This window comes from Ursus americanus, chromosome 12 (genome assembly GCF_024610735.1).
Source record: "Ursus americanus isolate L20-20 chromosome 12, mUrsAme1.1.p, whole genome shotgun sequence".
NCBI lineage: Eukaryota > Metazoa > Chordata > Mammalia > Carnivora > Ursidae > Ursus > Ursus americanus.
This window is the reverse complement of record NC_142138.1, coordinates 63,372,268-63,443,676: the sequence shown is the minus strand read 5'-3', so window position 1 is coordinate 63,443,676 and position 71,409 is coordinate 63,372,268. Positions and strand designations below refer to the sequence as shown.

Below are 71,409 nucleotides of genomic sequence, written 5' to 3'. Positions count from 1 at the left end.
CTTTCCCTACGGACGCAAGCAGGCTGATGTCGGTGCAGCCAACACGGTCACCATCTGGACAGAAAAGGGAGCAAGGAAAGTATGTACCTCCTTTGTCCCTTCCATCAGGAAAGCAAATCGTTCACAGAAAACTCCAGCAGGCGTCTGCTTACATCTCACTTACTTCAAAACTGTCACCTGGTCACTTCCAATGCAGGGAGGCTGAGAAAGGAAGAAAAATGCTGAGTTGACCACCTATACTGTGTCTGCCACAAAGGAAAACAAAGATTTTCCAGGTTACCTTGGGTACATGTCCTTTAGGGAACCAAACAATATCGGCTTTGAGGGATTTAAAAAATAAGACACCCATGCACCCATTTAAGAACACTTGGTTAATTGCTTATTTTGCATGTAACACTGTACTCGCTCGGTCCTGGGAAGTCTCAGGGGTCTGGTGACAGAGAAAGAAGGCAGGGATGAAGAGGGAAGAGATGAGCTCGCTAATCAATTTTTCATCGTGCTAAGAAATCATGGGAATTCTCAATCTCCATTTTTGTGTTACAAAAGGATTGGCTCTCTGAGGACACATCAAACTCTAGAGCTCTCTGATTTTGTATAAATAATCATTTACTAAGATGTTCTCTGTCCCTGCTGCAATGTCACTGGGAGGGTTGCTGTCAGCAACATGTAATGACCCACATTTCCCCAGCAGCTTAAGCCATCATTGCATTAATTTAATGTGATGGGGGCAACCAGAATGTGGCATGGGAATTGTATTTTGATGGGAAACAGCGCTACAACCTTCAGAAGCAAGGACAGATGGTAAAAGCTTGGAAAAGACTAGAAAAAGTCAACATAAATAGGAAATAAGGATTTAGAACTTACTGGTGCCTGGGTGGCTCAGTCAGTTAAGTGACTGCGGTCAGGTCACGACCTTCAGCTCAGGTCATGATCTCAGGGTTCTGGGATCAAGCGCCGAGACAGGCTCCCTGCTCAGCAACCCCCCCCCCCCACTCCTGCTCTCTCTCTCTCTCAAACAAATTAAAATAAAAAGAATTTAGAACTTGGAACTAGCACTAATAAACAATTTATAAACAATTTTCATCCTTCCAAGACTCTTAACACTGTTTAGACCCCTTTTCAGGAGTAAGGCGCATGCCTGTTTCTGAAGGTGGCCGCTCTTCATTCAGCCTCAGGTGCTTACCCTGAGCGACCTTGTAGACACAGTCCTTCCTACATTTCATAAATCTTTAATGAGCATCATTTATGTTCCAAGCACTGTAGTAGGTCCTTGGTCACTCTTACCCTTGGATGCTTATGTCTGCTGGAAAAGATGGCTACCTTGAGTAAACACTGAAATGCACTGGGACAAGTTGCCATAACAGAACGGTGAACCAGGTGCAGAGGAAGTACTGAGAGATCCAGGTCAGTCCTGCCTGATGCAGGTACGGGACAAGAAGGGCGTAAGTGGCAGAGAAATGGGAAGAGTCTTCACAAGCTGCACAAAGGTAACTTTTGAGTGACAGGTCAAGTGCAAAGTCATGGAAGTATGTTTGGAAAACTGCATGTCATTTTGTGCATCTTCTAGAATACGGGGTGCATAGGGGAGAATGGTGGGGGAAGGACTCAAGGGTCCAGCTCGTTTGGAAAGTGTCTGGGGTTGTCTTACATACAGAAGGCTGGGCTGGCAAATGAAGGTAAATCTGGGCTGGCTATTGGCTCTTCTTGGTTCCTCTTTGCAACCAGTCCGTGTTTCTACCATTCGTGTCCTTTATCACAGGGTCTGGAAGCCTGAGAACAACTCATCCCATGCTCCTTTATGTCTGGGGCTCTGGACACCATTAACAGTCAGCCAATGAGACGCACTTGCTTAAGATTTGGAGATGGAAGGGTGCAGGGAGCACGCTGTGTTGTTCTGTCTCTGGAAGTAGCTTGTGGGTGCTTGGGCTTTGGCGGAACAAGGATTTACAAAGTCCTCATCAGCTGCCCCCCTCACTGCGGTAGCACAGCCATGATCATCAGCGGAGGTTTTCTGCACTTTCCTGACCTGGCTGGCAACAACTTTTTAACCGTAGGACCACGGCTGCAGGGGTGAATCAAAAGCTAGCAGCCTCCCCTGACTTCCACTAATCCCATTCTCCCAACAGTCTTGTAGGCACCTAATCCCCTCTATCAAATCTCTCTGCCTGCAATACCAAGAGCTGTTTCTCTTTTCCTGACTGAACTCTCACTGCTACAGTATCAATATATAGGAAGGTAAGGGACAAAACCACCCCTAATGGCAGTCAGTGTAACTGTCTACATAGAAAATCTATAGTTACATTTTAGAACTGAAAAGAAAGTTCATCAAGGTTGCTAGATGGTAAGACTGACATATTTTTTTAAAATCAATTGCACAAGTCACAAACCTGGATGTTATCCTTGATCCCCCATCATCCCTCGCAGCTAATCAATCACCAAATCCCATTGATTAGATGTACTCCATGTTGCATAAACATCAACACCCCTGCCAACACCCTAATCAGACCACCAGCATTTCTCCCCTAGATTACTAACTCAGCCATTTGGGCTGCTACTGAAAAAATACACACAGACTCAGTGGCTGATAAACAACCCAAAAGTTTTCTTACAGTTCTGGAGGCTGGGAGGTCGTGGATCAAGGTGCTGACAGATTGTCTGGTGAGAGCCCGCTTCCCGGTTCCGAGGTGGACGCCTTTTCATGGCGTCCTGACATGGTAGAAAGGGCCAGGGAGCTCTCTGGCCTGTTTTATAAGGGCACTAATCTTACTCATGAGGCCTCCACCCTCATGACGTAATCGCCTCCCAAAGGTAACCACCTCCAAACACCGTCACACTGGGGGTTGGGTTTCAACATATGAATTTGGAGAGGTTTGCGGGGTGGGGGCATGACACAAAACTTCAGTCCATAGCAGCTACCCTAACATCCTCCTAACTGGTCTTCTGGACGGAGTTTTACCTTCTTGCATTCTTCCCAGCACAGCTGGAATTCTGAATTCTGATTCGAGTTCTGCAACATGAACTCAATCCAAGCATTCTCCTGCTTCAAAGGCTCCTCGTTGCTCTGGGGGTTAATTCCAACTCTCCCATGTGGTTTACAAAGTCCTTCACAACCTGCCTTCTGTCTCTCCCTCTAGTTTTACTCTCTCTACACCACACTCCTCTCTTGAGAGCTCTAGCCTTACTGTAATTCTGTCACATTCTCAAATAAGCTTTTTCATAAACAGTTATCTCTGGGAGCCTCATTTTCTCCTTGGCCCCTCCCGCTGCTCAGCTCCGAATCAAGCTTCAGGCTGGGGATGGGACCTCATGTGTTCTGACTTGGCAAGCGGGGCTCTAACCCCCTGGCACCCCTGCCCCAGCATGGCCCCTGATATACTTTGTTGAGACTGCTTGTTGAATTGTTTTCCATCAGCCAACTGTAAGCTCCACGAGGCTGGGAATATGTAGATCACTGGACTTCTCGTGCTAACACAGGGAAGGTGCCCATTAAATATTTGTTGAAAATAAATCCTTACTCTAGGCCCTCTTCAGATGTTAGATTGAGGGGTGAGAGGTGGGCGGGGGGTGGGGAGGCTAGGACAAAGACAACCAAGGCTCTACTGATGGGCTATTGTCCTACACAAACCACCACAGTGGACCACAGGGAAGTTCATTTCCATCTCAGTAAAACCCAGGATGAGGTGAGGCACTTCTCCTGGGCATAAAATTTGGGGAGGTACCGAAAAGTTCAGTAATCAAGATAAAGAACATTTTAATGAATATTAAACAGCCATTTTAAAGATGGAGGCAAAAAGAAAAAAAATCTGGAAAAATACTGATCCTGTCTATATTTAAAATTTGTAAGTTTCAGATATTTTGTTCTTCAAGGAGTTTTTACATTAATTTTAATTTTTTATAATGTTGCATTAAGATATTATTTAGTTACCTGATTACTGAGTGTTTGCACATTTGCACCTCCGTCAAGTTCATCACTCACCTAACTATAGTCCCAGCTCTGATTTATCTGCACAGTGTTTAATCAAACTCTGATGGAAGGGCTTGTTCTGTTTCCTTGTTCAGTATTATGTGTAATGGGTTTTTTAAATATACCCTGTATAGGGGCACCTGGGTGGCTCAGTCGTTAAGCGTCTGCCTTCGGCTCAGGGCGTGATCCCAGCGTTCTGGGATCGAGCCCCGCATCGGGCTCCCTGCTCCTCTGGGAGCCTGCTTCTTCCTCTCCCACTCCTCCTGCTTGTGTTCCCTCTCTCACTGGCTGTCTCTGTCTGTCAAATAAATAAATAAAATCTTATAAATAAATAAATAAATAAATAAATAAATAAATAAATAAATAAACAAACTCTGTATAAATTAAGGGCTTTCCTTTTATTCCTGGCTCACTAAAAATATTAGGAATGGTCACTGAATTTGAAAGCAAGTGGTTTTTTAGCATCTCTTGAGAGATCATGTAGTGTCTTTCCTCTAATGTAAGAATGTAGTGAATTACATGGATAACAGTAAGAAAAGTTGTTCCCATTTTTTTGTTATTATAAGCAAACAATAAGGATATCTATTATTTTCTGTCATTTGGATTATATCTTTAGGCCAAATCCCCTAACATTCTCATAAATGGAATGAATGGGTTGCCATTTTATTGAAGCTTTGTCATTTTAAACTTTTCCCAAATGAAGCACACCTTCAAAAAAACCCGCCATCATCAATAGTAGCAGTCTTCCTTCACGAGAGGTCTGGGGGGATTTTGACACATTTTCACCTCCTACTTCCTCTCTCACCATTTTCTGGCCCAGTTTGTGCATGAGTGAGGGTCAGGCAGCAGTAAGAGTGCAGTAACTGTTAAACCTGATGGGAACTTCCAATACCTTTTCTAGGAAATAAAAGAAAATGCCCACTCAACCGTACTTCAATTACAAATTTAAAAAGAGAAAAAGAAATTTAAAAAAAGAAGAAAGGAGAGAATCCCCACATATGGCAGGATTCTGTCAGGGGAATTAGCTACTTTAGAACCTTCTAACGTGTGAGTGTTGCAGAAAAATAAAGTTGGAGCTTAGGTAGGAGAAGAGGTAGCCAACTCTTTTGTGTCTTCTCTTCATATCTTGGCTGGGAATATGGAGTAGAGATCATTTCATGACTGACTCACCAAGGGGCAGTTCAGCCTCTTCTGTCTTTTCTAGGAACATCTGTGGACTGTTGCTTAATTAGATAAGTCAATGTGAAGTCCTGGGTGGGAATGAGACAGCGGCAGGTGGGGACACCAAGGAAGTAAGTGAGGCTGCCCAGGAGGTGTGTAGACAGTGGCTGGGGCAGTGCCCAGGACCACAGTGTAAGCTGCTCAAGAGCAGGGGCCTCATCTATCTGCAGGAATGCACCTGCCATACTTCCTATAAAGCCCAGCACACAGCAGTGCCCAGTAAATACCTCGCAACAAATAAAAGAATGAACCACCAAGTTCTGCCAGACCTCACCATCAAAGACTGAGCTAGGGAGAGGAATACCAGAAGATGAGAAAATCCGGAACGTGGTACCATGACTGCCAAGGGAAGAACGTGTTAAGTGGAGGGAATGGACAACATTGTGTCAAATTATGCGGAGCAGTGGAAGTTATGGCAGTTACAAAACAGTTGATTTGAAGTGAAAAAGAAAAACACAGCAACGACTTAGGAGAGAAGCGTTTTGATGTTATTATTGTTGTCTGTTCGGTGCATGGTAGGAAGCTCAGAAGGGCAGTGCCTCAACAATGGCCCAGTGCTTTTCTTTCTCTGCCACTGGCTGCATGTTGGATTTCCTTCTCCTGTTACAAGATGGCTGCTGCACCTCCAGAGATTATGTCCACATCCACACCAGAAGGAGGGAGGATGGGCCAAAGAGTAAAGTGAGCCAGCTGAGTCTGTCCATTTTTCTCAGGAACACTAAAGCTTTCCCAGAACAAGCTTTTACTTTCCTCCCTAGGTCATGTGGTCACCTTTAGATCAATTCTACCCGAAGCCCTAAGATTCCATCATTGCCTTAGTAAATCAGATTCATTCTCTGTAGCTGAGGAATGGCCTCTCCCCGAAATCAAAGCATCTCCGCTGGTGGCTGAAAAGAATGGGCATGTGTTGGAGGGACAGAGGGAGAATGCACATTAGGTAGACCACGGATGATGTCAGACACAGAAGTGACATTTTAAAAAGACCCAGCGGGATCAGCTGCATAATTTGTGGGGTCCAATGCAAAATGGCAATCTAGAATCCCCTGTTCAAAAAATATATTAATAATTTCAAGACAGCAACAGTGGAGCACTAAACCAAGTGTGGGGCCCTTCTGAGTGCAGGTCCCTGTGCCACTGTCTTCCTCCCATGCCGTGAAGTCAGCCCTGGACCTGAAGCTGTCCATTGAGCTGGGAGCTCGGTGCTCACTGGTCAATTCAGGTGAAGCGGGAGGGGCAGGAAAGACCAGTGCGGTAGGTTGAGGAGTGAATGGGGGTGAGCGAGTGGCAAAGGCACCAACACTCGCTGGAGAAAAGAGACACAGTGTGGTAGGAGAAGGCTGGCTAACTAGGGAAAGAGAGAAGAGAGGGGGCGGAGGCTACAGGTACCCAGAGAACTGCTGCTGAGGCATTTTCCATCTCTCTTCCAGGCCAGCTTGCTTTGGAGCCTGGGGTGAGGGGTGCTTTCATGTGGGGCAGGTGGGAGAGGAGCTGGGGCTGAGCGCTGCACTTACCCCTCACCAAGCACATGCCACCAAACCAGGGGATCATGGAACCAGAGCCCCGGGTCAGAAAAGCTAGGTTGGAATCCCAGTTCTGCCAGGAACTAGCAAGACTCTGGGTCTCCGATCCTTAGTTAGCTCACCTGTCAACACAGGACAGAAAAACACATGTCACGCAGTTTACATAGGGGTGACTTGCTACAAAGGGAAGGCATGGTTATTGCCCTTTGAGCAGACACTCTCCACACAAAAGCTGGGCATCCCTCTCCTGCCCACCCCCGCCCCCACCACTGTTGACCCCAGCCACTCAATGCTAATTTTAAGAGGAGGTGTCAATTTTAATAGATTCCATAACACTGCAATGATACTGTCAATACAAGTGGAGGGGCGGATAGTGCAGGGAAGGGAGGGAAAGGAAGAGGTAGGCATGTTTGTTTATGTAAACCCACTCTGTTGCTCCCCACTCCCCACCTTGGCCATCCATTAGAGACCAGCTCAGGGCTTATGCCACCCGGTGATGTAAACAGTGTCTCAATGATGTCACCCCCATCAGTGCCAGGAGACATAAATTTCATTTCCCAGAAGATGCAGCAGACAGTAGTTTCTGGGCAAACAGTGACTCTAGCAATAAATATTGGCAGAGGAGAGAGACCTTTAATGGAAAAGCTTTGTGAACCTAGAGCAGCCAGGTTGTAAACCCCAACAACAGAGAGGGATTTAATATCTTAGATCAGAAGACAGATTCATCAGAGCAAATAAATAATTCTATAGCCCATTTGAAGCAATCAACTATTAAAATTTAAGTATTAAAATAAAAGCCACATCTGAGGTAAGAAACCATGGAAATGAGACAGAAGCCCCCTAACTAGAAAGAAAACCGCCCAGCCTGGGCTCGCCGTTGAGGGGCGGGGTAGAGGGGCTTGTCCTCCCCCAGGATGAGCAAGCAGAGCCAACCAGGAGGCGGTGGGCGGAGCCTCCGCTGGGCTTGGGGTAGGAAGAGGGGCGGACCCACAGAGCCGCAAAGGTAGATCCCGGCTGGATGGAACTTACCTGAGGGCAAACACAAACTGCAGGGAGGATGGTAAGAATTCGTCTGGAAAACAAAAAAAACGACACGTTGCAAGCTAATCCTAAAGGTCAGGAAGTGTCCCCCAAATATCACTTGTCAACAGAATACGCTGGGACCTGAGTGCTACGACATTTTGAGTAATGTAACGTGAATTTCACTTCATTTGTGTTCCTCTGCAGGGAGTTCACTTCCAACACGGCCTGGCCGCAGGAGGAAAACCGAGGCTTGTCTTCATCTTGCCCCATGTCTGGGCATCCAGTGCTTTGGGACACGTTGGTTCTTCTCAGGAGGTGATGCTGACATCCAGGGACAAAAATCTTGCTATCCTTGACCTAGGACATCGCACACCATGCCGTGACCGGTCCAAGGCCAAAGGCAGACCTAGAGTGGGCAGGAGGCACGAAGGCCATGGCGCTTCCACACCTCCCCCGCCAGTTCTTTGGAATGTTTGCAACCAGAGGGGTAAACAGGCCATGACTCTTCTTGTCCCCTCAGATGCAGAAACGGAAATTCAGAGAGGTAAGGTGACTTGCTCAGGGTCACACAACCTGGAGCTTCTCGCTAGAAATCAGGAGCTGTTCTCACTGTACTACAAAGCAGCGCCAAATTCCGCCTCAACATGAGACACCCTCCCCGGCCATTCTGCCTCTGGAATGAGAGATTCAAATGTGCACAGGCGGGTCTGGCGATTCCCTGGGGCTCCCCCACAGGCCCGGCCACTAAATCCTAGTCTAGAATTGACACCCATGAGGGCACGTCCTCTGGATAGAAGGAGCATCCTGTGAGGCCCAGAGTCCATCTCTTCTAGACCTGCTGCGGGTGTAAGCAGGCGGAGGTGAGAGAAGGCACTTGGAGGGTGGCGTTTGTCCCATAGGGTATTTGCCCTGACCACAGACCTGGATATAGTCCACGAAGGCCGGCTCTGAAACTCGTCCTTGTGGACAGCGCCAGGAAAGTCCGTGCTCAGGCAGGCCAGAGAACCTGGATGGACATACCCTGAGGACAAGAGCCAAGTCTTATTCATCTTTATATTCCTCCTGCCCAGCACGCTGTGTGACATTTACTACCCTCAAAACTGGTTTATGGAATAAATGAACAAATAAACTGAGTCTCGGCTCTGCTGTGCAGACAGCATGTGACAGTGAGCAAATCCCCAAGGTTCTCTGGACTCGAGCTTCCTCCGGGAGCTGAATTATACCTTCCGAGTTTGTAAGGAATAAACGAACCAAAGCGTGTGAAAGAGCTTGATCAATTAAAACACACCCCAAAATGTAAAGCTTCAAGAGGAAGCACTGCTAACATTAGAAATTGCTTTCTTGACCACTGTTATCTCTCCTTGCTACCCAGTCTTTCTCTCAGCGTCCCCCTAATTATGGTCTCCCACCCTGACCTCTATGCACTGGCTGATGGTGGTGGGGCAGAAAGATCAATCAGGCTTGAGACACGGGAAGTCTACACTCTTCCTGAGAAGCAGCAGCCCTGAGGGTGTATCTGCAGGTAACATGGCAGCCTGGAGACTGCCCACCCCTCACCCTGGTATCCAGAACAGTGGCCACATTAGATAGATCCATGTGTGTGTGTGGCTGGAGTGTGTGGGCAAATGGAGTGGGGGACCCAGCTGTTGAGGCAGGCCCATCCCAATGGCTGTGAAGAGACTCTCACTGGAAACAGGAAGTGGGCCCTTTTTTGCTGTTAGACCAGGGGTCAGTAAACGACAGTCCCTGGGCCAGATCTGGCCTGCTACCTGTTTCTGTGCCGCCAACAAGCTCAGAATGGCTTTTACGTTTTTACATGGTGGGAAAAAATCAAACCAATATTTCATGACATGAGAGAATTACCTGAAACCCAAGTGTCCACATCCGCACAATAAAGTTTTATGAGAACATCACTCACTGCTTTGTGTGCATAATCATCTGTGGGTGCTTTCACAGCTGAACGATCTCCGATGGAGACCACGGGCCCACCCTGGTCTAGGCCTTCAGTGCAACAAACGTTCAGCTTTCAGTGAAAACAGACTCTTGCCAAGCTCGGGGCTCATCTCTGAGGGTACACAGCTGGATAAAGTACAGCTCTGTTCTTGTGAGGCCTGAGGTCTAGTAGGAGGGCGCACAGGCTAAGCACCTAGTCCTCTGGGTTCTGAGAGGGGCCACATCCTCTCTGGGACCCCGGGTTCGCTAAGAGATTCCAGTTTGAAGTCACGTGGCCCCTGCAAGGGGTCCTAGCCATTCGTGATTTCAGTGAGGGCAGGAGAGTGGGCTGGTCCCTTGAGGCACACCCAGGGGTCCCTGTGAGTGCTTGGGGGTACGGGCTATGTCTCACACCCAGGTGGTGCCCTCTCTCAGCCTATTCTGACTGGCTCTTTGCAAACAGGTACGGGGAGATCTAGTCAGGATAGTCCGAAGTCCCTTGTGCTGGCTCTCCAACAGTCCATGGGTCACCCGCCGTCTGTGTATGGCCATGTCCCCTGTTCCTTGAGTGGATTGTTTTATTGTTTTGCTATTACGATTTTATTGTGGGTCCTGCATGCAATCTGGTCTCTCCCTCTTACGGCTCTCCCAGCCTCACACAGATGTAAAATGTCTCCTTCCCCAGGTAAACTCGCTAAGTCTCTCCTGATGCCACCTTTGGTCAGAGGCTCCTCACAGGGGGCAGAGCCAGAGCCAGCAACAGTCAGCACGAAGCAGGAACAAAGCCGTGAATAATAAAATAGTGTTCAAGATGCCCGCAGCCTCAGTGTGGACGGGTTTGGTGCAGAACTAGTCGATCCCTCAGCCAAGTGTGAGAGAGGAAGTCTGCCCTTAAAAGTTATACGGGCCAAGGGGTTTGCTCCTTTCAATGCTCAGCGCGCGCACGGCGCTTGCCCAATGGGATCTATGAGCTGAGCCCAAAGGTCATGGGTAGGGCTAACGTGAGGTTTGAAAGTGAGCCTTAAGGGTAACTAAGGAAGTAGAAGAGACTCCTCTTTCTGTTGGTTCGCAGGGACATGTGAATGTCAAGGGAAAGGTCCCACAGGCACTGACTGGCAAGGAGAAGGAAGAAGAAGGGGAGGTCTCGTGAAGGGACCCCACTGGGGAAATGAAGTCCAGTCGGGAGCAATATGGAGGGTGAAGAGGGTGTGCGGGCTTCATCCAGGAAGATCTGCTACAGACGGCAAAGGGGTGCTCTCACTTGCTTAGGAGGGGGGCGCTTGGAATGCAATTTGTAATCTTAGGGGGAGGCTTGAAATGGGCTATAGGATTTCAAAACAGATGAGAGATGGCAAGGGGGTGAGGAGCTGTAGTGCTCTGGGCTGTGGCATTTGCTCTTCTGTACCGGCCTTCAGCGCCTGTTTGCCCGGCTGAGCTGCAGAGGACCCTGGTGCGCGGTGGCACAGCGAGGTCTGAGCTGGCCGGTAGGACGGCCTGCTTGAGGTGGGAGGGTCTGAGGAAGCCCCAAACGCATGTTACCTTCACTGTCAGCATCTCACTTTGTAGAAAAGTCTATACGAACCAAATGTGTGTAATTCCGACCAAAATACAAGTTCACCAATGGAAATTACATTTGTAATTGACATCTGTGTAGTGTCTTATAACAGGAGAAGTTATTTTCAAAGGTGTGATCTTCCCTTACCCTCTAGAACCATCATGGGAAGTGGCTATCGTGACCAGTTTTCCTATTTTACAGACAAGGATGGGGAGATGGAGCATGAGTCTGGTACCTTCCAGTAAGTCAGTCCAGAGGTGGGGAAGCTCTGGGCTCATCCAGTGGCTGAACGGCTTCATCAGCAGTCTGATTCCTTCCCTTCCACTCTGCCCTCCTCGCCTCTTGGCCTTGTCCTCAGGCTGTTTTCCTGGGTCAGAAGACACCTGCCACATCCTCGCACCACGAACCCCTGAAGCAAAAAGAGAGTGTGTCTTCCTTGAGTTCCTTTTTAAGACTGAGGGAGTCTTTGCTGGGACCCCTTCCCTGCAGACTTTTCTGCCCACTGCGTTAGCCAGAACAGGCTCGACGTCCATTCCTAGTGGAGGCGCCGGAAGACGGAACGCATCATCGGCCTGGGCTCGGGTGAGCCGCACTGACTGGCTTCACTCTAAATTCACCACCGCTAACCTCCAGAAGGCTCTTACTGCTGCCTGGCAACACGCGATATGTTTATTCCCACCCCAGTGCGTCTCAGACCCGAGTGTGCCTCAGAGTCCCCAGGGGCTTGTCAGAGCACAGACTGCCCGACTTGGTGCTGGAGCTCCTGACCCAGGAGGCCTGGAATGTGCATCTCTGGCGAGTTCTCAGCTGACCCCGGTGCTGTGTGTCCTGCCAGGGATCACACTTTGGGACCCCCTGCTCTAGCTCATGGACCATCGTACTGTTCTAGACAGCACCCTCAGGCTGTCCTTTCTTCTCAGGCGTCATACACCTCGCCCCACCTGCTCCTCAATCTCAACTGATACCTTGCGGCCAGCTTCAGGTAGCACAGTAGACGACCCGCTCCCACTGTCACAGCTAACACGGTACCCTCTGGGTTCCCTCCTGCGCCAGGAACGAACCGCCTTGCTCCAATTTAAGGCCAATCCTACATCTGTGTGCGGGCCCTTATCTCCTCTCACCCAGCCAGGGACATCGCTCCAAAACACGGGGCCTCATCAGCAAACTTCCTCCAATATTTTCTTTTCTTTTCTTTTCTTTTTTTTTAAAGATTTTATTTATTTATTTGACAGATAGAGCCCAAGCAGCGGTAGCAGCAGGCAGAGGGAGAGGGAGAAGCAGACTCCCCCCTGAGCAAGGAGCCTGATGTGGGACTCGATCCTGGGACCCTGAGATCATCACCTGAGCCGAAGGCAGACGCTTAACTGCCTGAGCCACCCAGGCGCCCTCTGATATTTTCCATCCCAAAGCAAAACAAAAGACAACAAACCCCACAAAAACTGCCTTGACCCCAATCCCTCCTCAGCCACGAACTCCATTCTATTTCCCTTTACAGCAGGACTTTTGACATCTCTCTACCTGCCCCCCTCACTTCCTGTCTTTCCTTCTCTCCTGAATCCCATCCAGCCCGACGTTGGTTGCCACCTCTCCCCTGAAACTGCTCCTGTCAAGGTTAGCCATGACTTCCTGGTTCCTGATTCCGGGAGTGCTGTCTGTTTCCCTGCTACTCCGCTCCTTAGCGGCATCTGACACAGCTTGTCACTCCGCCCTTGGAACACCCTCCCTTGGCTTCTGGCCACGGATCCCTCTTGGATCCCCTCCCTCCTCTCTGGCTGTTCCTTATCAGTCTCTTTGCAGAGTGCTCTTCATTTCACTGACCTCTATAGGTGGGAGAGTCCTAGACCTCAGGCCCCTATGCGCGCTCTCACTTGGCGGGGTTTCAGCTATGTCAGGATTTGAAATGCCACCTACACGCTGTGACTCCCAAATTTCTATCTCCAGCCTGGATCTCTCCACTGAATTCCAGACACATGCATCCCATGGCATGCAGCTCCAGATATATACGGGCTACGTCAAAATTACCATCTCCCAAACTGGGCTGCGGCTGCTTCCCCAGCAACACAGCACGCACATGCACTAGGCTTTTCTTCCTGCTCACAGCGAATGGAGATTTTGCTCCCCAGTTCCTCACGCCAGAAGCTGGGAGGCATCCTTGCTTCTGCCCTTTGCGCTCACACACCGCAACCAAACTGTCAGCAAATAGCAGCGGGTCTACTTCAAAATGTATCCAGGGTCTGACCCCGGATCACAGCCTCCGATGCCACGGACTCTGGTCCAGGCCATTCTCATTTCCTGCCTCCACTGTTACAAAAGCATCCTCACTAGTCTCCTCACTTCCTCCCTTGCCTCCTCCCCACCCCGCCCCCCATCTATTTTCAACATAGCCAGCCAGAGTGATGCCATTAAAATGTAAATCAGATTATGTCATCCTTCAGCTCCAAATCTCACTTAGAGCAAAGCAAAATCCTTACAAAGCCCTGCAAGGGATCTGGGCCTGCATGCTTCTCTGATGTCATTCCCCCTCCCCCCCCCCACCTCCTGCTTCTCTGCAGGTCCTCTGGCCTCCTGGCAGTTCCATGAACACATCAAGTACACGCTCACCTTTACACTTGCTGTGACTCTGCCAGGGGTACCCCCCCTCCCCTGCAGAAATCTCTGGGTCCAATAGCTTCAGCTTTCTGCTCAAATGTCTCCTCCTCAGAAAGGCTTTCCCTGACATCCCTAAATGAAACAAGAACAAACCCCTACACTCATTTCCACCCCAACACTTTCTCTTCCACTTAAGCTACTTTAATGTTTTTGCAGCGCATATTACCACCTGACATACTATATATGTGTTTATCATATAGCTCTCCCCCTAGAATGTATGCAGCATGAGAACAGGGAATTTGAACCTATAACAAGCACTCAACAAAATTTGATGAACTAATTAATGGAAAGGGGAGATCCCACAGTAAGCCCACAAACTGGCCACTAAGCTATACTTTGGGCTCTTATGAGTTAGATTAGCGGTAGTCGTTCCCACAGAGCCCTGTCAACCTGTATTTCCAGACTGAGATTCTGGATCTGCAAGGCCAAGAAACAGACTCTGTATGGTGTACCACTGTGGGTACTGTCATCCTGAGAGACCCAGCCAGCCAGCTTCCTTCAAAGGAGCTCCATCTCTCAGATCCTCCAAGTCCTGGGTCCTTCATATTCCTTGTAGCAAATTCTTCTCACAAGGCACATAATTCCTCCCTGATGGATCAAGTTCACAACCACTCATTTTGTACATTGTTTTTTCAAAGCTGGCCACATCTGTAGGCACCACAAAGAAATCTGCCCAGCATAGCTTGCCCTCTCCTTTCCTGCCGCAATATACTCAGTTAAAAGAACTTGATCAGCCAGACCAGAATCATTTTGGTAACTGTGTCTAGTTGTAGTATAACCACCTGCACCTTGACAAGAAAACTGATCATTCTATCAGGAGACTTCATTCTTTTATTGGCATTAATATAACTTTCTTCTGTCATATGAACCCAAACTTTTTCTCATCCCCAGACAATGGCAGGGTTTTTTTTGTTAAAAATAGAAAAGCACAAATACAAAAAAATAAATACGTTTAAAAATGAATAAATAGAAAATAAAATAGAAAAATACAGCATCCTGTGCACACAGCAAGAATTTCCACGAGGAGCTGTCTTGCCCGGAGCCTTGCCAGTGTGGCATTTAATACACGCCTGCCCTACTAAGTAGACCTCAAGTGACCTCTCCAGGTGAGTTTTCTCCTCTATGAAAGACCACACTTCAGGTTTTGGAACAATCCAACAGATCATGAGATTGGCAAAAGGAGACAGAGGGACCCAACTGGAAATGGCAGCCCGAACCCCGCTTCACCCCTCCATTGAGCAGCATTAGATTGAACTAATTGGATAAAAATAAGGCAAGAGGTCTGGAACACTGGAATGGGTTAGGAAGACTTTCATTATCTCACCAATGGCAATGCATAAGTACAGATGATTCAGAGCAAGTCACCTGAAAATAAGGCGAATTCCAAAGCCACCGGGAGAAATGAATTTTGCTGAATGGATCCTTACTCTCTACATGGTGAAGAGGAAGAAAACCCCCAAGGCAAGAAACTGAGAGGCAGTTGGGAGCATTTAGTTTTGAGTGGGTATCAGAGCAGTGTGAAAGAGGTAAGCAATACCTGAATTCAAAACAGCAGCTTCATCCTGTAACTGCACCAAATGCTGTGCAAATGGCCTGGGGCCACCCATTGGTAGGCATGAAGGAAAGAGATTTAAAGTAATGGGTACTCCTGATAGTTAAGTGATTAGCGTTTCCCTTGTGCTTGAGTTGGCTATTTCAACATTTTTTAATAGATGTAGAACCAACCAATGGTAAAAATGCTTAGTAAACTGCAGAAGTCTATAGAACAAAAGAAAACATATACAACAGACCTGCTGAATTTTGTTATCCAGCTGCTATTTTGCAATTCATCGTTTCTGAATTAAAAAGCTCGGTGATTCCTGTGCTACCCACGTGCTACGGCCCCATCTCAGGTAAGTCATTACAGCCACTGTGCCTGAAGATCTCTGCTCATCTGTGATAGTATCAAGATTCAGGTGTCCATGAGGAACTAACGCTCAGAACTTAGCTCAAGAGCAGAGCTTGTCAAACTACTGTGCCTTCAAATCAGCTGGGCAATCTTGTTAAAAGATTCTGATGGCCGCAGTCTGGGCTGTGGCTTGAGGTCTACATTTTCTAACAAGCTCCCAGGTGCTGCCCATGCTGGCCCAAGGATGGACCACACGTGGCACAACAGGGCTTTAGGCTCCACAGTCTGCAACCTGAGCTGAAAGAAAACCTGAGTTTTCTTTTCTTTTCTTATTAAGATTATTTATTTATTTATTTGGGGGGGGGGAGGAGAGAGAGAGAGAGGGCACGAACATTGGGGAGGAGCAGAGGGAGAGGGAGAAGCAAACTCCCTGCTGAGCAGGGAGTCTGACTCCAGGCTCTATCCCAGGACCCTGGGATCACGACCTGAGCTGAAGGCAGATGTTCAACCGACTGAGCCACCCAGGCGCCCGCTGAGTTCTGTCTTTGGTGATAGGATTTCTGAAGGGGCGGAGTCGATGCGTAACTGGGTAGATCAGTTGTCTGGAACAGTGGTTCTCAGAGTGTGATCCAGGGCTAGTGACAGATGTGGGAACACGTTAGAGATGCTAATTCTTGGGGCCCCGTCCCAGAGTTTCTAGTTTTCTGGTTTCTAGACTAGAAACTCTGGGGGGAGGACCCAGTAATCTGTGTTTTAATAAGCCCTCCTCCGATGTGCACTAGTGTTTGGGGAACATGGCTCCAGCACATTAAAATCACCTGGGGTGGGATGCCTGGGTGGTTCAGTTGGTTAAGCATCTGCCTTTGGCTCAGGTCATGATCCCAGGGTCCTAAGATCAAGTCCCGCATCGGGCTCCTTGCCCAGGGGAGAACCTGACGCTCCCCCTGCTTGTGCTTGCTCTCCCTCTGACAAATAAATAAATAAAACCTTTAAAATAAAATAAAATCACCTAGAGAGTAAAAAAGAAAAAAAAAATCAAGACCTGGGCTCCCTCCCAGAGAATCTAACTTTTTCATTCTGGGGTAGGACCCAGGCATCGGGATATTCTAAAGGCATCCACGGAGATGCTCACGTGCGGTCAGCATTGAAAACACTTGGCCTAGAGCAGAAAGCGAATCCTGCTCAAATAGGAGAGTCAGCTGTAAAGCGTCTGAGCGAACCACCACCGGCTGGTTGCAGGGCTGGATGTCTACGTGAACAGTGGGCACTCTGGCTTCCAGGGTGACTGGGTCAGAGTGGGGGACGATGCAACATACACCCTCATCCCTGGCTCTTCTGGCTCCTTTCGCTCATGATGTGCTCCGGCTGGAACACCCTGCTGCTATCCTATCACCAGTCAAAAGTTTCACCCATCCTTAAAGGCCCATATTAAGCCAGGTCTTCAGAAATCCCTTCCTAAACCCCCTTGCCAGATGAGATTTATCCTTCTGTAGATGTTCATGGCACATTACTTGGAGATCTTATTTTCTCATGCTACCTACCTTTCTTGACTCTTCCCCTCTGCTGAATTGTGAACTCTTGGACACCCAGAGCTGCATAACCCTGAACTTTGCACCGCTACAGCCAGCGGAAGTGCTGCACTGGGAACCTAGTAGGCACACAGTAAATCTCTTCTCGAATCTGGGATCAGGACACCTGCAGTTGAGCCTTCCCTTTGCAATCGGGGCTTGTGACCCAGGTTGTTAGGTATCTCCTAGCCTCACCTATCTGTAAAATTAGGAGGTTGAACTAGGTGATCTTTCAGGTGCCTTCCAAATCTCGGATTTGATGGTTCCATGTAGTCTACTCTTATTCCTGGAAAACTAAGTCTGCTGGTACTGGCTGTCATTGGCCACTGGACCAGAGAGGGACACGAGTTTTTTGATCCATGCCACGGAGAGGTGGGGTCTGTTTCCTGTGTGTTTCTGGGCCTGCAGCAATGACACTGTGGCAGTTCTGAGCACAGTAAATGGGTGTCTGAGGCAGGGTGGGGGTGAGGTGAGGGGAAAGAGGGTGAGGAAGAAATTTAGAACGTTGGGGCTCCAAGGGAAGGCCTTCACTAGGTCCTGTCCATCTTGGCTTTATGCATACTTGGGGTCAGACACCTGAGCTATTAGGTAAGACGTCCGGGCATCTTGCTGGAGAGACTACGTGGAGGGGCCTTCTGTCTACACGGAGAGAGACCGTGCCCCTCCCTGCCAAGGTGCCAGGTATGAGAGTAAAATTGTTTTGGACTCTCTAGATCAGCCTCAGCACTAGCTGGACGCCACCCGGAGCAGGAGACTCACTCAGCTGAGCCCCACCCCATTCCTGATCTGCAGAATCACAGCACAGAACAAAACGGTTGCGGTTTAGGTCCCCGAGTTTAGGGGAGTTTGTTATGCAGCAGTAGGTAACCAGAACACTGTGTACATAGCGTTAGTCTTGTATGTGAAATTCCATGCAGTTTAGCAAGCAAATATTTGAGAGATGTTGGAGAAAATATATACACATACATACATGCATACATAACATGGGCTTGTAAAAGTGCACGACATTTTGTGCTATTCCCACTGACTGTGATTTCCTGAGTCAACGAAATGGCCTGTGCGTGCATTTCTAGAACAAAATGCACAGCCCTTAACAAGGGCTCCTTGAGAGCTGTGCTCAAGGCCATGATGAAGCACCAAGTGCAATGTCGGGACTTGCTAAAGGGATCTAGGAGGAGCCCGGGAATTGCACTGAGGGCTCGAGAAGGTGGAGCCCTTGCACAAAGCCGGCTTTGTCTGCTCCTGAACACAGTGTGGCCATTTCCTCCGGGAAAATGTTCAGTTTGGGGAGAGATCTGCCGTTTGAAAAGGGGGATATGATTTGCTCCTCTCCCGGACTAATTTAAACCTCCTCCGATCCCAAGGGAGATTTTTAGTGCAGTATAATAAGGACACCTTCAGAATCACAGCCTCTTTTTCTGAACGTGTTTCTTATGTAAATGCTGCATCAGAGAAATTTCCCTCTGCTTGACACTTTAATTCTGCTTTTAAAACCTGCAAAACAGAAACACAGAGAAAGACACCTTGGAAATACTTTGGGTTTCATCTATTTTCCATTTTTACCTCAGCTCCCACATTTTTTTTTCAAATCCTTGTTCTTCAAGTCAAGCATATTTTAAAATCATCCTCTGTTGAACTGGGAAAGCAAAAAAAAAAAAAAAAAAGAAGAAGAAGAAGAAGAAGAAGAAGAAGAAGAAGAAGAAGAAGAAGAAGAAGAAGAAGAAGAAGAAGAAAATGATTCCTGTACATTTAGGCTGCCCAAATCCACCAGAAATACAAGGCACTTCATAGTGATCTAATAATCCTCAGATTGCCGCAGTGAAGTCAGGTGGCCCAGAGCAGGGGAGTCAAGAGACATTTGAAGAGGAGCCCTTTGAGGCCTCCGTGAGCCTCCCCCCCCCCACTCCCCCCACCGCAGAGCTTCTAGAGGCAGCACCAGGGAGAGAGGAGAAAAAGGCCTGGCTCCATTGGTCTCTTTCAGGAAGATTTGCTTTTTTCCCCCCTGACTCCCTTCCACTTCCCCAGCACGTGCCCCTAGGTGGGACTGACCTCCTATTTAGTGTTTATGAGGCACCCACAGCACCCCGTAGGGCGACTATCAGACTATCATACAACAGCTTATTGTACTGATTCCTTCGTATCTATTCGCCTGCTTGGGAACAGAAGCGGTGAGAGAAGAAGGTTATATCTCTTCTCTACATCCCTGCACATAGTGAAATAATAGAAAAACAATGAATGAATGGGCTTGAATTCCAATTCAGCTTACTTGCAGCTTAGGGCAAGCTCTTTCCTTTTGAAGACCCGGGTTTCCTCGTCTGTGAGATGGGGAGAGTAGCAACCACTTCTTGGGTAGCTGTGAGGAATCACGGGGTACCATCTGTGAAGTGCGTGGCAGAACATGCTGGCGGGCAGTAGGTTCTCGACTAAGGTCAGCCACTCATCTTTCCCAGACCCACCTCCCAAAGCCGTGCCCACGAATGGAATGAGGCTTGCCTACATCCTGCAGGGGTCCCTGCAGGGCTAGCTGTCCCCACATACTGCCCCACATTCCTGGCTGTCACTTAGATCGATTCCCTTAAGAACCTGTCCTTGAACTTGAGGCTTGACTTCTACTTAAAAGGCAAATCTTGGGGAGGGAGGAGAAGGAAAACACTTCGGGCTGTTATCAGTCACTGAAACCTCAGTGTCAACCAGTCTCAGATCCTTCTCCTAGAACACATTATAATGCAGAAGCGAGGTAGAGAAGGCAGTGAGGCAGGGTTGGGGATGGGATAGAGAGCGACGGTGAGGAGGAAACTGGGAATGTTGGAATGCAAAAGAATCAGGAGGGGCTGCCTGGTACACAGGAAAACATTGCACAGAAAGAGAGATCAGGGTTCAAATGTGCGCTTTTCCTGCTGCTGGCTGTGCTACTGGACGCAAGTTACTTAACCTCTTTGAACTGTAGTTTTCTGATCTGTCAAATGGGGCTAGTACTAGCTAATTTGGGAGTGCCTCTGGGGGTGAAGAGGCGCAAGGTAACAGGTGCTTAGTAGGCGGTCAGTGGCACGGTGCGGGCCTGAGAGAGGACTGGCCAGTGCGGGCTGGGTGCGCCACTTTGCAGTAGGCCAAGGAGGCGGCCCATCTAGATTGTGGTTATTATTTCCCTTCCCTCGGGCCAGATTTCCCGGGCTCTGCTCTGCCTGGGGCCAGCCGTGACCACAGTGACAGCCACCTACATTAATTAATGATGAGAGAAGGCATCTTCTCCATCCTCAAATCCCAAACCCGAGGCAGAGGCGAGAGAACAATAATATTTCATTCTAGGGGAGACAGTCGCCTCAAGCCCAGCTCCAGAAAGGAAAGGGTGAAAACATTCCACCATTCCACTGAAGGCAGGGAGAAAATACCAGTAAGTGGGAGGCAACTCCGCGGCGGGGCGGGCGCGCCAACGGCTGGAGGCTGCGGCACAGGTGGGAGCTGTGCAAGTCTTCCGCCCCGCCCCTCCGCCCCGCCCCCTCCGCCCCAGGGCGTTGCTCAAACCAGGCCCCGCCCCTTTCCCTCCTTCCCCTTGTCCCCCGCGCGGTGCTCCAGCCACACCCGCTTTCTCCCGCCCCAGCCCCTCCCGCCGCCCCTGCACTTCTCCGGGTGCCCGAGCCAGGGAGAGCGGGCCCCACCGGCCACCGCGTGGTGGGGGATAGAGAGCGCGGGCGGGGGGGGGGGGGCGCCACTGCGGCAGCGGCCTTTGTAGTCCCTCTCCTCGCCCCACCCCTGGCTCCTCCTCCTCTTTCTTGCTCTACTCCCTCAACCCGCAACTCCCCCCCCTTCCCCCCCCCCCCCCCGCGGCTACCTTCTTCTCTCCCCACCGCGTCTGGACCACCCCAGGGGGAGGCCGGTGCCATTGACAGCGATCCCAGCACCTCGCTGACCTATTCCCGCTTTGCAGTGAAAAGGAGCTCGAAAGACAACTCAGCAGCATGCCGGGACTGGCAGGTCCCCTTCAGCCTGCGTATGCTGCGGAGAGCCGCAGCCTGGGCCCAGCTCCTGGGCATTCCGTGCCTCCAGCACTGCCCTGTGTGCCCAGCCTGGGCTGGCCCCAGTCCCGGTGAACTGGACAGACTCGCAGTCCCCAGAGGCCTCCTCTGAGAGCCACATGTTGGGGAGAAAGAGACCTGTAACAAAGCAAAGACACCATCCCCGCAGGCCTTTGGATACAGAAACACTCCAAAGACCTCAGATTGTTCACAGGATGAGTAGGGGCAGCAGGGGAGGGGGCAGGAGTGTGGGACACTGTGATGGATGGGCCTGGAGGGGGCCTCTCACACGAAGACTGCAAGACTGGGCCCCAGAGCAGAGTGGAGCCTTATCCAAATTCAACCTGGCAGTCTGGAAGCCTTTGACATTTCCTCTGCGGGAACAGGCTCCACTATAGGTCACATTGCTCTAGGAATGAAAAGAGAATCGTGATCTGAATTATGGTGGAACGTGTTTACCTAAAATCTTATTAAGGTTTATTTTTAGAGCCTATGCCGGCTGGCCTTATCACCAGAGACAAATTCTAGAGGGGTCTCTCTGTTCTACTGACCTTTAAGAAAAGACTTCAAAGATGAAAGGCAAGCAGGGAGGGGCAGTTTCTGTCCTTGGAGAGCAGGTCCTTGCTACACTGGCCGCCCTCACCTGCCTTGACAGGGAGGCAAGCCTATGCACTCAATAATGCCAGGCCCTGGGAACCCTCTGCAGGGCTGAAACGCATTGCCCCGCCCTTCTTCCAAGCCTAGACACCACAAAAGACTAGTCTCCTGACCCACTCCCATCCCACCCCAGCGCCACCCCACCCCCAGCAGACCTTGGGAAAAGGCCAGATTGACCTTTGGGATCATCTCATAATAACAATTACCAAGGGCTTCCGACATGCCAGTATTCTTCCAAATGTTTCACATACAGTAACTCATTTAATTCTTACCATAAGCCTATCATTATCCCCATTTTACAGATTAAAAAACAAAGTCACAGACGTGTTGAAGCCATTTCTCTGAAGTCACAGACCTTTCTGATTGCTCCCTTCATCACCGCAGAGTCCTCGCTCGGAGGCACACTGCCTAAGCCCCACGGGCCAGAGAGCAGTCCGCAGCCTGGCAGAGCTGGCCACTGACGCTGAGGCAGGCACCGGGCAGTGTGAGCGCTCCAGCACAGGCAGGGACTTGGCATCACACCCTTGGAGCGGAGCCAAGAGCTGCTCTCCCTGCCAGGCTGCAGACCCCCTCTCCCACGTGTGCCTCCTGAACAGCTACCTCTCTCCCAGGAGCCCACCAGCGGCCGAGTAGCTCCCTCTTCATCAGACTCCAAAGTAGTCACAGGTTTTAACGGCCCCCGGTTCCCAGTTCCCCCAGCTTTGCAGGGTGATGTGGAGGCTCTGAGTGAAATCTCCAGAGACCCAGAGGGGCGGCTGGAGGCGGCTCAGAGAGGGATGCCACTCCCCACTGTGAACCAATCAGAGTGACTGGGAAGGGGCCATCACGCAGGAGTGGTACCCAGCAAAGGTGGGAGGAGAGGCTCCGGTCCACAGGAGATGGGGGGGTTGAGATGCCGAAATTCATGCACGCAGTCCTCCATGGCTCCGAGGACCCTTTGGGCACCATCCTATCTTTGGCTCAAAAACTGCCCTGAATCACGTTTGCCAGCTGCCTCTGATGTGTGTGGGGGTGGAGAGGTGAAGGGACAGTCCCCGTGGCTGGAGCAGAGCAGGAGAGAGGAGCAGAAATCAATGGAGTAGCAGGAAAGCTGGAGGGGCTGTTTCCTGCAGGAACAAAAAGCCCACAAAGAACTGAGCTGTCTCCCTGGGCAAGGCAGGGCCCGGATCACCGTGGAACACTGCCTGAGAGCAGCGGCGGAGCAGTGCCGAGGTGGCGAAGAGCTGCAACTGTGCGGACAGCCACCAGGACAGCGTGCCCCCCGCCCCACGCAAATGCACAGCTATACACCTCCAGCCTCTCTTGCACACATACAAACTCTCACACACTTCACACTCATCCTTGTACCTACCCATATTCAGACCTAAGCCCTGACACACGCACACACCACTGGGCGAAATAAAGACACAAACGGAGCAACCGGTGAGGCACGCTCCCATGAGATGAGATACGTGTTTGTCCGCTGACCCTGAGACCGGCCCAGACCCACAGAAGCAACCTGACAGACCCCAAGACGTATCCACGGGGCATTCCTGGGGAGGGTCGCTGTGGCCCACTGCCGGCCATGCCCAGACTGCGGGCCCCGGAGCCAGGGGTCTGGCACCTGGTGGCCCATGGCTCAGCTACCAGGACCAAAGTGGCTCCGGGAAGCTCTGAGAATCCCAGCAACTGCCCTGGGGGCACTGGGCTTCCCGGAGGGATTTCAGACACTCCAACTGTGGGGTCACCTGAGCAGCTCTGGGAACATCCGAGAGAGAAAGGGGCGTTTTGTCTACTTTGGCCTAAAGCTTCCATGAGGTCAGTGCTGATCAACAGCGCTCCTCGGCTCCACGGTCTCCACTGGCTCAGATGACAAGTAGGAGGGGGCCCCCTGGCTTGTTCCGTATGGAGACTCACACAGAAATAGCACCCAAGCTGGGAGCTGCATGGTGCAGGTTACCAGCCCAAATCATGGTGCCAGATGGTGGGGCTATCGTCTATGCTCTGCCACTTACTGTGAGACCCTGGGCAAGTTACTGAACCTCTCTAGGCTGTATCCTCAATTGCGAAATGACCACAGTGGTAATCCCCACCTCCTAGGGCTATTGTAAGAATTAAATGGACACATTGAGCCAAGTGCTTCAAGAGTACATGGCCAACTAAGAACCTGGGTAGTCAGGTGTGAGGGCCTGAGGCCCCGGGGGTGGGGGGGCAGGCGACAGGGTGACTGAAGGGCAGAGGGTGGGGCAAGGAGAGGCGAATGGTCTGGAAACCACCAGAGACCCGAGTCTCTGTGCTGTCAACTTTAATATTCTGGAGGGAAAATAAATAAGAGCATATTTCCTCCCGGGGCACAGACTGCTCAGCCAGAAAGCCGCAGAACACAGGAACATTTTCTCATTACTGTATAATGATATTGAAGATAATGTTCTCCTTTTCAAAGGAGCCCAGAGCACTTAGAGATTGCACAGTCAGAGTCCAACTTGCGTGGGCCCTGGGCTGGGTAGCCGAGGTGGCCAGCTGCTGGCGCCGGCCTGCTCCTGCGGTGGGGGTGACAGATGGGCCACGGACCACCCTGGGTAGCCCCTGCCACACTGAGCAGGACTGTATCCTCAGCGCTCCTGCAGCAGGCCTACTGCCATGTGGCCAACCTGTACAGGGAGGCTGCTGACCCTGGAGGTCACCACCAGCTTAGAAGCACAGAAGCCTGGGGGGGGGGCGGCTTTCCAGAAGCAGGGGTCTCTCTCTGCACACTGCACTGCCAATAGGGGAATGGGGGGGCTGCCTGCTCCGAGTTGACATTTATTCCCTGGCGTCCTTTGCAGGTTATGTCTGTGTCTAAGAAGGGTACGGATGAGCTGGGGCAGAGCAGCCAGAGGGAGACCCCACAAGAAAGGACAGGAAGTGACCGCTCTTCTGTCCAGTGCAAGCCCTCCCCATGGGGTGGACTCTGTTCGGGGCGAAGAAACCCAGGTGGGCATAACTCACGGGTGATGGCCTTCCTACCTCTAGGGGCTCTGCTCCAGACTGGACCACACCTGCAGGGAGAGGTGTTCTTTGTGGAAAGAGACAGAGACCCCCTGAAGGACTGCAATGAGCCCAAAGACATTTCAGAGACCTGATGACTTCAGAGTGTCACTGAAGCAAAGAGAATTTGTCCAGGGTCAAGTGGGAGCTGGATCTGGTGAAAGCTCACTACTTTCTCTGCTCTTAAGCCAGATTTGGTATTTTCCTTTTAGAAGAAAGAGGGAAGTGTGTAGCTCGTTGAACTGAGGAGTTCTTCATGCCCTGCTGCAGACCTCCTGCTTTCCTGGGCTCTCAGATGAAAACACTGGTGCTCAGAGTGGACCCCTAGGTGCCCTCCGTGCAGACGGGATGGACCATGACCACTTCCTGAGCGCCAGGAACTGGCACCAGGGAACCCCATCGTCCTAGTGCTTTTTGCCTGGATTTCTGCAAGGTCCAGGTCTCGGATGGACGTCACAAGACAGGTAAGACCACTTGTACTCCTGGAGCTTAAGGTAGAGACAGGCATACAGCAGGTGCTCACAGCTTCTCACTGCCTTCCTATGGCTGATAGCAAACGAGCCATGGCCCGGACAGCTACAATTACCCACGTCTGCTGAGCGTGAATCCTGAGCCGACATGCTTCTCTGCATGCTTTGTATGGACTGTGTCCTTCGGTGTTCTCGGCCGGCTTCTGAGATGGGTCCTCCTCTTAAGCACATGTCACAGGTGAGGAAGTGGGGGCACAGAAAGGTTTGCTTCAGGTGACACAGTGACTAAGTGATGTGGCCAGCATCTGAATCTGGGTAACGTCCAAGCATCTAGCTGGGACACACAAAGGCCTTTGGCGCGGCCCTCAGCCCCTCTGCAGCTTCAGCTCCCGACACTCTCTACCCTGTGTCCCGCTAACAGCCTTTGTGTCCCCTTCCTCTCTCTGTCTCTGTCTCCCTGCCTGGGCTGTGTTTTCTACCTCCCCTCCTTGCTCCCCATTTCAGCACAGCCTTCTCCTGGCTCATACCTGCTTCTCTCTCCAGGTTAATTTCTCCTGCCACCTCTTCTTCGAAGGCTCCCCTTATCTGCATGCCCGAAGTCCCCAAGGCTGAGCCCGGTGCCCCTCTTTTGTGCTCCCCCATGTGGATGGCACTTGCTGTGTGGTGCATTCATTTCCTCCCGCACAGGACTGTTGTCCCCTCGGGGCGACGGTGAGCTCTTCTCTAGCACCGGATCACCAGCACCTGGCAGGGCTTGGTCGTTGCTTGAAGGACTTGTGACCTTCTCCTGGGAAGGGCCAGTGAAGAATCCATTCTTAGTCCAAGGATCACACAAAAACAGCTCGTGTGCCAAACTGTACCTGCAGTTCACGGTTTGCTGGCTCCGCTGTCATTGGGTAAGAGATTTTGAAACAAAAATGTGATTAGTCAAACAAATTCGGTGATTCTCATGGGAGAGCCATACTGTTATTTCAAAATGGAGGCGGGGGGGGGCAGCGGTGTGTTTGGTTGTCACAGTGACTGGGGGTAGTGGGTGAGCAACACTCGAGCCCAGAAGCTGAGGAGGCTAGGCATCTGGCAATGCTCAAGGCAGTCCCACAGAGCGACTCCCCGAGGAGCACAGGCTGGCCATTTGATGCTCCTCTCTCACTGCTTTCCGGTAGCAATGAAACTATCTTGGGAATTCACTGAAAGGAAAAGACAGTAGAGAACCAAATCCCTCCCAGAGCCAATTATTTAGGTAGTCAAGACAGGAGAAATGAGAATGTAAGCCTGAGGCAAGGACTCTCTTCGGTTCTTCCTGGGATTCCTGGCACAGTGCGCAACACACACAGGCCTCCATGTGTGGTCACCCTGCCCATCGGTGCTGCCGAGGCTTGGCAGAGAGGGCTTCAGCGCCTCAAGACCTGCCGTGGCTCGCTGGGTCTTTTGCAGGCTGTCCCAGGACAGGGTTGGCCCCGAAGAGCTGGAAGCTCACCTGAGGAGACTGAACGGAAGCTGGGATCCCTTAAAATGGGTCATAATCTGTCCTGAGCTGGCCAGATCCATCTGCAAAGCCTGTGTCTGGCTGAGTGTGCAGGGGCATGAAGCTGTGTGCTGGCAGGCTTCACTGAAAAGGCATCAGCAAGCCACAGGCTGCATGCAGCGGGGTGGCTCCATGAGCAGTCAAGCCAGGAGGTCCAGAGCAGCCGGCAGAGCTGCCCCCCTGACTCCCCCTTTCTCCCTCGCTTCATCCCCATTACACATCTGGAGTTTATGCATACATTGCTATTTAAATAACTTAGGTAAAACCTCACATTCTCTCATCATGAAAATGAATCGAGTATCGGTCTAAAACCATTACTCAAATGCTTGTAGGCACTTTAGAAAAATGTACCAGTAAGTACGAAAAGGTTCAATCTTCCCTTTGAATAGCTTTGACCATAGTTTCCTAGGCCATAGAGACCTTAGTTAGAACTGGACTCTGAAGGTTGAAACTGCTTCTAGTCCCTATAAGGCATGGATTTCTTCATTCTCTTGAAGTCGTCATTTCCCCATTTGTAAGGCCAGAGTGACTGATCCCTGCCCAGCCTTTTTTCTGGGGGTGACTCTGGTAATCTCAAAGAGATGTGGTCCGTTAAAGTCTTTTATGAACTATAAAGCACCATGAAAAATATAAAATCCCTTAGGATGTCTTGTTTTTGCATAAATCAGAATCTGGTTCTTCCTAAAAATTTCTTCTGCCTTAAAATTATTCCTCTTTAGAACAAACTAGTTATTTGCATGAGAAAACAGGTCATATAGACCTTTCATTTTGGGGCCAGATGGTAGGTACCAAGATTAGCTCCAATTTCATAGCATCACTTGGAAATTCCATGGTGGGATTTCTCAGTGTCTTTTATGTCTTCAAGCAGTCCGTCTCCATATCAAGGGGTCTACATCTGTCCAGCTGTGCTAGGTACTAAGATGGCTGTCTTATCTTCCCCAGGTTGTGGCCACCCCTAGAGAGTTTATGTAACTTGTCCCCCAAAATCCAATGAGACGTCAACCATTTTCTTAAAATTTTTTCCTATAAAATTAAATCTAGTTATTTTAATCTTTCCTAGGAGACTTAAAACATATTTCCTTCTTGTAAAATCACCAACATATGCACAATCAGTCTTCAGTAAAAACCAAAATATGCAAGTGCAAAGTAAATTGACAGGAAAAATGCAAATTCCAAAATCTCAGAAGCATTGCTTTTAGTCTTGTTTTCTTATGTGCTCAAAGCAGACCCTGCAAATCAGGTTGTGCAGAAACATGGGAAAGAAGGTGAAATATGACTGACAACTCCAGGAAGAAGGGAGAAGATGTGGTTATGGACCCCCTGGAATTCTTTCTGTGTGGTCGAGCTGTCCTGTGTCTTGTGAGGATGGGAGCTATTTTTATCTCACATGAACCCCACTGTTCCTTGACGCAGTGAGCCCAAACCTTCAGGATGGGAGCAAGTATTTCTCTCCCACCACCTGCCACTCCCCTCTCCTTTGGCTTCAGTGACTCCAGCATTCCCCTGACTTCTGTAGGCCTGAGAGGTCCAAATCCCAGAGCTGATTCAGCTCACATCCACAACACGGCAGCGTGCTCCAGGGCCAGCTAATGAGTTGCTCTGGGGTTTTGGGTCCTTCACTTCCAAGGTCAGCTCAATTTCTGACAAGGCAGAAGGACAGACCATATCTGTAAAGTGGCAGGATATGAGGGAAGTAGAATACTCTTTCAATGTTAGCTTTATTTTTGTTTCCCCACCTTCCCTTCTGCTGGCCCAGAAAACACTACTTGTTTCTCTACAGGCTTTAGGAGCTGCCTTCCATTTCTGGAAGAGTTCAGTCCAGTCCATCTGATTAGTTCACTCCCCAGACACGTGTGAAGCAGGTCAAGTGCGCCAAGTGGTAACAGGCTCAGTGGGGTATCATGGGAGAGTGCCCAAGGGCAGGGTGTACTGCCACTGCCAGGCAAAGTTCCCTCTATCCAACATGGTGCTATCCTAAGATCTTCACTATGGAAATCCTACCTATTCTCAAAGCCCAATTCACACCCTTGACCTTAATCACCTGGATGGGAAGAGACCACCTCCCCACCCCCCGGTGGCAGCCCTTCTCTGCACCACGCAGAAGCTTCGTATCACTGACCACCATGAATCCCGTTTGTTTGCATGAGTATCTTAGTTTTCCCCTTGAATATCAGTTCCTGGAAGGAGGCTGGATCTAAATCTCATGCAGCCTTACACTCCAGACAATCCCTAGCCTAGTGTTTGCACACACAAGGTGTTCAATAAATTATTTCATTTCTAAAATACTGGCTTCTTTAGATTTTTACAGCTTTCCTAAGTTTAATGGTTATAAAAACATACATGGGGAAATCTCTAAGCACTTGAAAATGAAACAAAACATTACAAACAATCCATTAGTCAGAAAGTCTCGAGGAAAATCAGAAAATATTTTCAACTCAATGAAAATAAAAACATAAAATATCAAAATTTATGGGATGTACCTAAAGCAGTGCTTAGAAGAAAACGTCAATGCCTGTGTTAGAAAAGAAAGACGTCAGATTGATCACCTAAGCTCATACCTTCAGAAACTAGAACAGGAAGAGCAAAATCAGGAGAAAGCAAGCAAAAAAAAGGGGGGGGGTGTACAAAAGAAGAGCTGATATCAATGAAATGATAAACAGAACAATAGAGAAAAATCAATGAATCCGAAAGATGGTTCTTTGAAAAGATCAACAAAATTGATAAACATCTAATAAAAAAGGAGAAAAAAACACAAATCACTGACATCAGGAATGAGAGCCATCACTACCAGTGCTGTAGACATTAATGAGGTAGTAAGAGAATTACTGCAAACAACTCTACACACACAAATCTGACAATTTAGATGAAATGGACTAATCACCTGAAAACCACAAACTACCAGTTCAGTCATGATGACAAGGGTTACCTGAATAGTCGTATGATGATTAAAGACATTGAATTCATAGTCAAAAAACCTTTTGAAAGAGAAATCTCCAGGCCTGCATGGTCTCACTAGTGAATGCTCACACACATTTCAAGAAGAGCTAGCAAATAAGGAGGAGCACTCCCCAGCTTGTTTTAGCAGGCAGCATTCTCCTAAGAGCAAAGCCACATAGCCACAATAGAAAACTTCAGATCCATATCCATCACGAACATAGATACAAAAATCCTCAACAAAAATGAGCAAATCGAATCCAACGATAAATGAAAATAGGAACACATCATGACTAAATGTCCTTCAACAAGTGAATGGGGCAATGATACTCCATATTCTCACTGTGGTGATGGTTACACAAATCTGTACATGTTACAATGCATAGAACTGTACACACACACACCAGGAAATTTTACTGTATGTCGATTTCTAAAATAAGGTTTAAAAATGGGTGTGTTTTGTGTGTGTGTTAGCTCTCTGGTGATGGTCACTAGCTTTTGTACTATACCTTCACCAAAGTGCTTTCAGATACGTTTCACATAATTTTCTCACCGACAATCACACGAAAGCATGTTATTGGTTTCATTTTACAGATGGGGAAACTGAGTCTTAGAGGGGGGAATGTCTTCACACATATTAAGGAGCAAGCCAAGCCACAGGTCAAGGTCCTCAGTGGAAGGTCCCTATCAGCAGAGTTCCTGTGAGCTCCCCTCTGGCTCTGTGCTTGTACCCCAGAAGGTGGTGGCAGGGAAACCCCCATGTCGCCCTCCCCCATGGAAAATGAATACAGATGCAATTGTGCCCAAGGCCAGTGGCTCCCAGGACCTCACTGCGAAGGTTTTCATGAGTGGGAACTCGAAGCACATGGAAGCTATGGCAAGCTCCTGGCTACGGCAGCTCATCTCCAGAAAGCATGGTGTTCAGCCCACCACAGCAGAGAAGACTTCCCCCACTCTCTAGGTGCCTGCTCTCCAGAGGGTTTCTTTTTCTTCTGTGATCTTTTCTTCTGTAATCTCCTAAGGGTAAGGTATTCTACCAGGTTCCAAGTAAATGGGGAGGTGGAATGGAAGAGCAAGAATGAAGACTGCCAGAGGATTCCATTCAATTTTCTCCAGTTCCCTGCAACTTTAAGACAATTATCTGAGATACCCTCTACTCCCCATCCCAAGCACATGTGTGTTAAGAGAGGAGGAAAGAGCAGAAACTGGGAGAGATGCCCACTGGGCCCTAATTGATTGAGGTGGTCAGGAGGAGTGAGTGATGTGCCAAGAACACACTAATGAAAAATGTGCTAATGACAGATTGTTATGTATTTGTATATCTCTCCCCTTCTTTCAATTCAGTTAATATTTATCAAATATCTGAAGGGGTGTATGTGTCCATGTAATTGCTTATATCCCCTCTTCATCAGAGTAGATCTTGATGGTCAAGAGCCATTCCTAGGGGACTTGATTTTTAAATGGGATAACAGTTCACGATGCCGCAGGAACTTTTGCCAAAACTCTGGAACTCATCAGGAAAGTTTGGACAAGCGAGGGGCAAGTGTATCTCCCAGTGGCCACCAGTACAGACCTTACCTTACTGCAATGACATCTTTTTGGAGTGATATTCTGCTTCAAAAGCTTGATTCTGGCTTCAGCATCCTAAGGCTGAGTCATTCCCTCCCATTCCAACCCCAGTGGAGTCAGTCTGGCATGGGGGCTGCAGGGATGAGTGAATTTTGGAAGGCATTGAAAATGCAGAATGGGGTCTGAGATTCTGCCGCGAAGGAGGAGTGGGCTAAGGGGAAGTTTGCAGCGCCTCTGCCGCCTGTGGTGAGTAGAGACTGTAGGTAAGGCACATTTCATGTGCGGGCACTAGCAAGTCATGGCAAAGGGCATGGAATGACTTCATTTTGTCCGGGACCATGAGGCATCACGGCATGCTTTTTAGGGAGGGCAACTGTGTGTCTCCTGTGCTTGCAGCAACATACCCTAATGGTTGGAAGAGGGGCAATCCTAGGAGAACATATTTTAGGGAAAAGTAAGAAAGACCCAGTTGCTTTCCAGGCAGCCTAAGGGTACCCTGGGAGCCTAAGACTCTTTCTTCCTTAAGGACTCAGCATGGTAGATTTTGAAATAATATTTTAAAATATCCCTATCTCCAGCAGCTTTCTTTTTCGGGAAGCAGAGCCTGTCTTAGTGTTCCCCAAATAAAGCCAAGTAAAGAACTGGGGGTAATCCTGAATCTATGTTATGGTTATGGGGTGCTTTATTTCAGTTTAAGAAGCAATTTCTCACACACTGTCTCATCTGATTTTCCAATTCCATGAGGCAGGTTTTAGGACCCCATTCTGCACCTGTAGGTGAGGAAATCAAGGCTCGGAGAGATTAAGGAACGTGCCCAAATTCTCTCAATAATTACATGGCAGAGCAGGGACTAACTCCCAGGTCTGTCTGCGCAACACCCTTCTGTGTCCTCTGGCGACTCTCCTATCTGGAGTGAGGTTCTCGAACTGAACGCCATCTCTAGGGATTGTGAAAATGACACTCACAAGATGAGAACTTCCTTTCACTCCAATTCTGAATTTAGTAAGTGAAGACCTTAGTAGGTGCTCTACGGCTGGCCAGGAGTGATTGTTGAATGTTTTCCAAATCCAGCCCTGCCTTCCTTCCTCCCTCCGTTCCCTCCTCTCACAAACACATACCAAGGCACTGCCACACACAAGTCATGGTGTTAGGCACTGTGGAAGTTACAAAGATAAATGAGAGTCAGTTTCTTCCTCCAGGCGCTTTACAAGGTCATATTTAATCACAGATAGGCATGTTACAGTAGACCGTAAGGAAGTCCAGGGATCCAATATCTCCTCTGTTGTACTTATGGGAATCTTTGTTTGCTTATATTCTGTTGCCATCAACGGTAAGCTCCCTGTGAGTAGGAACCCATCTCTACTCACCACTGAATTCTCAGTACCTAGAACAGCACCACCTAGGACACAGTTGGTGGTCCCTGCTGACTGAATGAATCAGTGAGAAGTTGATCCTTAATGGGGGTCTCCTGGAAAGTTTCAAGGAGACGCTAGCATTTGTACCAGGCCTTGATGAAGAGGGAGGTGTTTTAGCAGGTAAGGTAGCTATGTGTGTTCTAGACAGAATGTGAAGACTGTGGGGCCAGACAAGAACAGCTGGGACGGTGCAACGGACACTGAGTTGGGCTGAAATGTAAGGTACCATGTGGGAAGGAAGTGACGTTGGGCCTGTATCACGCAGGGCCCGGATGGCAGCTGTTTGTTGGGTTGGCCACGGGAGACCATTCAAGTGTCCATAGTGGGGAGAGGCTGGCCAGACCCGTGGGTTAGTGTGACAGACCTGGTATCGATCAGAGCGGGAGTGATAGGAGGGGGGTTGCCGAGGGTATTTAAGGTGGCAGCAAGAGTCCAGGTGAGAGGTGACTGAACTCAGCTCAAGTTGGGGGACTAGGAACAGAGGGTACTTCACAACCAGAACATTCTGATCTCAGGAAGCGGATGAATGTGGAGGTTGAAGGACAGAGGGAATCAAAGAGGATACTGAGGGGGGCACCTGGGAACCAGGAAGAGGAGTTACATGAGAGGAGGGGACAACTGTTTGCTTGGGGCATCTCACGCTCGAGTGCCCATGGGATGCCTGGTGAGAATGTCCAGCCGACTGTCAGAATGTCCAAGAGGTGAGTGTGGCCTGAAAACCCCTTCTAATCCTGGGTCAAAAATAGCCAGTGGAGTGGGCTGCGGGATTACAGGCTGCAGAGCATCGGCCTGGGAAGGGGCCTTGGAACTCACTCCTCTTCTGAGGCCCAGAGAGGTTGGGTGACTTGCCCAAGGTCACACAGCCAATTGGCCCTCCCTAATTCTTATAGGAGGTCAAGTAACTTTTAGGTGATTTGAATATTAAAATTGAAAAGTTGCTAACTTGCATCTCTCTATGTGCAAAGCTGATTATGGTATTACAGCAATGAAATAAAGTGAATGATCTCTGTTGGTGAATGTAGCTGCCACCCAGGTGAGAACAAGGTCCTAAAGGAATCAGGTGCTGGATGGGCGGTGGCTTGGATTTTATTTGTTTTTTGTTTTTGGTGTGCTTTTGTTTCCTTGGGTCTCTGGCATTCAGCACCCCATGAGGGCCACAACCACAGATAATCAACTTGTGCTCTGAATCCATGACCTCTCAAACTTCCAAAATCCCAGGAGGTGGAAGAAAGAAAACCAAGCCTTGTACTGCACCCCAAATTCCTTTCTTCCTCACCTAAGTGACATTGTCCAGCTACAGACTCTAGGACTTTTAAGAAAAGCAAACAAAACACTAACCACATGCCAAAGGTCACCTGGCCTGCAGTGAGAATGAATGATTAACTCCTGTGAAAGTGAGTTTTGAGGATTTTTTACAGCGGTCAAAGGTACAACTCGAAAATGTTAGCCCAGGGGAAATTCTAAGACAGCTCCTCCCCCCATCCCATGGGCTCCATCCATTCCCTCTCCCTTTCCCTCCAAGATCATGACCCGTGTCCATGTGCGGAGTGAACCCTGTCAAGGGCAGAAGGTGTGGGTCGTTCCCTCTCCCCTGGCCCCTGAGGGCTCATCTGACTGCAGAGGGGGCAGGAAGGCTAAGCTTCTACCTGGAAGGCCTGGTGTGCTTCGTCTCCATGCATCTCTCCCGGCCCCTGTACTGCGAGAAATTCATTAGGACAAAGGCACAAAACATGGCTTCCCCGGCATCCAGGGGGGTGAACTTGCGGGAACTCCTTTTTCTCTCTGAGCCTCCAAATGCTCATCAACAAAATGGGTTTATGATGCCTACCTACCAAAGGGTTGTTGAGGAGCGGATGACATAAGATAAAGCAGAAAGCACACAAAAATGTGCTTGGTGCCTAGGCTTGGAGTCCTTTCCTTTCCTGCAGCATCCCCCTCCCTCTTAACCCTCCTTCCCAGACGCCTCGGGGCTTCTCCTTTTCCCCTTCCTTGTCCTTCCCGGGTCTGTAAGGACAAGGAATTACAGGAGCACCCCTGCCTTTTCTCTTCCGCAGCCCCTCCACTCCTGCGGGGGAGGCGCCGGCCTCCCTGCGGGACACGGAAATGCCACCGTCTGCTGGGGTGCCCCCGCCTCCCATGGTGCAGTGAGAAAAGAGGGGTCTCCAGGAGCACACGGTCAGCCCGGGGGGTCAGAAGGCCCACTCCAGGCGGCAGGTGAAGCAGCGAAGAATCCCAAGGGCGCAGGGCTCTGTGGGGGAAGGGGGGGGTCGGCTGGCGGGCCTCTCAGGACAGGTGGCACTGCCTGTGCGCAGGGTCGGCAGGAGAGGAGCCGCGGGCGCCCCCTGCCGCTCCGCAGTCATATAGCACTGAGCTCCGCTGTGGACCTCTCTGCCCAGCGCAGCCCCAGGACTTTCCGCCCTCCGAGCTCCGCAGGGTGAGGGGTGCACCCGTTCCCCGCCCCCACTGCTCCTCTTCACTCCTTCAAGAAGCCATATCCTGGTCACCAAGGCCACAAGTCACTAATGGTAGCCCCTGGACAGAGAGAGTCAAGGGCAGAGAGCTTTCCTGATGCCCCTTGACCCACAGTGTGGGCGAAGAACAACATCTGGGAGGGAGGCAGGAGAGGGGAGGGAAAGGCAAGCTGAGAGTGCGGGGCCTGAGGACTGTCATGACCCCGGCAGCGCGGGGGGGAGGGGGTGGTGGTGGTGGTGGTGGTGGTGGGCAGAACGCAGCTCTCTTTGACCCCTGGCCACCAAATGATCCAACCGTGGATTTCCTTAGGCCGGGGCAGGTGGCTTGCTCACCTGGTCTCTCAGGTGTGAAACTACACTGTCCTTTGGGTTGGGTGCTCCGCCTAATATCCTAACATCCCTCTGAGCCCCGAAGAGGGAGGTGACATTTTACATGATATTCAAGAGTTCTGCGTGACGCCGTGAATGTGTTTCTGTTCATTTACAATGCCATTCTCACAGGAGCACTGCTCACTCCGTCTTTTGTATTTGGCCTTCAAAGGTTGGGTCCGGACAGAAGATTCATAGGTTACAAAGCCTGAGGACAGAAGATGTAAGCTCACAAAACAAAGACACACAGCCAAGAAATGATGCTGGCTGAATGAGAGGAAATGAATGGTCTAGACCCAGAGACAAAGAGAATGGGACAGAGACCTTCTGCCAAGAGCCCTACTGTGTGTCCCTATGCTTGGCAGGAAGGGAGGGTGAAGGCTTGAACCCCTTTCTGATGTGTTCTGTTTAAATGCCAAGTGCATGTGTTTGCACGTGTGTGTGTGTGTGTGTGTGTGTGTGTGTGTGTTCACCCAGTCCACAAAATGCCGGTGTTGGATCCTGGCTCAGCTGGCTGTGTCCAGCAAACACCAGCCACAAGGAGGAAGCATCAGGGCTCCCCAGGTAGCGCAGGGAGGCTGAGATGTGGAGTGGCCCCCCTGCAGCGTGAGTGTGCGCCCTGCACTCTCCCATATCACACTGGGCTCCACACTGAGAGAGCAGCCCCGCCATTCTGGAAGGAAAGCATCCAGAGCCCCGAGGCAGCTTTCCTTTCTCTAAAGCCAAGGATTGATTCCTCAACCCTTCGGAATGTTACTTCATGGGGGAGTGGGGTGGGGAAGAGCCTGGCTGGAGCGAAGACCTGGGTTTGAGTCCAGCCCCTGCCTGGAACTGAAGCCTACTGTGGGTCGAAATCATTCATTCATCCCTTCATCTAACTACCCATTTAACAAATATTCACTGAGCACATGCTAGGCACCAGGCCCTGTTCTCAGTGCAACAGAGACTCTGCCCGTGAGCAGCTTACATTCTAGTAAGGAGCAGGCAACCCACTATGGGGAGAGTAAAGCAGGGTGAGGGCACAGAGAGGAGGGGTGCCGTCTGCTAGGCTGGTCAGGGAGGAGGGGGGCTAGGTCAGCATGCAGGCCAAGGGATTTCTGAACACAGGGGCAAACCAGTACGAAGGCCTGGGGCAGGAATGAGCTTGTGTTTGAAACAAGGCAAGGAAAGTAGCGTCCTGTGGCCCAAATGGAGTGAAGGTGAGAGGTGGCGGGGAGAGAAGGGCAGCAGGCAGATCACGTGGGCTGTCTGGGCTGCAGTGGGAAGTTTCAGGTTTTTTCTAAGAGGGATGGGAAGCTACGAAGGGTTGGAGCAGGGAAACATGATTTGATTTGCATGTCAACAAGAGGACCGGGTCTTGTGGGGAAGACTTCGGTGGGGTGGGGTGGGTGGCAAAAATGGGAGCAAGGGACCCAGTGAAGAAATCCCTGTAGCACTCTAGAAAGGAGAGGGGGTGCCTTGGCCTGCAGTGGGAGCTGCGTGGAGGGCGTGGGGATACACACTCAGACTACATTTGGAAAGGAACGCCAAGAGGATTTACTTTACTGGTGGACTGAAGGTGTGGGGTGATGGAAGGAGAGGCTCCAAGACAACGCATGGTTGTGGCTGAAGCAAATGGCTGGACAATGACTCTATTTACTGAGTGCGGGCAGCCTGGAGAAGGGAAATCAAGAGTTCAGTCAGGGACATTGTACATTTGAGCAAATCATCTTCCCGCCTCTCTTCCGGCTCCTCCCTTCCCACCGCTACAATGAAGGGTTGTAGTCACCAGTGGTCACCAGGATCTGCTCCCTGGTGATTAGGGCTACTTTCCTAATCCTTCCACATTCCCACGACTTTTTTTTTTTTTAAGATTTTATTTATTGATTTGACAGAGACAGCCAGCGAGAGAGGGAACACAAGCAGGGGGAGTGAGAGGAAGAAGCAGACTCATAGCGGAAGAGCCTGATGTGGGGCCTGATCCCATAACGCCGGGATCACGCCCTGAGCCGAAGGCAGACGCCTAACCGCTGTGCCACCCAGGCGCCCCTCACATTCCCATGACTTTTAAACCCACTAACAGATTCTGACTTCAGAGAAAATAAGTAACTGTACCCTTTTAATTCTCTTTTGGGGAAAGGGATAGGGAGACCCCACAAAAGCAGGTCCCCGTGTCCCACAAGGGTCCTGCCCATGCTGATGTCCCGACAATCATGACAGCGGAACCAGGGTGGAGGGAGGGGGGACGAGTCAGCACCCAGGTCCCAGGTGAGGGAGAATCACCAAAAATGTCTGGCCAGAGTGTGATTTGGATTTCAATTCCTACACTGCTGAAGTCTGCACTTAAGAAGTTTCAGGGGCTTTTGAGGGGGGAAAAAAAGCATTTTGGACTTTCAGTTACAAACCAACTCAAAGTTTGTGATCTGAGGCCCATGGTTCAGCCTGTCTCAATGCCCAGGTACTTGCACTCTAAATGTAAAGACCTCTACCATCTCTTCAAGTGAGAAAATTCTATGATTCCATCATTTTAAAGGAGAGAAAAAAATCAAATGCACATCAAAGTCCAAGAAGCTTGAGACCTGAATGGATAGTTTCTGAAGGAGTTCTGCAAACATCTGGGCCTTTGGATTTTGGGATGAGTGGGATGGAAAGTGGTTGGAGGACTGGGAGCAGAGGAGTAACATGATTTGAAAACTGGAGAGGACCCAGATTGTGAGTGATGGGCAGAGACCAGGGAATCCCTAGGCCATCACCACATCGGGATACTTGAAGCTCTAAACCAATCAGGCCTATTTGTTCAACCGAATGCTCAAACCAAAATCATCCCGAGAAGCCTGCACCATTGCTGTTGGAAGCACGGTTCACTTGTGCCCTGCAAGGTTATTGGTCGTCTGCTATGTGCCACACACTGGGGATACTGTGGGATAGAAGACATTGTGTGTGTGTGTGTGTGTGTGTGTGTGTGTGGTGGGTAGTGGCAAGCAAGCTAGAATCCAAATCTGGGGTCATAATAGCAGATAACATGGGAAGGGGAGTGATAGGAGCCAAACCCCTGCAGTCCTTGGTGGGAGAAAATAGGTATTGGTTAAATTTGACTTAGCCTTGGTAACCATTAAAAGGACAGAGAGATAGCATATGGACCTTACAAACTAGTAAGGGGGATAAAGAAGTAGAAAAAGAAAAAAACCCTTAATTTTGTATTTAAAAAAGGCAAGACGGTAGGGCGAAAGACAGAAGAAGGTTTAGAAAATGGGTCACATAGAAAGTACAAGAGTAGCAATAAATCCAAATGCATTAGTCATCGGAATAGATGTAAACGGACTAAACATTAGAGCCAAGAGACCTCAACTGTCATATGTGATGCGAAAATCAGCCATTTATAAGAGACAGAGTTATTAACAATGTAAAGATACAAATAGGTTGAAAGCTAACTGATGGAAAATGATATACTAGGGGCAAATAAAGTGGTCGTGTCCTGATATTAGTATCAGACAAAAATCAATGTTTATGCAAAATGTTTAGCATAGTTCAGAAAACGTCACCTTACAGTGATAAACTCCAGTTTACTGGGAAGATATAAACATTCTAACCCTGCGTGTCCCTAATAATACAGCCTGAAAGTATATTAAGCACAAGTTGTTGGCGCTGTAAGGAGAAATAAAAAAATCCACACTCATAATGGGAAATTTTAAAACAACTCTCTTGGTAAATGTTGGAAAATGCAGCCAAAAAGAAACCTGAAACATACACAAACTTTGAGCACCACACCATCTAACGGACATTCCTTGTACCTTGCATCTAGGCTCGCGGACCCCTTGTATGCACTGACCAACGCAGAAACACTAAGCGAAAAGCTGGCCTCCACGGGCATCCAAGGATCAGGACCTTCAGACCATTGTCTTTTTTTTTTTTAAGACTTTTTAAAAAAAGATTTTATTTATTTATTTGAGACCGAGCAAGCAAGCAAGCGCGAGCCCATGTGAGAGTAGGGGGAGGGGCAGAGGGAGAGGGACAAGCAGACTCCCCGCTGGGCATGAAGCCTGAAGCCTGACTCCCCCTGGCTCTATCTCACAACCCTAAGATCATGGCCTAAATCAAGAGTCTGATGCTTAACTGAATGAGCCACCCAGGCACCCCAAGACCATTGTCTTTGACTATAATGCAATCTATTTAGAAATCAGTGATGAAAACATAACTAGGAAACCCAGTATGTTTGGAAATAATACTTCTTAAAAACTTCTAAGTACCCCATAGGTCAACAAGGAAATCATAGTAGACATCTGAAAATAAACAGTACTAAATGAGACAAAAATGCAATTTACCAACACCCATGGAATTCCACTAAAATGGTATTAAAGGTAATTCATAAACTTAGAAAAGAAGAAATGCTGAGGAGTTCTGAGCTAAGCAGTTAAGAAGATATAACAATAAACATCAGAATAAACCTGAAGTAGTAGAGGGAAAGAAAGATATGAACAGAAATTAATGAAAAACATATGAAGAGGAACAAAGCAAACAACAATTACTTGGTAAGTCTCAACGAAAAAGAGGAGTACTAACATCAGAATTTAAATAAAGTTTTATGAGCAATATGTTTGCTAGTAAATTTGAACCCTTAGATGAAACAGATGAATTCTTGGTAAAATACAAATTAACAAGCTCAAGAAGAAGTAGGAAATCTGAGTATCATTTATCCCTGAAAGGAAATAGCGTAAAATCTTCCAACAAAGAAAACACAAGACCCAGTCAGCTTTTTAGGTGGGTTTTACCAAACTTCCAAACAAAGGGATTATTCTAATTTTATTAGAATTGAATTAAAAAAGAGAGAGAGAGAGTATTTCCTGACTCTGGTGAAAGGCAGAGTAGCAAAATTTTAGAGAACAACATAGGAGCATATCTCCATGACCTTAAAAAATGGGATTTCCTACACAAGATACAAAATGCACTCCATTATAATGGAGAAAGTCACTGAAAATTCACTGACATTAAAAGAAAGAATTTAGATTGGTGCTCCCACTTCAGAAAATACGTTGACATTACCTCGCTAATTTAAATATATATGTAAATACACGTATGTCCTTTGACCTTGAGATTTCACTCTTATGTATACATACACCCTTAAAAGACCCGAGTGCATTGGAAGATACATGTAAGAATGTGCGTAAAAATGGTTCAAATCACTAAAACTAGAAACAACCCAGCTGCCCAGTTACGGTAACATAAACATGTACAGTTGCATAAGCTCACTGTGGAATATTCCACAGCAGTGAAAAGGAACACACCACTGCCCACACGGGAGAACCTCAGAAGCACACTCTGGACAAGAGCCAGTCATGAAGACTTTGTACAGTAGGATTCCATTTACATAGAGCTCAAAAAACGGGCACAACTAAAAAGACATTCGGATGCAAGCAGGTCATATTTTGTTGATTCTAAAATACACTTTTCGCATTCTAATCTCCCTAAAATAGGATGAAGCATCTTACAAACAGTGGCGTCATGCAACGACATTTAGCACACTTTTCGTTCTTAGACATGAAATAAAGACTCGCCTCAAAATTGGGGGGGGGGCTTAGGTTCAATGAAATATGATGGGTAGTCAAACTATTAAGAAAAACAGAATGGCTAACATAAAATTTGGGAGGGAGGGGGCTGGGGGATGGAATGGCACCTAGAATTCTAAACACTGGCCAAATGCTGTTTTTCACCTAGATGGCAAATATATTGCTGTCTGTTCCATTGTTCTTCTTTAAACACTTTCAACTCTCACATGTATGGTGTCTTTCACACAACAAGGTGTGTGGAGGCAAGGAAGCAGGGCTACACGGACAATACTCAGGAAGCTGGACAGTGAAAGGGGATAAGGAAATGGAGGCTATGCCAGGCACTAAACGGAAAGCCGTCCCTGAGATGCTGGGCGGCATGGCTCCAACACACAGGAAGTCTAGAGATACTGCCTCCAGTGAGCGAGGGACAAAGGACAAGAAGGATTTGTGGAACTCGTGCTGGAATTCTGCATGTCTTCCCTGTCATGGCTCATGAAGAATTTACACATGGGGTGGGAGTCGTTACCAGGACTGGCAGAGGTGGGGGAATGGCCCTGACGAGTTGGTGTCTAAAATGCTAAGCACGTATTCCACGGTTACTATGTGCCAGATTATAAAAGGAGGAGCTTCTGACATCCATTCCTCTGCTTATTTCCCTCCTTAGAGCAGTGAAGCAGCTCCTCTCTCCTCAGGCCTGGATTCGTTGCCCAGGGCCGCCATCACAAAACACCACAGACCGCATGGCTTACACAACGCAACATTATTTTCTCACGGTTCTAGAGAATGGGAACCCGAGATCAAGGTGCTGGCAGTACTGGCTTCTCCTGAGGCCTCACTCCTTTTCTTACAGAGGGCCTTTCCTCCCTGCACCCCTGCCACAGGTGCCTCCACCCCTTCTCCACAGGAAGGTCAGTCCCAGTGGATCGGTGCCACCCTAATGGCCTCATTTTAACCCAGTCACCTCTTGAAAGGCCTCATTTCCAAATACAGTCAGATTCTGAGGTGCTGGTGGTAAGGGCTTCCACGTACAAATCTGGGTGGGGGGAGGAGGAGGGCGTGGGGGACACAATTCAGCCCCTAACCATTCCCATGAAGAAATGGGAGATGTAGAGAGGGGTGAACAACTTGCCAAGGGCATACAGTGGTGCCAGAGCTGAGATGCAAAGCCAAGCAGGTCGACGGGTCTGACTACCAACCATTCCACTGTAAAACAGTCCTGTGCCCAGAGTGGATGTGAAAGCAAAACGTCTTCTGGAGAATTTAAAAAATAAATAAATACTGACCAGAATAAAGGAGTAACATCAGACTTTTTGGAGCCAGGCCCTGTGTTTCTGCAAATAGAGTGGATGGACTCCTCTCTCGTGGACTCCCTTTTAAAGTCTGAGCTTTGGGCATGGAGACTGTAATTGCTGGCCAGCATGGCCGGAAAGCTCATTGAGCATCAGCTGAAACCCTTCTCTCAGAAGCCACGTTTACATTATGGGCTGAGGAGGGTGCCACCTACTGGGCTCTGAGGGGTATGGGTGGGAAAGAGGCTCTTTCCATAGGCAGTCCTCTACTGCCCTCTGCTGGCCGACAGAGGAACACCCAGGAACCTACAGATAACCCTGCTTCCTTCAAAGACCACAAGCAGATAGGGAAAGTTTGGGGGCAAGAATCTACTGGAATCTGGTCTGTGGAGACCACTCCTCTCCATACACAGACACACATTTCCAATCAATGGTCCAGCCACATATACACATTTCCAATCAATGTTCCAGTCAACTTTCACTTCTTGGCATTTGTGACCATGCAGCTATTTGATAAACTTGCATCAGGGGCGCCTGTGGGGCTCAGTCCATTAAGAATCCTAACTCTTCATTTCGGCTCAGGTCATGATTCCAGGGTGATGAGATCAAGCCCCATGTAGGGCTCTGGGCTGGGCATGGAGCCTGCTTGAGAGTCTATCTCCCTCTCCCGCTGCCCCTCCTCCCCTAACAACAACAACAACAACAACAACAACAACAACAACAACCTTGCTTCAGCTGTTTTCATCACTAAAAAAAATTATCTGCTACCTTGTCAAAAATGTTTCGCAAGGGCCGAGAGTATGAGAATTGGAATGCATGTTTTAAAGATGACTTAAGAAAACATTGGTTTGCTATTATTTCATGTTTTCAAAAATTATAAATTTACTGTATGTTTAAAAAGATTTTTTTTCAACATTTTAAAATCATGATTTTCTATGTGATAGCCCAGCCCCCCCAAGCCCCGGCATATGGTTACAATATTTTTGTAAAAAATATTTCATTTTCAAATGTGCCTTTTCTTTTAAAAAGTCAGTAGTTCATGCTTTTAGAAATTTCAGTGTTACATGCTTGGGGAAATGTTCTAAGGAATAAAGGGTTCCCTTGAGTTGAGAAGCATAAATAAGCACCAGTAGAAACCACTGACCTGCCCAAGCAGAGTTCCCCGTCCATGTGCTGCACAGGGTGTGTGGCCCTGTGGACGGCAGTGAAATTCAAAACGGGGGCTTACTGTCCTTCGTGCCTTGACTCCTATGTGGGTCCCAGGGCCCCCTTGATGCAGCCCCTGGAAAGGGCATTTCAAATGCAAGTCATAAACAAACAAAATGCAAATCAGATTAGGCTACCCTTCTGCTCTAGGAGAGGCCAAAGGTCACGCCTTTGACTTTAGAATAAAATAAATTCCTTACCAGCTTTACAAGGCCACGTGATTTGACTTATTCCAGCCCCTCCCAGCCTGCCCTTCGCTGCTTCCCTTCCCCTTCAGCTGTTATCATTTTCATCCTTCCAGGAGCCCTCTGTGGCTCTATTCCAATATTCTGTTTATTTCCTTCAGGGCAACTTGCTACAATTTGTAATAATTGTGACTGTGTATCTGTCATCACCTCCTGTCTCCATTAGGTGCGCCCCCCAATAGGTATGTCCTTTGTCCCTTTTGCTCTTGGTGGTATTCCGGGTGCCTGACGGGCATTTATTTATCAACGAGTGAATGAAGTGAGTAAAGGCGGGTATTGAGAGGTAAGTGACACCAAGTCCTTCCATGTAGGTCATTGTTTCGAGTCCATTTTCAAGAACACCCGGCCCCGGGCACAAGGCAAGGGGGAGCCCCTGGCAAACACAGCTGCATTTTCATCTATGACCCACACTGGTCATCAAAACCACCTTCTCCCTACTTGGAGGACAGCAGGGAGGCAGACGGAACCACAGTTCGGGAGACCTGGAGGGCAGCAGGGTCCACACAGGCGTGCCAAGCCTTCAGATGGTGTTTGCGCCGATCCAGGAGGTGAACACCAGCTACCAACCAATGAACAACACTTTGTGTCGATCTAGTGCCTTTCCCTAATGAGGGGGCCCGGCCCAGTCCCCCAGGCTCACAGCCCAGCTCTGAGAAAGGCATATGCACAGCTGCAGTTTACCAGTGGAAGAACCACCATGGTGGCCAGTGGGCTAGAAACCCACTCCTCGGCGGCAGGCTGACGCCTGGCCCTCCAGTGGGTCTCCTCTCTGTCCTCTGCAGAGCCCGAGCAAGGCAGAAGGCATTCGGTGCTGTCCGTCATCAGCTCAGCATCAGTGGGCTTCGGGAAGCCCGATGGCAGCTGTCCCCAAGGGAGGTAGCTAGTGAGGGCTGGGATACTTGCTTGACTCCAGGCAGGAGGCGTCAGACATCTTGGGGTCCCTGTCACTTCCGGTGCCGTAGGTTGCTTCTCTCCCGGGCAGGATCCCGCGGAGAGCGAGGTCAGGCGGGGACAGAGTGTCCGAACGCCGGCCGTGTGGGGCAGCGTCAGGGCTGGCTGAGCTGGGGGCTCTTCAGAAAGAGGGCCAGCCTCTGGGCCACGGCGTCCAGGTCGCCCGCGCCTGCGTACCGGAAGAGGTTGCTTTTCCGCACAAAATAGTGCTTCAGGAAGTGCTGGCTCACACACTTGTGCAGTTTCCTCACCAGGCGCAGGAAGGCTTTGCTGAAGACCCGCCAGTCCCTCAGGTGGGGGTATTTCTCGCAAGTCCAAAAGAGCACCGTCTGTGGAAGCAAGAGGTGGTGTCAGACATCGTTCCAGGCCACGGACGAGAGTTTCTCCGGAAATGTTACCGAGCTCACATGGCCTTGGAAGGAGGGAGAAGGGAGTCACCCAGGGCAGGGATGCTCCCCCATGGTATCATGATCCCCACCCTCAGGTGGGCTCTCGACCTCCTCCTGCTGGTCTCCTGCACCTCTGTCATTGTTTCTGTCACCACTGACATTTCCAGCGACCCGCACTCTCCTTAAATCTGCGATCCCTCACCCCGGGCACGTGCCTCTGCCTCCTACTTTACAGGAAAAATGGAAACGTCATGGCAGCAAACCAGACAGTTCTAGACAGTACTGTCTACACGGGCATTTTCCTCTCTTCTTCTCTGCCTGAACTCCCCCCCCCCCCAGACGGGTGAACCCTATGCAGGGCTTCGGATCCCTCCTCCCAGGAGCTGTGACTGACTTCCCTCTTTCTCACCAGCTTTTGAAACTGTTCTAAGCTCTTCTGCCCTGCCCCCTCCTAACCTCTCACCTCTGCAAATGCAGGCTTCTCAAAACTATCAGTTCAATTCTCTGTCATTTCCTCTCCTCTGATTCTCATCTCCATCCACTGCAGTATGGATTCTCCTACCACCAGGCCTGAGAAGCCACTGTCTGTAAGGTCCAATGATCTCCATGCTGCTAAGTCCAACAGCCCTTGCCTGGCCCTGGCCTTAACCTGACCTTCTAGCAGAATGGGATCCTCCCACTCACAGCCTTCCTCTTGAGTCATTCTTCACTGGCTTCCAAGCCACTGTGCTCCCTGGATTTCTCCAGGCACTACAGCTACTCCTTGGCATGTTATCCCCTTGACCTGCCTCATGCTGGAGTTTTGGAGGCTCAGTTCCACACCCTCTTTTTCTCTCGTTCTCTCTTGCTTCCTTCCTCAGCAGCTTGAATCACCACAAAACACACAGAAGTCACTCCTAATTTTCTTTTTCCAAGCGGACCTCCTCCTCACCTGCTATCTCTTAGAAATCTGAAAGTTATCTTCATCAATATGTCCCAACTGAACTCATGGCCTCCCCTCACGATCCTGGTGCATCTCCAGAACTGCCTGTCCAACCAGTCACACAAGACACAAGCTGGGAGTCACCCTCCCTCACTAGCATCACCAAGCCCCGCCAGTCCTCCAAAGCGGTTCTCCAGTCTACCCACATAGGTTCGTCTCCACTGTCTTCCTCCTCTTCCATCTCACCCGGACCTCTGTCCCCATTCTCGTCCCCATCCTGTCACCACCCATGCTGCAGCCAACGTGATCTTTTGGAAATATAAATCCATGGTTCTTGTCTGAAAGACTCTCCAGCCTTCTCCTGGCTGGTTAATGAAAAACCATAATCCATGGGGCGCCTGGGTGGCACAGCGGTTAAGCGTCTGCCTTCGGCTCAGGGCGTGATCCAGGCGTTACGGGATCGAGCCCCACGTCAGGCTCCTCCACTACCAGCCTGCTTCTTCTTCTCCCACTCCCCCTGCTTGTGTTCCCTCTCTCGCTGGCTGTCTCTATCTCTGTCAAATAAATAAATAAAATCTTTAAAAAAAAAAAAGAAAAACCACAATCCTTCACAGGGTTTGGCTCACGAGGTTTGACCCCTACCTTCCTTTCCCTCCTTGGCTTGCCCTCGTCCTCCCTTGCTCTCTCCTTCCAGCCCCACTGGCCTCGTGTCATGCTCACAGAGTGACTTCTTTCACAGCCGGCGTCTGCCGTATGGAGCATACTTCCTTCCCCAATTTGTCCAGGACATGCGTCCATCAGATCAAAATCCCCTATGAGACCATTAGACACTCTCTTTACTACATACTTCTCAGAACGCCTGTGATCACAGAAGTTGTCATCTCTGTATTTATGCATGTGCTCCCCTATGAGGTTGTAAACTCCATGAAAAAAGAGGCCGATACCTATTTCAATGGCTATTACGTCATTAGCACCCAGCAGAGGATCTGGCTCATGGGAGGCAGTCAGAAATGTTTACTAAGTGAAATAATCCATTAATATTATGATTTGGATGTTGAGCGTTTTTAAAATATAGTCTTCACTAAAAAGGAAAAGAGCAGTTTCAGGTTCATAGCAAGGCACTGAGTGTGTTTTGATTTAGATCCCATTGTGTGAAGTAAATGAGTTGGAGATTATGTCATACTATCCCGATAACCTAGACACAAAAGAGTGTTTTAATTCCTCTTGTAGGTAACTTTATCTCCCTAAGCAAATCCGAAGTGGTTAAGCCTCTTATAATCAAGCCCCTGTGCCTTTGAATGGGTTTTAGGAATAAATAAGCCAACGAAGGATGAGTTCTCAGTCACACGAAGGTGCTTTGGGGGAGAGCCGGTCTGGAGAGGAGGTGAGAACCTCATCAGACCGTGTCAGACTGAAGGTGGGGTGATGATGACTGGCACATCCTTCCTGAGGCTGTTTTGCAACCCAGTTCTTCTACTTTGCCCAGACTGAAGGCTTGGCAAGGATCCCATACACTCAAGCCACCATCTGGGATGGTGCTTAATGCCACATTGTCACCGGCCACATCCATGACCATGTCTAAAGGTGAGGGCAGCTTGGAGCAAGGATGGAACGCTAGAAGAACAGGCAGCTAGTCGGGCTTCTGCTGCCTGTGCTTGCCAACAAATAGCCCCCTTTGAAAATGCCCATTCTTGAGAAGGCACAATTCTGTGCCCAGTCAGGAAGTCAGGGAGAATGGAAACAAAGCACATTTAAGGAGTTGTCCTAAAATCCTTTAGTGATTGAGAAGTCACTGGAATAAAAGTAAATCCTTGGGGGTAATGCAGTTTTGACAGCAGTCAAGGGCTGGGAGGCCCGTGGTGGCCCTATTCAATCTTGTCTAAAATATTCATGTCATGTTTCCACCCATCTTAATTGTGAGGCAGTGAAGTCAATGGTTAAAATCACGAGGTTCCATCTGAGGTTGAATGGCGCTTGCTTCTCAACTCTGACTCTTCTTAGTGTGGCTCGTGGAAAGGCAAGCCAGAAAGAAGCTGAACCCGCAGAATCAACTAGACTATCCTCAGGAAGCACATGCCCTCGAGTACAGGTGGGTGTTTTTAGGGGAATGTGCGTGGGCACATGCTGAGAATGTTGAAACCCCAGAGAAAGGCCCCAGTATGTGCACATGAGCTATTAACAGATTCTCAGGCAGGTCAAGGAGGACAGGCTAGTAGGAAAGAGGAGAAAGCAAAGACTACTGTCTTCATGGGGGAACAAGTTGAATATGATGTGAAGGCACTCATTCATTCACTCAACAAACATTTATGAGCAACTACTATGCACACGGTATTGGGAGGGGCACTAAGGGCTCAGCAGTAGTTGGCCTTAAATAGCTTACTTCGGAGCTGGAAGAGTTATCCTGGGCCAGAAGGTGGCGGTCCCCTGCACGAGAGGGGGCACAAGCGGGAAGCCACCGCACAGACAGGTGGCCTGTGCTCACCTGTGCAGAAGGTCAAGGAGAAGGGACGAAGCTCCCAGACAGACCCTAGCGAGGCTTGGGCTGTGCTGTCTCTAAGTCTGCCACCTCCCGGCCTCAGAGCGCCACACAGTGTGTTCCATGAACGTCCCGTTCACCATGTGTGGTTGGGAACTTGCAAAAGAGGAGTTGAGGGTGTGATGGAAGGCCGCCTCCCCAGGGGGACCCCCTGATGTCCCAGCCCAGGTCAGGTTCTGCTGCTCTGGGCTCGTCCTCCCTGGTGCTCCCCATGCTGTGTGATTCCACGTGCACCGGGGGGACCATCTGACTGCCTGTCTCCCCTCCCCGAAGGCACCTCTTCTGTGTTTGCTCGCCTTGGCCCTCCAGGGGCAGCGCACACCCCAGGTGCCGGGGCAGGTGTCTGGCCTGCAGGAACCTCAATACACATTTGCTGAGTGAGTGAGTAAAGGCAGTCATGAACGTTTATTGCTGGGTTCGGGGCAAGGGGAGGCAGGTGCTGCCGAGTGAGGGGAAATGCCTGCCTGAGGATTTGGAAGCCGGAAGTTCAGGTCTGCAGCCATGTTCACGTGGCAATCACCGTTTCCTGGTGTCCCCCCACCCCCGTGTGGCAGTGGCCACACCTGGCTAGAGTGGGGACCCAGTGAGTCCTAACACCAGGGAAAACACGGATTCCCCTGAGGTTCAAGCCATTCGCAAGATTTCCCCAGACTGTTGGTTTCTCAGGGGCGGAGGCTACGCGTTGTAATGGGTGCTGAACCCCAGCACGGTTTCTGGCACATAGTGGGCACTCGTGTTGGTTTGTTGAGTGAAATAAGTGGAGGGGAGAGAGGGAAAGAGAAGAAAAAGAGGAAACAACCAAGAGAAAGGAAAGCGGGGCAGGGAAGGGAGGCTGGGCAGGGCCGTCGTGGACACACACACAGCCCGTGTGTCGAGCTCTCACTAGTGAGCAGTAACGTACAGGATGGCCAACAGGGACACTAGGGACCTAGGGACCCCCTCTTGAATCCATCACATACATACACCCCTGGCATTGAGTGGCTGCGGCCGGGCCCCGCACCCCCCAAACCCGGGATGTGCCCGCTCACCTGCAGATGGTGAGACGTGATGACCGGCCTCTTCCCCGGACACCAGACGTCCTCCTTCATCTGCCTCAGGGCCCGGAGACACTTCCTGCGGCAGCCCCCGTCCTCATCCAGCTGCTCCAGCAGCACCTGCTCGGCCTGCAGGAAGCTCAGCTGCCAGTGGTAATGTGAACAGGCCAGCAAGGCAAACCCAAACGACTGGGAGGACAGAAAAACATCAGGAAAATGAGCAGGAGGATGCTTGCCAGAGTCGAAAGCCAGTTCTGAAGCCATCCACTATTCGGGGGGGGGGGACTGCCCCCAGGCAGGCAGAACTTCTCCAAGTGGAGCCTGCACCTAGAGAGCTTATTAAAACACACACTGCTGGGCCCTGCCCATTGGCTCTCATGGTCTGGAGCAGGGCCCGGGAATCTGCATTGCTAACAGGCTCTCAGGGACCGCTGCGTTCTGCGGGGCCCCCACCTGGAGCACCACTGATCGAGTGAAACCTCATTTTTCCCTTCCAGAGCTGGCTGGCAGGCAGCGATGCTGCGGGTGGGTAAGCTGTGAGTGCCTCTGCTCTGGCGAGCTGGGCCCCCCGGCTCCCCGATACCTTGATGCACTCCGCTCTCTGTCGGGAAGGCCAGCGCTTCAGACAGGGAGGCCACCGAGCTTTCTCGGACCAGGCAGTAGGGATCTCCACTGTGGGGACCAGCTCTAGCTCCACCTGCCGTGTGGCTGTTTCCACGGCAACCCAAACTGCAGAGTGGTGTGTTAGCATGCTGACCTTACCTGGTGGGAAATGACAAAGAGGCAATGAGAAGGGAAAGCCTGGCTCGAGGCGAACATTCAGAGGAGGAGTTGGGGAGCAATGGCAGAGAGCAGCTCCTTGTGACTTGGGGGGGGTGACTGCCACAGGTCGGTAGCACCCCAAGGGTAGGGTGTTTATGGCAAAACTAGACAATCAGCTGAGTAAATAGTGATAGAAGTGTTGCTAGAAAATCTCATGGTTGGTGAGCGTTGCTTTTTCCATTCTCCCCCACCCCCAAGCCTTTTATGACACATTTTCTTTGAAGTAAGATTCTTTTCTGAGGGTTCAACTGAAGAAAAGAGACAGAGAAGACAAAGATGGAGTATTTGCTAGTAAAAATGAAATCCAACCATTCTTCTACATCCCCTCCATTCTGCCCAGATGTCCTGACCTTGTTAAGGACAGCCTCTGTCCCCTGACTCATCACTGACCTCTCATGGAGTTCGGCTTCACCCGTCCCTTACCTGATTCCCAGTCTCAAATGGCATTATTTCCACCATCCATTAAACTAGCCTAGCCGCGGATGTATTTGTCATCCCAAGCCTTTGTAATTATAAAATACTTCAAAGTGTGTCACACAGCCAGTGGCTGAAGGGTCGGATGAATGGAAAGAAGCCCCCTGCCTCTTCCAACCAGGCAACAAGAGGGAGAGAAAATAAATGCATCTGGGAGCATCTTCCAACTCCTGTACTAGAATTCGTTGCTAATCTGTTTCCCCTTCTTTCAAAAGATACACAATAGTTTTTTGTTTGTCTTCATTACAGATAAGGATGAGCTGTCTTGAATCGGGATCTATTATTTTTCTCTTGTTTGTTCAGAGAAGAAAATGGAAGCTCACTCATTAATCGTGTTAGCTATTCAGAAGGAAAACATTGCTCTCCTTGGCCGGGGTGTGATAAAGAGCTTATTGTCTGCATCTCATCAGAGCTGCCCAGACAGGAACAGGACGACGTCAGGCACCCTGGCATTATTTACTGAAAGCATCTCATCAACCTGGCGCGCTTGCAAGCTCTCACTTGCACTTTCACTATTACCAGTGTTTCAAAGTGAAGAGGTCAGCACATGCTGGAACCAGCCTGCCCCGTCCACACCCTGCTTCTGCCCTGGCTCTGTTTACTTGGTATGTGACCTCCCGCATGTTAGCACATCCCTCTAAACCTCAGTGTTCTCATCCATAAAACAGGCAGAAAAATAACTGACTCTCCAGGGTTGCTCTGAGCATGACGTTTTCCACAAGAGCATCCTATATATGTGGTAAAAATCCATTAAACATGAGCTAAATCCATTATGGAAATTTTCAGAACTGTTCTGTCCAGACAAGTAAAAGTACATTCAAATCCTTTTCTTTCTACACACGTGGGATTGCGTCCTGTTCAGCACTTTGGTTTTTCCCTTCATTATCCAGCACAAGGATTGTTCACAATTCCATGTGGACGCACACGTACCCCATTCTTAAAGGCGGGGGCAGTGGCTGAAAGGCAGAGGTAGTACAATTTGTGTCGTCAATTTCCCTTTGTTATTGACATTATTTCCAGTTACTTACTACCACAGAGCCTATGGCAGCGGACACCCTTGCACATGTTTCTTTTTCATCTGTAGGAATATATTTCTAGAACTGCAACTGTTGAATTGTCAAGTTAAGCCCATTATAAAAATAAAAACAGACTAATCACCCTTTAAGAAGCAAACACCAATTTACACTTCAAAGAACAATGCACAGGAAGGCCTTCTGTACCACACTCACCCTTACCCTGAGCATGGCCACACTTTCTCATCTCCATCACGCTGTTAGGTGTTTTAATGCACACTGCTTGAAATATGTGTTAGGTGGAACATTTTTTCCCACTTTTTTTTTAAAGATTTTATTTATTTGAGAGAGAGAGAGCATGAGTCAGGAGGGATAGTGGGAGAGGGAGAAACAGATTCCCTGCTGAGCAGGGAGCCCAACGTCGGGCTCGATCCCAGGACACTGCGATCATGACCTGAGCCAAAGGCAGATGCTTAACTGACTGAGCCACCCAGGCGCCCCCTCTTCCCACTTTTTTAGTACTACTTGTTTATATTCTTTTTCTGTCCATCATTTCTTTGGTCATTATTTCCAATGGTCTACTTGTGTGTTTGCTTATTGGTTTACAAATACTTTTTATAATTAAGGAAATTCGCCACTTTTTCCCAGTGTGAAATACACTTTTTTATTCTGTGGGAACAAAAGGTGTGTGTGCACATGTGTGCACGTACGCCAATGGTAGCACACGGTTTACGATTTTGGAGCTGTCAAACTTGAGCAGTTCTTTAGGGCTCCTCATTTTTGTGTTGTGGCACAAGTCAGTGGTTTCCAAATGTGGCATCTCAGTACACTGGGGGCCTGCAGTCAGTCGGGGAGGGGTTGTAGAAATGTGCGAATAACAAAGATCTGTGGTTTGCGAGGGATCTGCCTTTTAAAAAGCGTACCCAAGTTTCTAAATTAACGTCTGGCAAAGGGCTCACAACCCAAAGCCCATCTTCTCTCTGCCGGGGCAGTAATCCACGGAAATCCAAGTGGGGATTGTATGGATTCTACTCTTCAGCGTAAAGCAGAAAAAAGAGCTCATTCTTATCGTGAGGAGTGAACAGATACAAGGAGCACATGGTTATTGTCTCAATTTAGGGGCACGAGCTTCAGGTAATGCTTAAGTAGAGGTTTTTTGTCTGTTTGTTTAAGATTTTATTTATTTTAGAGAGAGAGAAAGACAGTACGAGTGTGAGGGGCAGAGGAAGATGGAGAGAGAGAGAATCCCAAGCAGATTCCATGCTGAGTGTGGAGCCCAATGTGGGGCTCAATCCCAGGACCATGGGACCATGACCTGAGCTCAAACCAAGAGTCAGATGCTTAATGGACTGTGTTACCCAGGTGCCCCTAAGCAGAGGTTTTTTAAAGCAAAAGGGAAATGCCAGAAATTGCCCTGTGTCCTTTTCTCGATCAGCTCACCTGAGAGATGACAGGTTCCAATTGCATTTTCTACCAGCTTCCGGAACACCTGGAGGACCTTGGCGGGCACAATATCTCCCTCAATGTTCACATCTGCCTCATGCCACTGCCACAGGCTCTTCATAAACTGCTCCACCTCCAGCCACTGCTGCAGGCCCTCTGGGTCCTGCACAGGGCAGGACAGCCTGGTGCCCTGTAGGGTGTAGTACCGCCAGCGCTGCTCCCTGGCCTCCCTGTACCCGGCCAGGCCCTTCACCGGGACGGTGACCAGGAACTGACTGGGTGCCAAAACCTGCGGTCAAGAAAGGAGACAGGGGTGTGAGTTCACAGACTTGAGAGATACCAGCAATCCCCAGGGAGCCAACCTGTTGAGCCGGGGAGCTCAGTGAAGAACTACTCAGCCCTCAGCAATGTGCCGAGATGGACAGAGGGCCGCAGCTACCCGCTGCAGGAGGATGGCATCTTTGTTCTGCCACTAACCACTGTAGTGCTTCAGGCAGACGAGTGAATTCACTGAGTCCTTGGTGTAAGGGATCTGCAAGGAAAAGAATGGACCTGACCTGGACCTCTACAGGGCACCTAAGGGGGAGAAGAGAAAGCAGGGAAAGGAAATAGTACACAGTGAGCTCTGCACACATTGGGCACTCCAATTCTCAGGCATCAGACCAGGCGATCTTCCCAGTTACACAATGAGGTGGGCTTCGTTCACATTTCCCTGAGGAGGAACATAAGGCTCAGAGGGGCTCTGAAATCTCCCTGGGGACACACAGCCAGTAGGTGGGAGAGCCACAGTGTGAGCTTAAGCCCTCTGATGGCTTGTTCAGTGGGTGTTTTCTATGCTGGGCTGGCTCTCAGTCAGGGAGGAATGACCTGGATTGGATGAAAGGTCTGGTATGGGAAAGAAGAGAATGGATTCTGCAAAATGTCTCCCTTTCTTTTTGCCTGTACTGATGACCCATGGCCAGTGTTAATGACTGGTCCTTAAAAATCACAGATGAAATGAAAGGCAGTTGCTGTGACCACGTGAGCTATTGAGATGATTCTAAGTTTAATAAAACTTAGAATAAAGCAAACAATTAGAATCTACCTGCTCCATTTCTACAGGTACCAGGATGAAAGTGGTCAGGTCAACAGTCCAAAGGATAGAACAGACTGGCCAGCAATGCAGTATCCCCAGAAGAAGCTTGACCTTTGGCCACATCATGTGGCAGCCTACTCCACACCTCACCTTTCCCCGGCAGTCAGCCGTGCACTGGAAGAGCCACCTCCTTTTCATGGAAAGTTCCAACCATAGTATTTGGCTAACTTGCTCAGGGCCCTGTCATGGGCCAGTTCAGGGGTGAACACCAAACTCTGCCTCATTCCCAGAGAACAATAGTGTGATGCTTTAGATAATGGACCCACATGACCTCTGGTGCCCAGAGAAAAGTGGTGGGATTTAAAAGGGGGACAAATCTAAACTTTGGTACTCAAAATCAATACATTCTTTGAACCCACTTGCATGTGAATTCAAGGGTACAACTATTATGTTAATAGTCACATAAATGGTGCTTGCTTAATACTTGCTGTATCTGGTCCAAGAAAAAAATAAAAGCAATTTTTATACACCCCACTCCAACTATTTTCAAAACTTACTATGCAGGATACGACGCATATAAATGCAAGATATATTTTAACCTATGAATTCTAAGTGAGACCACAGAAGGAGATTTCCTCGGATGTAATTCTAGGAAAAGTGCTATTGTGGGGCGCCTGGGTGGCTCAGGTGGTTAGGCGTCTGCCTTTGGCTCAGGGCATGATCCCAGGGTTCTGGGGTCAAGCCCCACATCTGGCTCCCTGCTCAGCAAGGAGGGAGCTTCTTCTTCTGCCTCTCCTTCTCCTTCTGCCTCTGCCCTTCCCCATGCTCATGCTGTCTCTCAAATAAACAAAATCTTTTTTTAAAAAAAGTGGCGTTGCGTTTCTACTCCTAGTCACTGGTCTCTATTGGTCTAATGCAGATTGGAAAGACGATAGAAGTGGGCAAATGATGTTGTGATATGTTAGGATCCAATCTAGTTTTAGAATTTTCATCCTGGCGTGAATTCCCCCGAATCTGTACTCTGTCCCCAAATGCACAGGTCCCAGATTCTTGTGGGTGGTCCTTGTGCCCAACAACCTTGGAATGTTCTGGACCAGCAAGGGTCTTCAGTTCAGTCACTTATTTCTTTTACTCATTCATTCATTCACTCATTCACTGAAGTTGGGTGTCTACATGGGCCACACACCATGCTGGGTGCTAGCAATGGAGCGATCAACAAACACGATCTTTACAATCAAGGAGCCTGTAGTCTCATACGAGAGATAGGGCATGACTACATATATATTTAATACAAGCGAAAGGGGTTCTTACGTGCCATAAGAAAAATCAAGATAAAGGAGCATGGGTCCTGGTGAGTCAGAACGACTCATCTCTGAAAGGCAACGAGCCACGTCTGTTCCTCAAAGTTGTTTGCAGGTGTGAGGGAGGTCATTTCCGTGAGGACGGCTCGGCCCACACAGCAGTGCTGCAGGAAGGCTGGCTGTCACGCATGGGCCCTGGTGGCTTAAGAGTCCTGTCTGCGGCAGGGACAGGGTCACGAAGCTGCCCCTGCAGTTTCTAAGGGCCCCCTCTTCCCTTTCTTCCTTCCCCCACCTGCAACCCATAGATCTTGCTTTCAACTCTTTTTCTCACGGGCACCCCGAGTTCCTCTCCCCAGCCCCCAGTCTATTCAGCAGGCGCTGCACACATGAGCGCATGCCTATCTAAACTTCAGCTGTTACAGCACACCGTGCTTGCAGTAGGAAGCCCCGGGCTGAGTTCTGGCTGTAGGGCCTAACAGGACATGATCAGGTCATTTGACTTCTCAAAGCCTCCATTCTATCATCTGTAAAGCAGGAATGTGGGGGTTCACGTGACACAGCGCCTCTGGAGCGAGTGTGCAAGTGGTAAATACTAAGAGGACCTGCAGAACATGAAGGATTATTGGTCCCTCAGTTGGGGGACACCTGGGGCACACTGAGACCTGCCCACCCACGCACCTGACTCCCTGGCTGGCGCTACGGAACAGGTGAGACCCGCTTACCTTAATGTTCCCATTGTACGTGTCAGAGTAAGGGATGGCCTGGAATCGAACGTCTTGGTGGCTGATTTCTGTGGTCAGGTGGTGGACAACACTTTGCACCTCCTCCACAATCTGGGAGAGCTGCTGGCGCCTCACGCCCACCTGGGTGGGAAGGGATCAGCACAGGCGGTCATTCCCGGGGCAGGGCCCAGGCACTGGCACGAGGACGTGACGACGCAGGCCTGGTGGCAGGCGACCAGAGGACTGCAAACAAGCCTGCCCTCCCCAGAACCCCAGGAAACATGCATCTAGGTGTGATGGCACTTGCTGGTGGTTCAGTGTTCTCCTGAAATACAAGCATTCATTCAGCATTTATCCAGTACCTGTGTGTGGTGGGCGCTGGGGTCCAATGGTGAACAAGAGAAGAGCAAACAAGAAAGACATGTCCTCATATATACAGGATATAGGTATATGTGTGTATACGCACACACATATACACACACCTATATGTATATATGCACACACACGTATGAGAAATCCCATGAAGACAAATAAACAGGAAAAGGAACTAGAGAGTAAAGGGGCTGTTAATTTAGATCAGGTGGCCGGAGAAAGCTTCTCTAAGGAGGCGACATCGGAGTGAGCCCTGACAACAGCGGGGGAAAGCAAATTCCAAGGCCCCCTAAAGCAGGAGCCTGCCTCGCAAGGCTCAAGGGCTGGCAAGGGGGCCCCTGAGGTTGGAGCCTGGAAAAGGGAAAGCAGGGTGACAGGAGATGAATTTGGAAAGGTTGGTGTGGTCACACCAATGGAGTAAGGATGGCTGCTGTCCAGGTTGGTGAAGATGAAGCAGTTCAATGCATGTCGCCATGTTGCACATGGATTCCTGCCTCTGTCGTCCATAACTGATGGCTCTCTTCACTCCAGTACTCACCCCCCCTTTTGCTACTAGACCCACAAGAAAAGGCACATGTTTACATGCCTTTGGATTCCACACTGCAAGCTCCCAACAACCAGAATTACTCCGAGAAAGCTGAGCGCCAACGTTACATACCTTCACGGATACTCAAGGTTTAGGGAAATAGGTGCTTGTGAGGAACACACAGAACTTTTAGAAACCTCCAGGAGAGTTAGGAAGATCCAAACGAAGAAGAAATGGGAAGAGTCCGCTCATGTTTTCTGAAATGGAGGGGCTCTGTTCTGTTGTCAGGCTGGTGCCACGACAAGGGTCCCCCTTGAGAGGCTGCTGAGCCTGGCCAGGAACTGACTGGAAGCAATATTTGATATATCTAAATGCAATGTCCACCGTGAATCTGTATATTCCCTCTGATTTTTGTATAATGACCGTCTCTATATATTCATTCCCCAGTCATTTAAGACACCCATAAATTAGTCAAGAAAAATGTCCAAGACAAAGAGATTTCTGGCTGTTTTTCTAAACTAACTCATCAGCTAGTCCAGTCACCTGAGACTTCATACCTCCCACCAACAAACCCAGGAACCATATATGGACATAGGACACAAATGTGCATGTGCACACGTGCTGTATGTCACATGCATAAAGTGTGTTACATATAAAGTTAGTTAATTATAAACATTTATTTAGCACCTCTATGTGCCTGGCACTCTGTGACATGCTGGGGCACAGCGGTGAGTAACACAGACATCACCATGGCTTACAGTAGTGGGGAAGACAGGCACAGGTCCTGAATGTAAGCATGGGGGCCATGACAGGGAAGTGGAGGATGTCCCTGGGTTCAGCAGGGCATGTGGCCTAGTCTGAAGCCTAAGACCTGTCTTAAAGGTACCTATCCCCACACAGGGGACTGTCTTTGAAAAACTAATACCCTCCAGGTGCCTAGGAGTAACAAGAAACTAAGACGAGGCTCTGGATCTTAAGGAGCTTACAATTCCCCTGGAAATACATGATATACGTGAAATAGTCTTTTCAAAACCCATGTGTCTTGTTTGACCTTAGATATAACGATCATGTCTACACAGGCTTTTAACACCATCTTCTTGCCCCCAGCAACCACCCACTGCTCCCGTATATCCACCCACTACATTCATCACGGGAGGGCACCTTTCTTGAGCATTTGTAAGCTATCAAGATTCTGCATCCTCCAGAATGTCCAAGTGGAAGAGAAAAGGTGGTCACGGAGGGGGCAGATCATTTGCCATGCCAAAAATAAAGGGGAATGCATTTAATAGTCCATGATGAAGGATCCCCTGCAGGGTCGGACTCTTCTGTGTGTTGCGATTCAGCTCCATTCAATCAATTTTCTTGAACATTTTATGCCAGGTGCTGTGTGTACATGTTTGTTGTCAAGAGGTTTACAGATGACACGACAGAGCAAGACAAACTGGAAATTAAAGTCACAGCAATCCAGTGCTGGGGAGAAGTTTGTAGGGGATGCTATGGGTATACAGAAAAGGGAAATTTCATCTCGTCTGGAGGCTGGGGGCCCTTCCTGGAGGCACAGTGTAGGGGAGTTACATCTTGAAAGATTAGTAGGAGTTAGCTAGAAAGAGAGGGGTGTGAGGGTTGTTTTAGAAAGAGCAAATGGAAGGTATCCAGTATGAGGAGCACGAGTGGAGAATTGCAATGGTTCCTATATTGCTGGAGAAGAGATTGCCCTGGAGGAGGATGGCGAAATGGGAGAATAAGCAGCAAGAGGTCTTGAAAATCAAGGAAGAAAAATTTCAAGAACGAAGTCAACAGTAAGTGGCTCAATGAGACAGGGCCCCAAAAACGTCCATAGTGTTTGGCAACTGGAACAGGATCAGTGTTCAGGGAAGGGGTGGGCATTTAAACCAGATTGCAGTAGGTGAAGAGCAAATGGGAGGCGAGCAAGGGAACACAGAGGTAAGCAACTCCTCCAGGAATTCTGGCCAGGGAAGGGGAAAAACAAAACAGGAACACTAACAGGTTTTTTCAAAATGACACACAGGTTTGAACACGTTTAAATGCTGAGAGAAAGGAGCCAGTGGGGAAGGAAGAGGCAGCAGGAAGCAAAACCACTGACTCAGGGTTTCCCAGCCAGAGAGTCATGCCAATCCAGAAACCTGGTGTGCAATTCACCTTGATGCGCCAGAAGGAGAGGAAGGCAGGCCAAACACAGATGAAAGGGTAGAAGTGCAGGAATCGGAGAACTTTCCTGTCTGAGGACTGTCTTCTCTACAGAGTAGGAAACAAGGCAATGTGCTACGAGTGAGGTGGAGAGGGGAACGCAGGGGACTTCAGGTGACAGACTTTGGAAATCACATCTCTGAGGAACGGGGCTGTTCAGGCTCCTGTGTGCGGACTGCCAGGCAGTCCCAAGGCTCAGCTGTGGGGGGGGGGGGGAGTCTATGGAGCTGTGGCATATTGGTGGGCTTAGTTGTAAGATGGTCTCCACACCTCTGCCCTCCAAACGTAACAATGGAGGTGCTCAGGCTAGGGCTTGCTGGGCAAGATCTGGAGAAGGCTAAAGCCACAAGGGAAGGTTTCCATGGCAGGCCACGTTTTCCAGCTGAGGGAAGAGAATGGACAAAGCCATTTAGGAGATTGGGGAACACTGGACAAGTTCAGGGACCAGAAGACTGATCAGGAACAGTGGGAGAAAGTCATACAAGGCTAACTAATAGAACACCGCAGTCAGAGTGGTTGGGAAATAGTCTTCTCAAAGAGCTGATTTCTTAGACTGTGTTGAGGACTAGGGCTCAGCCACAAATCCTCCAAGTCCACTGATGTGAGTTCATAGAACACCAATGCCAGTAACATAGTGGTAAGTCTGTACGTGCATGTACGTTTTGTTTCCTGAGCTGATAAACTGATGAAAGATTCATCACCATACTGACACTGTCAAATAATTTTTTTTGAGCGGCAGAGGGAGAGAGAAAATCTGAAGCAGGCTCCACACTCAGCGCAGAGCCGGACGTGGGACTCGATCTCATGACCCTAAGATCATGACCTGAGCCCAAATCAACGGTTGGATGCTTAACCGGCCCAACCACTCAGGCATCCCAACACTGTCAGATAATTTTTAACTGATAAAAGCTTGAGAGAAAAAGTATGTGTGTGTGCGTGCACGTACACACACAATGAGTAGTCTATTGGAAAAAGTTCTCCACCACGAAATCTCTTCTACGAATTCTGCCCTCACTGGATGGTAGAGTTTTCTTACCGGGCAGAACTCGGCAGTTCACATACTCCCGGGAAGAAACCTGTAATCTCTCACTCATTATACATTTTTATGACCTGTTTTGATTTCTGAAAGCAAAAATCAGAATAAGGGAATACTTTTCTGGGCCTAGAGCCACAAATTCTGGTTTTGGATTTCCTTCATCCATTACTGCCGCTGCCATTTTGACTCGGGATCTTAGAATTGGAGAGACCTCAAATCATTTTGTCTGCTGTCACCTTACAGGAGGCCAGAGCAATGGGTGGTTCTCCTAATGTCATGCTGGTAGTCGGCAGTAGAACTGGCCCTAATGTCCAGGGTCCCTCACTTCTCTTTCCGTCCCTCTGTGCCATACCCTCGAGTTGACGCTCCAGAAGTGATACCTACCACAGACCACTTGCCACTCCCTTGGTGTCACTCACAACCCAGAAACCCACTGCAGTTTCCCGCTGCTCTTCCTGACCACAGCCTAGCCAGGTGGAGCAAAAAGATTCCATTTCTGGGTGTGGAAAAGCAGGGAATGGGGCCCGAGGCAGCTTCATAGGGAGTGATCTTGGGGAAGGAGGAGGCGCCAACACGAGCAGAGACCTGTCACCGGCCTGAGCCCAGAAGCCCTTTCATGCCGGTCCAACTTCAGGAAGACCCTCGAAGCAGCCCTGTCACCAGACCCATTCCACCACGCAGCCTGGAAACACACACATCAGGGGGAGCTGGGTTACTTCAGAAGAAGGAGTCAAGGCACATTCAGTCCACACGTGACCTCAGAGCCAGCCTGAGTTTCACTCGCCCCCTCCGTGGATTACGTCAGTGAACAAAGGTGTGCTTTTCTTTTCAAAAGCCTGCATTTGTGGACGGGACAAAGCAGGAGCAGAAAGGAATTGGGCAGAATTACTGAGATCCACAATGCTAGATGGGGTTACCGTCTCTCATCCTCCCTCCCGTCCCACGGACTCCGGAACGTTACACCACACTCGTTAACATGCAGATTTGGGAACTCTAGTAAAGCAGAGTTTCTGCAAAAAGAGTCACCAGAGGTTTCTGTGGGCCTGCCTCTCTCCAGGCCGTGCGCACCTGCCCCCCGCACATGTACACATCCCCATCCTCGGCCACCTTCCTCCTCCCCAGCCACAGCGTCTGGCCCACTGTTGCCCCACACATCACCTGCTACTATTAATAGCTCGAGTTCTGAACAATTTCCTGTTTCAAATATAAATGAGTGAGAATTCAAGGTTATTGCCTATCATAACACCATTCTGACTCACTTGCATTCCGATATGCTTTCTTGAGACAGGTAGAAGGGCGGTGCTAAGTAGCCTGCCAGGAATCTCACACAGGCCTGGCCCCATGAGCATGTGGCCTGAGCGACTGTCACCCACGGTGAGTGCCCCTGGGGATAAAAGGCTGAGAACTTCCTGTTAGACATTTTAATTCTGAAATTGCATTAAATCCAATAATCAGGGTTTTTTTTTTTTTAAACAAAATAAAACGGGACCAGCACCATTTCTGTCTTCCAGGGTTAATGATCTAAAAGGATGGAGACGTAAGGTGCTATCTACAGATGAGACGGGATGCCTTCCACCATCATATCCACGTCTTCTCAGACCCACTCTTCCCTGAGCCAGACACTGGGGCCCCACAGACTCTGTCAGCTCTGCAAAACCCACAGCAACACTAGACCGCGGAGCTGGAGTGGGAGGCCTTCCCGTGTGCAGGACACTGACAGCTGGCTCCCTTTAGCCGCCCAACAATCCTGGAAGGTGGATGCTGTGACTATCCCCATTTTACAGAGGAGGAAACGCGAGTTCAGAATGTGTAAGGAATTTGCTCTGGGTCCCACATGAGTCAGTAAGTCCCAGAACGGGGATCCATGCTGGGCACTGTCACACCTGGCAACCCACGTTCGTAACCATTTACTGCTCAGCCTCCCCAGGGACAAGGCTGCTGGCATGAAACCCACAGTGACTGCTTGAATGGGTTCCCTTACCTGAGAAGGCCTCTCCTGCACTCCTCCACTTGTTAAAACCCCATGTGTGCTCTCAAGCTTAGTCTCCACTCCTCTTGCTACACCATGCCTCCCCCAGGAGAGCTAACACTCCTCGGTTCTCCTCCAGCACCCTGTGGAAGTCTCCGGTGTAGCCCTGTGGGCAGCCATGTATTATGCAAGTGTCTCCCTGTCTGCACAAGGAACATCCTCCTTTTACCCTTGGAGTTATATGCAAAATCTGCAGGCGGGAGAGGGCCATCCTTAAAGATACCCCCCCAATACATTTTCCCTCTCAGTCTGCAGGACACATCCTGGACCTGGGTTTTGGGCACCGTGTTTTGCACACAGCAGGTGCTCAGTTTGTGTTTGTGGAGATACAGAGGGATTTAGCAGAGCAAATATGGCTTTGGAGTACAACAGAATTTTCCTGCTGACACCTCAGCGCTCTCACTATCTAGCCGTGCGACTCTGGACAAGTTAGTGGAGGTGCTGTGGTCGGGCCACGTGGTTGCTGACAACTCAATGAGATACTGCGTGGGCCTCGAGCTGCCAGCACCCTCTTCTTTTTTTTTTTTAAAAGATTTTATTTATTTATTTGACAGAGATAGAGACAGCCAGTGAGATAGGGAACACAAGCAGGGGCAGTGGGAGAGGAAGAAGCAGGCTCCTAGCGGAGAAGCCTGATGTGGGGCTCGATCCCATAACGCCGGGGTCACGCCCTGAGCCGAAGGCAGACGCTTAACTGCTGTGCCACCCAGGCGCCCCTGCCAGCACCTTCGACACTATTCTTGTATTATCTTCAGTGAATCCTAAAGATACTCTGACCACGTGTGTGCAAAGATACTGTGAATGAACGTCAACGGGAACGAAGATATCCAAGACACTATCATCCCCTCCAGAAACTCATAAAGAATAAAATGAGATAAGTTGCCACCCAAGATAATAATAGGAAAGGTGTCAAGAATCAATATACAATCGATTGCCAAATAAATATTGTTAGTAATAATTACAATGGGAGTTCATAGGGAAGCCAAAGCATTCTGTGCTAGGGGGTCAAGGAAATCCTTTGTGACAAAGCAGGCTCTGAGCAGAGCTTGAAAAATTAATATGATCCAGAGAAATGGGAATGGAGAGGAGAGAGGATGTCTCCCTGGTAGAGGAGAGAGGGGAAGCTCAGACCTTAGACCTTCTTGGGGCATAGTACTTGCGGGGCTTAGTACTTGCGGGGCGGGATTGGCAGACTCACCACCTACAGGGACAGAGGGGCGTACACACATGAGCGGGAGGGCTGAGGAGGGGCACAGGAGTGCCACAGCCTCCAGAGAACCTGTGAACACATGCTCTGTTGAACAGACACTCAGCCCCAGCCCACGGTTGCCAGGCAAGAAACTGGGACCTGTGGTTGCCAGATATCCTGATGGTTTTCCTTTTCTCAGAGAAGATGGAAATCCGGATTTCTATGCAAAATCCCACTATTATGAAATGTTTGTGACAAACTTGAAAAAAATTTAAAAGTACTCTGCTGGCCAAAGAAAACCTGTGCACAGGCTGGATTCAATGTATAGCGCGCTGTCCAGAATTTCTGCTATTGGAGACACAGGGAAATAGCGTGGAAAGATAAAGTATTACTTGGATGCCAGGCTAAAAAACTTGGGACTTTTCTTCTTTCAGAAAACACAGGACCACGGGACAATGCCAGCCAGCACCGCTTCCATTTATAATAGCCCCCCAAAAAGGGAAATAATGAGAAATCACTTCGGTGGCTACAATTTTTATCATCGTAAGTCTCCCCTATTTATCTAAGTGGTTTGCCTAAGAAATCAACTTTACTTATCACTGTGATAATGAACTCTGCTTTGTTTACTTGCAAAGGATGTCAGTAATCTTAGACAAGTCCTAATCTTGGTTTAAACGTTTTAGTTTTATGAGTGGCTCTGTGCCTTAATAGCTTCATTAGTAAATGGAAAGACTTAAAAGTTCGATAATATTTAAGGTCCCTTTCAATTCTAACATTCTAAGAGTCTATGACTCTCTACAGAAGAAAGTCAATTAACTCTTAATGGATATGTACTAAAAACATGATATATATTTACAAATCTAGCAGTTTTATAGTTTCCAAAAGGCATTCTTAATTTCATTTGTTCTTTTTCGATGACCCTCTTATCACCTCCATTTGACAGAGAAGAAAGCTGAGACTCAGGCAGGTTTGGTGCCTTGCTCATGACCATACCCAGTTATCGGTGGGACAGCTGGGGTCCAACCCCCCTTCCAACATTCTGTTCCACACTCTGTAGGCGACGTGCCTCTGGCACTGAACTCAGGGAGAGGACTGAAATAACTTAAGTCCCTACACACTCTTACTGGCGACGGTCGTGGGTTCCTGAGGAGTATTTCATGTATCTCTGGAAGCAGCCTGACATGCCCTCGGAATCCCGGTTGGTAGGGCGGGAGGGGTGGGGGTGAGAGCATGGGAGAGACCCGTACCTGTCCTTACCTTATTCAGAAGGCAGTCTTCCAAGTCTCCCGCAGTCGGGGATTTCATGGCTTCTTGGTCAGTCCTCAATGGAGCAACAACGTCTTGGTTTGTCCCTCAGTGGAGGACAACACTTGCAGGTTGCTTTCCCAAGAATGTTCGTCTCAGTGCTAAATTTCTTTGAGAATGTGTACATGGACCAGAGACTGGCCTTCCCAATTCTTCCCTCCAGCTCTCACTTCCAAATTGGGAACATCTGTCTGTCATCTTTTGGGAATTTTTTTTTTAAAGGAATTTAAAAAGGAGAGTTGATGAAATTGAGACTGAATTTGAATCCAATCTAATTTGACTTGATTCAGCTCTATTGACAGGTGCTTTGACCGAAGGGCAATTTCCCAAGTTGTATTTCCCACTCAAATACTTAAAAGCTCCATTCAAGATAGAAATGCTCTGTAGTCGGCTTCTTCCCTGCCTTTTTATGCTCGTCCCAACATTAGATGCACCCTGGAGCCCAGTATCTTATATCTCCTTGTTCTTATCCTGTTGACAGTAAATATTCCTTGCCCTCCAATCCAGAAAATCTCGCAGATTGATGTACCTTCTTTACAATAAACAAATAGGGACCTGCCGAACAACCAGCCAGACACTGTTATTATGCCTACAAACAAGTGATCAGGTCTCGTCAATCAGATCAGGGCAGAACAATTTGCATGTGGAAAAGCACACACACACACACAGACACACACACAGAGGCGTAAACATAAAGAGACAAGCACACACGCAGAGGCACACCCAGGAATAGCAGGACAGGGATCCTTCTGCTCACCTGCTGACCTTTAAATATAATCTCCCTCTTCCCACTTGAAAGCTGGCAATAAAAATAAAGTCAGTGTAAACAGGCCCCTTGAGAGTCAAGAAACACTCTTGTCCGGTTCTGCCAGCAAAACCATGTTGGAAAACAGCTGAGGCAGTAAGTTCCCAGTCTGGCTGGCTGGGGCTGGTTTTATTACAGAAAAAAAAAAAATTCACAATGGCCCGATCACCCTGAAGCTGGTAAACTTCAGGGCCTGCTATCAGATGATCTGAAAAACTCACAGCGCTTCTGGGAGCCCAGCTCACTTCTGAGCAATGCCTTCAACAAACGTCTTTCCAGACCCACCTCCGAGAGCTCAGCAACGGCGCTGGGGGCCTGACTACTCCGCTGGCTTTCTGCAGCCACAGTATTTGCATATCTCCACGCTGCGCCGTCTGAAAGCCGCATCAGAGCCACGCCGGAGCTCCCTGCTCCACCCACCTCGGTAATCCCAGCCTTCACGCCAGCCTCTAGAGATCCCTTCTGTGAAAACTGTAGTCAGTTGAAATAGTCTATGTAAATACTACAAAGCTACCCTTCCTCGAAACTGCCTTGATTTTCCATTTTCTTCTATCTGTAATTCAAAGTCTCCTTCATTTGATATCGGATGCTCCCCAATATTTCAGAATCTTCTTCTCTTGGCTTACCACTGGTCTGTCATTCCGAGCTTGGTTTTTCACAAACAGAACACGAGCCTGACTCCCGGAATTTCCTACGATTCAGAATCCTCTCTCCACCTCATTTTCAACTTCACCAAAGTCCTCCTGGTTTCTCCCATGAGCTCTCGGGGTTTTTTGTCCTTACTTCTGCTTCACTGTAATCATTAACTTGGGATTCCCAGTCCTCTGGCGGGGGGCCTTCTCTACAGGTCTCAGCTGCCCCCAGACGCCTGTCATCAGGTGCACAAACTTGCATCATTCTGTGCCTGGGGCTGCCCTACCTCCATCGCCCTAGCACTGCCGCTCATCGGAATGTTGACACTGCAGTTCTCTCGCTAGGGCTCAGTGATGCTTCCCAGATGTGAACAGGGAGAACGACCAGCAGGCCAATGGTAGAGCCTGGGAGAAGGAAGAAGTCTGTGTTAGGGTGGCTTACTACACTCTAATTTTACCTGGATGCCATGCCTGGCAAACAGAAGGTTATATGCCCCTCGCTCCCTCCCTGATAAGAGTTCCTCATGGGCCAAGGTTCCAATACATAGGGCAGTCCCGCAGGGCGGGCCCTCTGACAGATTGGCAAAGAAGACCTTTCTTTGTAGATACAGATCTCCGGCTAAGTGGCTTCTGGATTAGCAAATATTTATTGAGCAACAGTCTGCCTAAGGCACTATGTTGGGCCACAGAGAGGGATCCAAAGTTAACTCAGATTCTCCCCCTTTCTGGGGAAATAAATATCCTCGTTTCTCATGACTCATACCAAATGCCAGTATGAACATGTAAACCAGCTTTGGTTCAATTTCTGTTGTGAGGACCAAGAATTTATTTTTTAAAGTCAGTTTAGCAAGGTATTCAAAAACAGTAAGAAAGTCCTGGAAGATAATGTCACCCCTGATTCACCAACAGGGGTGTCTGCTATTGACTTACCTAATGGCTGCAATTTTCTTTCCAAGGAGAAGGGTTGGCTTGATCCAAATCAACCTTAAATATACAAATATTTGGTTTCGCCAAGGTTCACCAAGGTCACGAACTCTGCCATATTTCCCCCAAATTTCCTTCAATCCTAGGGTGACTCAAAGCTGACAGCTCCAAGGACCAGACAGAGACAACTATCCATGCTGCGAGGAAGCCTCCAGCAGTGAAGAAGACAGTGACCTTTTCTGTTCAGTATCCCCGCTGTGGTCCAGTCCCTAACACATAATTGACCCTCAGTAGTGATGAAAATCTGATTGCATTATATATGAAAGTGACAGTCTCAGATATAAGATATTTGGAGATGCATAAGATCACTTTATAAATTATAAGTTTAATTTCACACATGCACCTGTGAGCTTTCAAATTACTATCATCTTTTATAGAGAGGCCTGATATAAAAGAACTTAGCATACTACCTGGCACATGATAGGAGCTCAATAAATATTTGTTTTCATACTCCATTTTCCTCCCTGGGGAGGGGAACCCTCCTTTTAATGTATGTGAGTAACTGTCCTGGTCTTATCTCGTGGGTAAGATCTTTCATTGGGTTAGTCTTCAGAGTCCCAAGAAAAAGCTAATCTGCTTTCCTGTCACACCAGAAACTGCAATGGTTTGAGCTTGATCTTTGTCTAGGTTCAGAGGTAGAAGATCCCAAACTCAAACGCCTACGCGGGTCAGGCAGGTAATAAAACAAATCAAGATAGAGTAGAACAATGGAAAGGGTGGGGCCGATGGTGGACTCAAGAGTATATTCCCTATCTAGGGAGGATATTCTAGGATGTGTGTGTGTGTGTGTGTGTGTGTGTGTGTGTGTGTGTGTTGAAACAACACTGTACTAACAAATACTAGACAATACAAAACCCACCTCTGCCCTCCACACTCTTGTAATACTAATATCATTGCAGTCCTCTGAAGAATCATGGACATCTTCCCTGGCCCTTACATAGGCAATGCTCTCTGCTTGCGTACTCTCCCCTACCTCCTTCCCCCTTCACTAGGCCAACTCATATACAGACCTTCTCTAATTCTCAAGGCTGAGTAGGGGACTCTGTGTAGTGCTCCTAGACCACTTGCTGGTTTACTTGTTCTATCATCGTTGCACTGTCTGCTCCTCGAAGGCAAAGTTCTTGACGCGGAGTAGTTACTCAGTAAATATCTGCCGAATGAGTAAATGAATGAATAAACGAATAAATGAGGGTGGCCCCTTTTCTCATTCTTCAGTCTAATCCCATCCTCCCTACAAGCATAAGATAAAGTGAGGAAAGTAAAAGGTAAATGATGAATAAATGCTCGTTTGCTCAATTCAGGAGCACTGCTAACAAAAGTAGAAAGGGAATCAGATAACGTCCCTTTTAAAAACTGGCTTCAACTCAGAAAGAGCAGAGCAACAGGATAAGATTATGTTTGCACCTGAGAGAGCCACAATTCATAGCCTAAAACTGTCAGGACTGCTGAAAAACTGCCCGATAATTAGCAGATGACATGTGGATCTTGGAATCCAAACACCCATGTGTCTTTGTAAAAGTAATGGCTCCATCTGGCCATGTCAATAAAAAGTACATTATAGTATTAGCTGCAATTATTATCCTCATACATCCAGAAAGAGAAGTCCTCCAACATCAGCCTGAAGGGAGAAAACATATGTTTACTTAACACCAATGACTCTACCACTTGTATCCCCCGTGATCAAAAGAAATAATGAGAAATAATTAGTGCTGTCAACCCCAGCTTTCTGTGCAGCAAAGACAACCTATTTCGGTTACAAAATAGTATATATTAAATGATCCCAGTTTGGGCTAGGGGAAAGGAAAGGAGACTATCTAGAAATGTTTCCATCTCTCTGGGTGTCTACTCATCTCTATTTCTGTGCACTGGGATGTCACTCTGGATTTTCCTCACTCAAAGGGAACCCAGGAACTTATTTTTAACAGAGACCAGTTGTTGATGTAATAAAACTCCTGCTATGGCTTAGATGACAATTTATTTTCAAATTAAATTGTAAAAGATGTTTCCATTTTCATATCTCCCTGCCTGCCAAGCAGAGTTGTATTTTCATCTGAAACCTTTCCTTAAGTCATGGTCCAGCTTCCTTCCCTCTACGCTGAGTCATGTGAGGCTGGTATATTTTTCAGCTAACACCACAAAGAACACACTGAGAGTGAGGAAAGTCTTTAAGGAAGAAGACATCTGGTTTTATTAACTGGTTACACCATGAAGTTAACTGGTAACTTTATCAACCTGTTCAGCTCAGTTTCCGTCATGTCTGAGGTAGGAGGTGGCAGGACATAGGTGAGAGGAGGGTTCAATCCCTGCTAGTTCTCGGGCACACAGGGGACTGCTTTCTCCCCTCCCCCCTCTATTGCTCATGACACATGACAAATATTTCTGGTTTGGGTTTTTTTTTTTTTTTTTAGTTAAAAGAGAGCCAGATAGAAGATACAGACACAGAGATCAATGGAACAAAATAGAAACTCTAGATATAGACTTACACAAATACTGCCATTTGATCTTCGACAAAGTGTAAACACAATTCCGTGGAAGAAAGATATTCTTTTCAACTAATGGGTATTGGAACAATAAGGAAACACAAGGAAAGAAAGAAACCTTAATATAAAGCTCACACCTTACATAAAGATTAATTCAAAATAGATCATAGTCTAAATGAAAAAATAAAACAATAACATGGTTTTAGAAGAAACACAGGGTAAATCCTTGCGACTGGGGTTAGGAAAATCCATCTTAGAAATAACACCAAACAGATGATCCATAAAAAAAAACCCGAACTGACAAACTGGACTTCATCAAATTAAAAAAACTTTTGTTCTTCTGAAGACAGTGTTATGAGAATAAAGAGACAAGCTATGGACTAGGAGAATATATCTGAAAATTACATACTCCGTAATGGACTTGTATCCAGAATATACAAAGAATTCTCAAACTCAACAGCAAGAAACAAATAACACAATTAAAAACATGGGAAAAGAACTGAAACAGACATTTCACCAAAGAGGATATAAGAATGGCAAATAAGCACATGAAAAGATCATCAAAATCATTAACCATTAAAAGAATGCAAATTAAAAACACAATAAGATACCATTACCTACATACTTATTTGAATGGCTAAGATACTGACAATACCAAGTGCTGACAAGTACACAGGGCAACTAGAACACCATACATTTCTGCTGGGAATGTGAAATGGTACAGCTACTCTGGAAAATGACATGGTGATTTCTCATAAAGTTAAATATAAATGTGACCCCCACCAATCCCACTGCAATGATTATAGCCTAGGGAAATGAAAAATTGGTTTATATAAAAACCTGGGCGTGAACATCTGCAGCAGCTGTACATGTGATAGTCAAAAGCTGGCTACCACCCCAAAGCTCTCCAACAGGTGAATGGGTAAATAGACTGTGGAACTTGCACACCAGACTACTATGCAACAATCAAAAGCAACAAACTAAACACAACATGGTGGAATCTTACATACACGATGCTGAGTGAAAGAACCCAACATCAAAAGGTTACAAACCGTATGATTCCATTTATTTGGCATCCTGAAAAAGTCTCAAAGAAGATCAAGCTGGAATGGTAGAGAACAGATCAGGGGTTGCCAGGGTGTTCAGG

At 48.7% G+C, this 71,409-nt stretch overlaps 1 protein-coding gene across 2 annotated transcripts; it reads right to left on the bottom strand.

Annotated features, from left to right (window-relative positions):
• Positions 1-44,312: 44,312 nt before the first annotated feature.
• MAB21L3 (mab-21 like 3) lies at positions 44,313-67,001 on the bottom strand. 2 transcript variants are annotated; one of them, XM_045801431.2, is made up of 7 exons: positions 66,119-67,001; positions 65,314-65,916; positions 56,697-56,837; positions 53,596-53,887; positions 50,430-50,608; positions 49,841-50,035; positions 44,313-45,294 (listed from the first exon to the last, which is right to left on the bottom strand). In XM_045801431.2, the coding sequence occupies exons 2-7, from the start codon at positions 65,359-65,361 to the stop codon at positions 45,061-45,063; spliced, it is 1,089 nt and encodes a 362-aa protein (XP_045657387.2). In that variant the 5' UTR covers positions 65,362-65,916; positions 66,119-67,001; the 3' UTR covers positions 44,313-45,060. The 2 variants fall into 2 exon arrangements, with proteins under 2 accessions (XP_045657387.2, XP_045657388.2); XM_045801432.2 differs by having other exon boundaries at positions 65,314-65,559.
• Positions 67,002-71,409: the final 4,408 nt, after the last annotated feature.

Bases quoted from the DNA above. Each gene is read 5' to 3' on its own strand.
- MAB21L3 (XM_045801431.2), bottom strand. From the start codon at position 65,361: ATGAAATCCCCGACTGCGGGAGACTTGGAAGACTGCCTTCTGAATAAG. The intron at 50,036-50,429 runs GTATCGGGGAGC...CTGTCCTCCCAG, and splicing joins AGAGAGCGGAGTGCATCAAG to TCGTTTGGGTTTGCCTTGCT. The intron at 45,295-49,840 runs GTGAGCGGGCAC...TTGCTTCCACAG, and splicing joins TCACGTCTCACCATCTGCAG to ACGGTGCTCTTTTGGACTTG.